General features: G+C 40.8%; 3 protein-coding genes across 6 annotated transcripts in view; all 3 read right to left on the reverse strand.

Moving 5' to 3' along the window:
* The window catches only part of raraa (retinoic acid receptor, alpha a), a 147,007-nt gene extending 143,336 nt beyond the window's left edge, over positions 1-3,671 (reverse strand). For all 3 annotated transcript variants that reach the window (XM_079333891.1, XM_079333890.1, XM_079333889.1), the window contains exon 1: positions 3,155-3,671. The gene's annotated coding sequence lies outside the window, so the exon portion shown is untranslated. The remainder of the gene's footprint in view (positions 1-3,154) is intronic.
* A 41,064-nt stretch (positions 3,672-44,735) lies between these two features.
* LOC306842233 (gap junction delta-3 protein-like) lies at positions 44,736-45,694 on the reverse strand (the record flags this gene model as incomplete). Its single annotated transcript, XM_079372359.1, has 1 exon — positions 44,736-45,694. Exon 1 carries the CDS (start codon positions 45,645-45,647, stop codon positions 44,736-44,738), a length of 912 nt encoding a protein of 303 aa, XP_079228485.1. The 5' UTR covers positions 45,648-45,694.
* Positions 45,695-46,958: 1,264 nt separating this feature from the next.
* On the reverse strand, positions 46,959-60,736 carry top2a (DNA topoisomerase II alpha). Of its 2 annotated transcripts, none has more exons than XM_079372179.1 (35): positions 60,533-60,736; positions 58,630-58,776; positions 58,290-58,383; positions 58,139-58,202; positions 57,853-57,998; positions 57,011-57,108; positions 56,705-56,917; positions 56,158-56,331; positions 55,708-55,809; positions 55,465-55,602; positions 55,234-55,372; positions 54,991-55,148; positions 54,754-54,879; positions 53,931-54,041; positions 53,547-53,652; positions 53,302-53,411; positions 53,080-53,172; positions 52,880-52,994; positions 52,669-52,790; positions 52,335-52,483; positions 52,004-52,235; positions 51,776-51,910; positions 51,466-51,666; positions 51,194-51,389; positions 50,932-51,023; positions 50,376-50,522; positions 50,180-50,263; positions 49,802-50,005; positions 49,551-49,671; positions 48,791-48,943; positions 48,315-48,498; positions 48,124-48,179; positions 47,912-48,031; positions 47,530-47,756; positions 46,959-47,437 (listed from the first exon to the last, which is right to left on the reverse strand). In XM_079372179.1, exons 1-35 carry the CDS (start codon positions 60,548-60,550, stop codon positions 47,297-47,299), a joined length of 4,716 nt encoding a protein of 1,571 aa, XP_079228305.1. In that variant the 5' UTR covers positions 60,551-60,736; the 3' UTR covers positions 46,959-47,296. The 2 variants fall into 2 exon arrangements, with proteins under 2 accessions (XP_079228305.1, XP_079228304.1); XM_079372178.1 differs by having other exon boundaries at positions 48,791-48,946.
* Positions 60,737-66,747: the final 6,011 nt, after the last annotated feature.

Raw genomic sequence — 66,747 nt, forward strand, 5'->3', positions numbered from 1 at the left:
CGTACCAACTAGCAGCTAAACCTTAACAAGAGCGTGGGTGGGACTAGGTAGAGGGGTTTACCTTTAGGCAAGTGCTGGTGGACACATCCAGGGTGTCCCGCCATTGTGTCTCATCTGTCAGCGTCTGATGAGTTTGTGCTTCACATCCTCGTGAGTCAGCGTAGCTCGTCAACAACAGGGGAGCAGGCTGCTGTGGTACACATCTGTGCAGACCACTACAGAACCAAACCAACTCAAAACACCTGACTCTCTGAGACCTTCTGCACAGCCTGTATAAGGGTAAAGTGCATTCATTCAGTATTCAACCCCTTGGACTTGTTACAACCTTGAATTCAAAAAGACCTCTAAGGGCTTTTTAATAGTTTCTTTAACATTGTTTGTATAATTTTCTATTGTATGGTACTGCAGCAGTGTTTCCCCGATATGCATCTAGAGGCGGAGGTGCTGAATTTTTATGATTTTCAAAATCAATGATTCTTTATCGTTTGGTAAAATTCCTCTCGTTTTTTGACATTACCTACAAGCCGGGTTGCGACAACAGGGTTGCTATTGCTTAATTGTTTTGTCCAATAAATGTTCATAATTATTATAATGACAAGGATTTTAAAAAATTGCACGCAACTTAAACATAGTTCCACTGCTACAATTCCAACATGGGGGAAACGCAGTACTGTATCATGCACATAAAGTAGTTATGTAGTTTTGACATTTTAAAACATGGAAAATGTCCAACTAGATTTATACAAATACATGACTTAATATTTGAATAATAATTCTCAAAGAAGTCCTAAACACGTCTGCTAAATCTATCAGCTCCTTTTTTATTTCATTTTTCAAAAGATTTATTTTGGGGCTTTTTGCTTTTATTTGATAGGACAGTGAATAGAGTAGGAGGCCAGGAAGAGAGAGCAGGGAGTGACATGCGAGAAAGGAGTATTCCTGTTTTATGTGTTACTGGTCTAGGTCCAAATCTTGTGACCATTTGCATGATTTTACACTACAGCTACCCCCCTTTTACAGCTGAACAAATGACACAGTCTATTAATGTTTGTTCTACTAACTAAAAAAGACATTCGGTAAAACAGCAGAACCATCAAGCACATTTATGCTTATTAACCTTCACAAAACCTTCCCTTATTTGAACAACGAAAGCGTCAAATCATCTTTTCCACAGGTGATAAGCAATAAAAAACTGGCAATGAGTGTGACAAACAAAACGGGCAGGAATTACTGAATCACTAAGTGTGTTTTCAAAAGAACCTAGAGAGAAAATGTCCTCTCCAGTGTCCCTCACACTTGACTTTACAATCTGCAGAGGAAGGAGAGGGACATGGTGAGGGGGTGTGAGGGGACAAAGTGAGTGTGCCACAGTTTCAGCGACGATGACAAATTTAGTACCATGTGAAACCATCGCGTGTGAGTAAGTTAACTGGCACGGCTCGCACAAGGAGAAAACCAACTTCCTGTTAAAGCTTGTAACAGAGGGTTGACAGAAGTCAAAGAAGTCTCGCTTTGTGCTACATGAAAGGACACAGTCACACAGATACTTGTTTTCTTATTCAATAAGTGCACAGCACGACGATTTAACATTTTAACAAAACTTCAGGTCTGGATTCTGTTGATGGTGTTTCAAGGCCAAATGCAAATGTTATGGCTGCATAAGAAAACGTGTAAATAGACTGTTCATTATATTTTAAATTAGTGTGAAATGTTGATAATTCTTAGATATAATATCTCAGCCTTTTAGAGCAAAACGATGAAAGACTTCAATCATTGAGTTTAACATCATCACTTGGAGTGACTTTCTCTGAGCTCCCCAACTCTGACTGACAGGCTGGGAAAACCCTCAGATATGCGCCACACCAAAATTTCCACTGAGTGACTCAGTTTCTAATGCATCTTGCTCTGAATGTCACTAGATGTCATGCTAAAGGGCATCTTCTTCTCCCAGTGCCACTCCTCAAAAAAAAAAAAAAAAAAAGCAATCTGCACTGCCATGTTTGCAGCCAATATCAAAGACGTCATAAATCTGTAATATCATAAAATATTACTCAACACATCCTGCTGTGCCAGGAGCCATATGGTGTGCATAGATTACATAAAGAAAAGGAAGCAGCTAGAAAGCACTTGTTAGTGCTTCAAATGGAGGGTAATAAGCACTTATGGCCAATCTGTGGTTTCATTTGACAACATTTTACAAGATAACACTTTGTCAAGTTTGCTGCAGGGTATGCAACTCAAAATGTAACGCGCTCCTTGAATCTAGACACCTCAAGCTGACAGGGGTTAATCAGGGCAGGGGTGTTAACAAATGAGGAGGGATATCTGTCAGTCTGCAGTGCTGCTTTAAGGCTGCAGTTTTGCGTCAGAAGAATGCATACATGTGTGTTCGGGGCAATCAAGTTTCCAGCACGGATCACAAGAATGCAGCCTGTTCATCCATTTCAAGCACACCGAGGAGAGGAAACGAGCTCCTGGCATTATCGCTATGAAAGACAAAAGGATAGGTACTCGAGCAAAGTTCACCTCAAGCCTTAAAAGTAGCCCGAAACGAAGCAATGACAACCATAGCACTCGTCTACAAATGTACACATTTCTTCGCATTCCGTTGCACAACAAACAAGCTCTTGTCAGAGAGGGTACATGCGGTCAGACACATGGCATTTTCACGTTTTGAACTCCTCGTATCGACACTTTTTCGAAGTGGTAAGCCACAAGGTCAGTAGGTTTGTTTTCGCGAATTGGCTCGAGTCAGCGTCTGCAAGCACGAGCCACATTGAAGAGCACGGGAGCGTTAGCTTTTTTTATGCTAGCAGCCCTGAAAGACGTCAAATCCTCCCCTAAATATAACCTCGCTCGGACAAACATTCTTGTTGTAAATATTCGACAATTTGATTTTGTGCTGAATGACAAACTTGATAGGAGTGTCCGCATCAAGTAACTCAGTCCAGTTATTTCTGTCAATGAACCGCAGCCGGCAGTTTAAAACCTGTCACGCTCGTGCATAATCTAACCGTTGCCACGCATGACGCATTCAAATTCCTCCAGGTGAAACCGCTTTAAACGTTAGTCGGCTAACCTGCAACAAATGCAGACACCTGAGCGCGTGCTGTCAAATGTTGACAAGCTGTCAATGACAAGTGGATGGTAGTACCTGGGACCTGTTGACTCCTCCTCCCGGTCCCCTCTGGCTGCTGCTGCTGCTTTCTGCTGCTGGCGGTGGAAGTTCAGCCTCGCAGCTGTAAATGTCTCCGATGCGGTCGTGGGTTACTCTTATGAAAGTTTTCTACCGACTCTCAAATCTGCTAACCGTGGCTCTCAAAAGTGCCGAGTGACATTAGCTCCCCTCTTCTCCTCCTCCTCCTCCCCCCTCTCCGTCCCTCCCTGGGCAAACCTGTAGGTAAAACGCGTTCAGAGAGCAGGCAAGTTTGGCACCGCTTTCACACAGCCAACCACGGCACTCACGTTCTCTGGCTGTGAAATCTAACACCAGCTTTGGCCACGCCCCTTTTTCTTTTTCTGGGGGCCAGTCCTTAAAAAGTGACTGTCCTGCTTTTTCCAGATGTGCTTAGAGCTCCGCTGAAATGATGGGAACTTACATCCAAACAGGGCCTGCAGCAATTAATGTTTTAAAGTGTGTAAACTTTGAACTTGCCTTCCTGCTAAAATGTTGTACTCCTATTTAAATAATCTTAAAATACTTTTTGAGAAGTCATGTAGTCTACTGAAATAATTTTCCCATCTGAGTGTTCCGATATTATTTATACAATGTACAATGTTTAATATATTAACTGGAGTGTTATCATACATCCAGCCATTAAAATGTAACCGTTTATGGAGATTAAACTGTTATGTATATTTTTGTATCTATAATATCCAATAATATAACATAAAGTTCAAGCTATTAAGCTTCGTCAACTCCAAAAATTCAAAACTGCGTGTATGATGTACAAAGTGTTTAACGGGCAGGCTCCACCCCCTCTAAATGACTACATCAAACAGAAAATCTCTTCCTCCAGAACCACCAGAGCAGCTGTTAGAGGGGACTGCGAGGTTCCCCTCAGATGTTCCTCATTTGGTCAAAATGTCTTGTCGTTCAAAGGAAGCACATGGAACAGCCTACCACTCTCACTCAGGGAATGTCCAAGCTTTGCCCCTTTTAAGGGTCATCTGAAGTTGTGGCTGAAAACAAACCATGTGATCATGTTTAACCATCCTCTTTTACATACATAGACACGTATATGTAATTTACCCCAGTGCAATTCTGAGTACATAAACACATTTATGTGCTAACTCTATGCATTAGTATGCACTATGCAAACTGAGTAGTAGAGCCATGTGCAATCACAACAGTATTTAAAGTTACAGGCTTGAGGGCAAATGTGCAATTTACACCAGTACCTCTTAATGATGTGCACTTTACCTCCCTCAGCAGCACTTTATGCACTTTGAACTCTGATGGTCACTTTAACCTGGTTTATTCTGTTAACTAACGTACAGTATATGTTGTTGTTTTGTCATTTGTTTTGGTGTTGCTTATCATTGGGATTTTATGTAATTTTGTTTACATGTTTACAATCAACCTGCCAAGTGACTACTGATAGAAATTAACCTATGTATGGCTATAATCTGGCATATTGACATGTTTAGGTTCACTAATATCCTGTCCGTGTTTCAATAAATAAATATGAATCTTGTTTTTTTATCTTCATTTTAAAAGTTTGAAAAGTTATTTTATACATCTAATAGAAAGTTGTATATTTTTCTCTGAAATGATAATTCAAAGAAGTAAGTGACATAAAACGAAAAAGGCTTCTTAACTTGGGTTCAAATACTCACATTTGTGTTTTAGCTTGCTTAGATGATACACGTAGTTCTTTGCTATTTCAGCAGATACTAACTTACACAAAACCTACTTTTATTTTCTGACAGCAAAGAGTCTTTTTGTTTTCAGTTGCAAAAGAACGTAACCTTTAATATGAGGTTAAAGTAAATAGTGCCTCCGGTGAATTTGCAGTTATGTAACTTTTAATATTTTAAAAGCAATGCAGCCAAATACAACATTGTTACAGAGTGTTCCAAGCCAAAAGAAAACACAATGAAGTGTATTACTAATTTCAAACAGGCCTAAAGATGTGGAAGATTTTATAAAACATTGATGAATATCTTTTTAATTTAGCATGAAAAACTATGAAAGTAATACTCTGAGTTAAAGAACACCAAACAACGACCAGCCTACATCTTGCGACTTTTGCAATGAATATTCTTCATAATGATAACAACAACTTCATCACAAAACATGCATCTTTCATTAATGATGCAAACACTTTATGAGAACATATTTTCTCCTTATTTTTGTGAAGCTTTGAAAAAAGTCTTTTTTCCACATCATGATGACGCCACACCCAAACAACTGGAGAATTCTCAGATTTTATTCAAATATGTATCATTTTTATAAAAATTTAAACAGTCTGGCCCTCCAAGCATTGCGTGACTATGCCTTCCCCCTCCTGCTGAGAACACCATTAAAGGCTCTAAAATATCTACCCCCATCGTTTGTAATGTACTCTGTTTTTGTCACACAGCATTTGGGCTGTCAGCTCCCTCTGTTACAGTCTGCCACTTAGACGATTTCTGTACCAGATCGCAGAACTGCAGCTCTTTTTATATGCAAAGCAAAATAATACATTTGTCAAAAATCAGCCCAACTGTGGACTTGCTGACACTGCTTTTTGTCTCTCTGCACACTTGAAACACAGCCGTTTAAATGTCTTAAGTTGAGAAGATTTGTTTAAATGTCTGAACAGATTCTTGATATGTATTATATTCTACTTCAATTTATGCCTTTATTTAATTCTTCTTTTTGTGATACAGGTCGATAAAGATATGCATGTTTGCAAATAAATCTCTCAAATAAGCTGCTGTCTCGGCTAACAGTGTAACAGCTGATATCCAAATTAGATCGTAGCGTACACTTAAGTTAAACAAAATAGAAAAGTAGGTCAACATTAACATGCAAGCAGCAACATAATCAGGCATTAGGATGACATTTTAATGTAAAAATCGACCTCTGTATTGAGTTGACTTTATCCTTCTTTAATTATTTTTCATTATTTTACTTTTAACATTTGTCAGCACAGACCAGAATATTTTTTTGTAGTTCATTTTTAGATATCTGCTGAATCCCGGTAACTTATTTTTCACAGGTCATTGACTGTTCAAGATATTTATAACGATACATTGATCATTAACTCTATCACTGTTATTTGCTACTCTAATGTGCACAGATGTGTGTTCATGTGTGTGTGTGTGCATGCAGGTGTGTGTACAGTAGTTGTTATAAACAAGTGTGTGTCTTGGAGCAGAGTTGCGTGCAAAGGAGCTGTGTGCACAACAAAGGCTCAGATTCGCTCCCGTTTCTCAGAAAAGACTGCAACCCTCAATATCTTTCCGCCCCAGAAAGCAAAGTTTGGTGACAGGTGTTAGATGTGAGCCATATGATTGGACAGAAGGCAACAAGACAGCTAGTGACACACTTTGCGTCCATGTTACCTTCTCAGTTGCTTTTCATCTTTTCTTTTCCCTGGGAGCATTGACACTGTTACAGAGGGGGTGCATCCGACAGTATCCTCCTTGTTTCCCCTGCTGCCTTCAAGCCTTTCTCAGACAAAAGCTGTGAGTGGCACTAAGCTGTGTGAGTTGTCACACATCCCCACATGAGTGAGGAATGCAGTGCTGGGGGCGTCTGTTGGTTGTGACATGGGACACACAGGCATGTGAGTAAGCATGGACTGAGGGAGTCATGAGAAGCATAGGACTCATGGAAGAAGCTGCTGTCATAACAGAAATGTTTAAGACATATAAGACATATAAGTGTTTACTGGCCCCTGATAGTCAGCATGTGTGTATGTAGAACTCTTTTAGATGTGACAGGGTAATGTGTTAACCCATATAAATCACTTTTTTATAATTATTTTGGGGGCTTTTGCCTTTATTTGACAGCTATAGAGACACATGTACATGGAGAGTCGGCACTACCTGAGTCGAACCATCATGATTATACTGTTATAAATACATAAATCTACCTCATCCAAACTCCAGTATTATCCAGTATACTTTTTTTCATTGCCTTGATATATGATTTGGAGGAAAATTTGGAGGAAATGCACAATACTTTTTGTGAGTAAAACTAGTGGCCGACCATTAAGAGATCCAAGAGTCTCAGCATCTTTACCCTCTAACCAACACAAGGCAGAAGTACACAACTTACATTTACTTGACTGGAAAGTGAGGACTTATACTGTGTTGCGTTGCGTTTCCTCTTCATGTCTCTCAGTTGGATAGTGAGGCCTCTGGGGTGTCCTTAGCCCAGCTGCATCCTCCTCATGTAGCCAGGTTTACACTGGGAGTTGCTGGAGTTGAATCTTAATGGCATTCCAGCTCCGTTCTCCACTTATAGGTGAATACAGAAAGATTTTCAGCTTGCACTGTACAACCATGACTACATGTCATGCATAGTGAAAAGTCATGTGATCCCTATTCAGTTTAATGGGTTACATTGTACAGTATGTCAGACTTGACACAGCTAGTGACTTGTAAGGCAGATGCGTTAGTTGGGTTTGGCTACTACAATGAGATGAAATCTGACCCAAGATTTCTGATTTCTTGCTCTTTATTTGCAAGACAGTAAAAAGACGTGGCAGGAAGTGACAGCCAAGTCTGACATTGACATAAAGGATTAAGTGCAGTATGCATACAGATTGTCTTTCAGCGCTCTTGTAACTCTCGACTTACCGCTAACTTAGATCAATACAGTGACTCTCAAGCAGTAAGGAGGAGTCCCCTGGTGCTAAGGACGATTATAAATGACACAAAATTTGAATCCTTTTTCGATTCCTTAATTTGATCTTTCTGTTGTAAAGTCAGATATTAGCTAATCGTAAATATTAGAATAAAGTGGCGCAAAAATATACTAAAGGTTGCATATGTACCAACGAGTGACAGACTTTTACAAAGAACAAACGCTGGATATTACTCAAATCTTAATCTTAATGAAGCTACCTTAGCTTCTAGTTCAAGGGAGCATCCTCTGCTGTTGTAAAATGCACATGCGTACTAAAAACAGTAGTTCTTGAAGTGTCCACTTGAGGCTGGGTCCTAAAAATGAGAAATCCACAGGAAGCCCCATGTTGAGACGCCCATTGTTGCTGCAGGAGTAAACATGTTTACGGCCTGCTACAAAAAAGCTTTTGGCTCTATAGCTTATTTCTTTTCTGGTTCTGTAAGGGGTATTTGTTTTTGATACATACATATGTTTGATACAATTGAGGTCATAACTACGCATAAATAGCGCCATGTTTGATTTGACTGACAATTGGGCGCGTTGTAGCTCTTTGCCAGTTAGGAACAGTCAGCTGCTCAAAATGGCATCGGCCATCAGAAACAAACAAGTGTCGTCACTGAGACAAAGCCCATTTTTATGTCTAGAGTACAGACATCTATGTTTTGCCTAATTAAAAAATAAAAACCAGTTGACAAAACGTTTTTGTTGTTTTAAAAGGTAACCAAAAAAAGGACTGACAAACACTGCATTTCTTAATTAAATAAACTAAACCCCAAATGTATGGTGCTTAAAGAGGCACAATGTCCAATGTTCACTGCTGCATTAATTGTATGGATCCCTTCTATGAAAACCATAAGATGATATAGTTCCTGTAGTTGTTGATTGTTTTAGGAGTGTAGTCACGTTTCATTTTACAGGGTGCCTGTGAGCCCTTTAGCAGGTGTTCAGTTTCCGCCTCTAAACGTCAGGTTTACTGTCCACTGTGTAGTCCAGCGCTATTTATAAAGCGTGGTAACATAAGCCAGTCTGATCAATGTTTTCACCCCAGCATGAGGCCGCATACCATATGTATATCCTGGCTCGCAAAGAAAAGGAGAGTGTCAGAATGGCAGGGTGTCCCTCCTTTTTAAGGTGTCACCCACACCGAGGCGAAACATTTCCAACTCCCCAAATGTCAGTGGACCATTGCAGCGGGGCGCCTAATGCACAGGGGCAACATGAGAACTGCCGGGTCCAGACATCAGAAGGCCAACAGTCTAGTGGTTTCTAGGGTTTGCATTCATGTATGAGATTTGAGCCTTGGTTTAAGAGAAACAGAACCGTGAAGGTGCCAAGGCTTGGTGGTCAATCACCATGCACATTCTCTTAACTTCAGCCTTTCTAAAACCCCATATTTTTGGAACTCCCAGCAGCTAAACCATTAATCACTCTGCATCTCCCCTTTATTAGCTTGCCATTTGTAATTGTTTGGTGAAACCATCAAGCAGCCACCATTGAGCATTTAATAGCAAGGCTCAAAGCTGGATAACTGGGCTTAATAAAATACCTCTTCTGGTTATATCATGATAAGATGAAGATGTAAAATGCTCAAAAATACTCAGCTAGTAGTGTGCCAGGCAGGTGTGCTGAGAAGCTCTCTAGCTTTACAAGTGGTCACTTCATGGTACAAGATTGTGAAGAATGAAGATGAAAAATTGAGTGAGGGGAGGAAAGAGAGAGCAGGCAGGATCTTATCAGCCGCATGGAAACAGTTAGCCGAGCCTTAAAGCCTCCTTTGAACTGCAGAAGGCTGTTAAGAAACAGCTTTCACTCGGAGCACATTCGAATAACATGCCACCAACATGCAACAGCTGCAGAAATACACTTTTCCACCGTGCACACTCACAGGGAGAACCCGCCCACCCACATCTCTACCTAATCTCACCTGCAAGAGAGAAAAGCCATTATACAGTTTAATTTTCTCTTGCTCATTTTTTCCCCTCCTGGCGAGAAAAAAAAGATGATTTTTCAAACCTCTGACAGCCGAGCCTTTCGCAGGATTTAGTCCATCTGAAAACATGTGGTAAGCCTTGTGGAATGTTTCAAATGATTCCCAGATGTGGGCCGCAGACAGGTTTAACCCATTCTTTTCCCGCTCGGCAGCATGGGATAAGGAGATGAGGCCTCGCCGGGAGACGAAAGCCTGTTCACTATCAAAAAAACTTTTATCCCTTTCTGTCGATTTTTGTTACTTTCAAAGCATTAGCGCTCACTGAACTGTGGCTTAATGTAATTTGCCGTAAAGCTAAAAATGGAAGTCCTCTTATGCTGCATTACCCAAGAATAAAGAATGCGAGAGCGCTGCTTTTTCCAGATGACTCAGCAATTGCGGGGAACTTGGCAAAGTTAAGGAAAACACCTTTATTAGAGACAATTCATCCTCTCAACTTCTCTTTGCATTGCTCTACAGACTGTTTTTTTCTGAGCTTGTATTCTCCTGCAAGGCAACCTGCAGGAAAAAAAAAAGAATTTTGTGCATCAGCTCTGCAGAAAAAACACCTCTCAGGCATTAAATATAGTCTGCTGAGTTTTGCCAATGCCTTGTGAAAGTAATGTAAGACTTGAGCTCACTTAATGCTTCAATTGAACTTCATCATCAATGTTTACATGGTATGATTAAGGCAAGACTCATAATCAGGTTGCTGGATTGTATTATGAAGGCCTCCGTTGTTGTACTTACACTCCCAAAGATGGCGGTTTTTGATGAGATAGGGAGGGAGGTAACAGGAGCCAAACTACTAAATGGGGTGGGGAGAGTGAGCCGCTCGATATCCTATGAGCAACAAACTCAAGTGACCCCATTCCTTGTTCTGCCTCTCTATCTTCAGCTCTGTCGTTCCCTCCCTCCGCCTCCTTTTCTCTCTCTCTCTCTTTCTCTCCTTCCCCCTCGCTCACAAGGCTAGCCAACTGTGAAGCAGTTGTCCAACACGCCCGTCAGCCTGCCAGCCAGCATGTTGGACTGAGTCCTATTATACACAATCATAACAGACAGAGAGGGTACATGCAGACAACTGATAGAATTGCGCTAAAAATTGAGGGCGGAGAGTGGCAGGCAGTCACTCTGGCTCCAAGTAAAGGAGAACAGAGGTGCAGCGAGAGAAAAAAAAGATGCAAGGAATAGTCTTATGCTGTGAGGCTCTTAGCAGGATACCATAGGCCATATGAGGCCAGAGCAGACTGGGAAAGATTGTTACTGCTTTAAGCTTCCACATGTGAATGCACCGCAAAACCCCCCTCCCCCCTTTTTTTTCTGTCTCTCTCCCACAAGCCTCCCTAAGGAAAGACCAGTGTTTTAAAAGAAGCAACAACAACTGCCAATTTCAAATTTTGCTTTTTATTTCTGCAGGGGGATTCAGGCAGGCTATTGCTTTTCTAGCTGTCTTGCAAGCATGCACTGTCACTTAAGTAAACCGGTAAAGAACAAGTTTTAAGGACTCAAATCCGAAGGCAACAAGGCTTTATGTGCAATCATGGTCAGGTCATATTTTTGTGTCTTTCAATCCCACCTTTTTCCAATTACATCTTTTTCTATTGCAATCATTTAAATAAGCTGTATTTAAGGATTCATCATTGAACACACACAATTCAAAGACAACAAGCACTGTGATTTATAGATACAGTTATTCTAAAAGACAGTTTAACATTTTAAAAATATGCTCAATTTGTGTCTTGCCTCATAATTCTTAGGAATCATACAGCTTTGGAGTTTATGCATCAAAAAAACCTCCGCTCAACTTAGCAAAGTGTAAGACGGTTGGCAAGAAAGATAGTCTGCCTGGCCAACGAATATTTAAAAACGTAAAAATCTCACCGATCACTAATTCATGATCTTTGTCCTGATTGGTTTAGTCTGTACACTTGACCTTAAGTGAGGTTACCAGGCAACCTGCAGAGACATCAGGAATACATTGCATCAAGCTACTGGTCACCAAGAGCGATTCAATTCCAATAGAAACACAAAATGCTGTTTTCATATGCATATGATTTAACTAAACTGATAGCAGGAGCAATTCAGGCTGCCCATTAGGAGGACTATATCCTACATACTGGCATGACCTACAGTACTAAGCCATTAACAACCCAAGACTTCTAAGGCTAGCGAGAAGCGTTTTCAATTTACTTCTCGGCTTCATGTTGAGATAAGGAGTCATAAGCAACCATGGTAATACTGCTCATTTCAATATCAATTTATTAAAATCTGGCAGAGCCTATAAATGACAACAACATGTTCAAAGTGCACAATCAGTGTTTTGAAAATGTTGTGTTACACAACATGAGTAAGATATCATTCCCAAACCAATCACCTGGCAGCCCATCTATATCCACACATATGCTACGTTACATCCACTCCCTCCTGCTATGTCTTCCATTTTGGATCATCAGGGTGCCAGTCGCCAACATGTTCCCTTTCCCAGCATCTCATCAGAGGAAACCCAGAGAGTATGTCCCTTTAATTAGACCGCCCGTGAAAATAATGGTGCATTAATGACATTTCTATGGGGGCCAATGAGCCGGAACAACAGAGGAAAGACTAAATCACAAATCAATTCCAACAAATGTAATTAAGGCTTAATTAGCCTCCAGGGTGTCACTGGAACGCCATGGAGGGGATGATGTGCAGGAAGAGAGAAAGAGAGAGGGGAAGTGAAAATTTAGAGAAAGTGAGACCATCATTGGTTGTGATGAACTACGTCCGCTATTTAACCTACCTCATGTACAACAATCATAAATGACATGCAACATTTATTGTGTATCACACTGTTATAGCATTACTTCATACTCATGATGTTTTGATTAAAGTCATAAGAAATGCAAGCTTCTGTATGCTAACTGTGGCTCTTGGCACGTGCCTGGGTGGTTTTAAAAGGCTTGGGGGGGGGGGCTGATTTAAAAGCAACACTTCCAGTGTGGAGCCACACAGCCAGCACTGGGTAGAGAAGTGCTAATTCTCTATAAAAACAGCAGCATGTACGGTTAAGCCCAGCAACATTCTGGTGTTAAAAGAAAAGAAGGGGAAAAAAAACAACAGAGATGGAGGGAGAAAAAAAAAAGAAGAAAATGCAAAACCGCAGGGAGGCTTGGAGAGGACTGGCCTGCTGCGCTGGATGCCAGATCACACAAACACAGGCTCTCGCGCCAATAAATGAGCTTCATAAACTGCAATTAAAACCCTGGGCACTAATTTAGTGGAAATGGCAGCCTGTAAAAAGCGAAAAGTGTTAGAGAAAAGAGGAGAGGAGGGAAAGAGGCAGAAAAAGGGGAGAAGTGGAATTTTTTGGACTACACACTGGAGATTTTTCTTGTCTTTCTCTTTTTTTTTATTGCCTTTTATTAATGCAAAACATACCATGCTTGTATTTTTTCCTGGCTTGTGACACACATGCAAAAAAGAGACACAGGGAGTTATTGGCTCTAACGCAGGGAGGCGTAAACTTTATACACACTAGCACACACACTGTGTATAATTAGTCTTATCAGAGGTGAGGAGTGATCAAATGCAAGTAGTTATTAACCAAAGAAGAATTTAAATTCATTTTGGGAGATTCTTAGTAGATTCATCAATTCCTTTAATGCATCACTATTTTTATTGCATCCCTGCGCTGCCTCCCCAACCTCAAGATCAAGAATGTTGGAGCAGATGTTTGAGTGGCAGAACTCTTCCCATCCAAGTGATTTGAAGTTTAAAACATCTTTACTCACACTATTTCAGCAGAGTGTTTTTAGGATCAAATGTAATGATTTAAGTTTCTGTTCTTTGCACAGAAACAGTCAGAAGAAATGACCTAGTGAGGGCTCCCCCTAACTTATTTCTTGAGCACATTTTCAGAGACAGCTCCTTTATTAAGAGTCTTTTTTACTCTGTAGTCTGCACTCCTACTTGAGCTTTACTCTCTATTAACTTGTTGCTTAGACAAAAAAAAAAAACTTTGTTGGCACATTACTAAATTTTATTTTTAAGTATTTTGGTTTGAGTTTGTAATGTCCACGAGCATTTCAGTGGGTAATGGCCAAATGAAGGAAAACACTTAGTTCAAAGAGTGAAGCAGGTGGAACACAATTAATGTAATGCGAACCAAGATACCATCAACAGTCATCTTATGTTTATTTTGCTTACTTTAATGTCTTTAAAGGTCACATACAATACACTTAACGTTGTTTGTCAAACACTAATGTGTCCCTATAGCTTGTCCACTGCCACTGAAAAAAACGTTGTCTTTGTCTTTTGCCTGCTCTACTTTTTGGAAAACTTTGGCTCAAAGTGGCTGTTTGAAGAATTTACCTTCATGACATCACAAAGGGCAGTAACCCACTTCCAGGTGAGTGACACTCGCAAAGTTAGGTGTTTGTTCTGTCCTCTGAGTGTGTCTTTCCACCACAAACAATTGGGCTTGGAGCGAGAAACTGAAGCCCTTGTAGAAAGGCATGTTCAGATACAGTTTATACAGCATGTTCTGAGGAGGGCTGAAATAGAAGGGTTTAAAGGCATGGTACAAAACAGACTTATTTGAACTTATTCTAATGAGAATAAGATGTGCCCTTTAAAAGATAACTGCATGTAAGTTCAGCTAACATTTGCTGCTACACTCAAGAGAACTTGAGCAATGATGCCAAAGGTAATATTTTTGTTATATTGCCTTATGCAAGACTTGGTTTTTACTATATATTAAAAAATGCTTTCCCCCCCCCCGTCTCTCCTTACCACACTTAAAAATACACTCTTCTCTCACACACACACACACACACACACACACACACACACACACACACACACACACACACACACACACACACACACACACACACACACACACACACACACACACACACACACACACACACACACACACACACACACACACACACACACACACACACCACCACCATCTGAGGCCATCTAGGAAAGCAGCTCTGTCAATTGAAAGGTGTTGTTTGCAGACTGGAGGTGAGACATCTGCCCCAGCTGCCTGTCAGTCAGGCCTCATGGAAGAACATAGAATGAGGTGTCAGAAACGTGTGCACATAGTTGTATAGACAAGTTACACTCAAGCCACTATGATACAAATAAAACACTCCATTAGCATATCCCACCGCCCAGCAGATAGCACTGTCTTAACTGTCGAGTCATATACTTGCTATGCTAGTCAGGTCTGTGTGTACATAACAGCGAGCGGGGCTGTAATTGGGGATGAGTGCTTGTGTCATGTAGGCCAACACAGTGTCTCTGTTAGATAATGTTGTAAAGAGTGACAGTGGAGCAAAAGAGGCTGGAAAAAGCCCTGTGACTGTGTGTGAAATTTTTTTTTAAAAAGCCGCTGCAGCTCTTCCTCCACACAGGATGGGTGGTTTCAACGTCTCTTCCTGGTTAAGATTACTGCTGGGTATCGTCTGACTTTGAACTGGCTCGTCTTCCTTCTCCTTTAAGGCCGATCGTAAGCTGGGGCTTTGAATGTTATTCATGGAACTTGCATAGTCAACTTGTTTAAATGTCAGGAAAATACCACGGCAGAGTCAATAAAAAAAGCTCCCGGAGCATACCTGTAACCGCAGATATAAAAGCTATGAGCAGATTAGTGGGCTTGTTCAAATGTCATTTAAATGTTTGCAACACATCTTTGCAAAAGCTAAACATACATGGAGCTAAAAGTATGCAACGCCTCATGCAGTTTTGCCTTTTTTAATTGCGTATTGATTACAATGTCAAGCTGTGACATAAACAGGGGAAACAATGAAGGACAACCTGGAAGTGATGAGAGCTAAGGGGTGGCTTCAGGGCTGAGTGGGAGAGTATGCAGGGGGGGCTGAGCATGAAGTAGACTCTGCAGCAGAGTACATAAAGAAGGATTTTATTTTTAACTGCATTGCCTCATGGGAAGGATTGTAGTTTTAATGAGAATAAGTGATTTTTTTTTATAAGATACTGTATGTAAAAAAATTTTAAAAAGAGGAAGAACATAGTGCTACTCATATACAGGTATGGAGGTTCATTGCTGGTTACTCATCTAGGCATTAAGTATAATTTTCTTCAGAAATACTGAAAAAAAAAACACAAGCTTGGTGACGGAAGTTTGAGGTTTGAGCTTTTGATTGCCACACAATTCCTCTGCTCTATCATTTCTCTCGGTTTCCTGTGTAAGTCACCCCTGAACTCATGTGCCCTCATTGACTCTTAGCATTCAAAGTCACATACAGTTAACCTAAAACAGAACAGTTCAGCTTCCATTAAGGCGAAATCAAAAGATTTCCCCGTGTTATTAGGTTTATTGATAATATATTAAATCAACAGCTCTCTCAGCTCTTGTGATCACGTTTCAGATTAGTGTACTTGACATCAAAGGAGTTTCAGAGCAGATCTTATCACATTACGTATTTCCAACGCCCTCTTTGAGAAACTTCTTCTGGTGAAAAACAACTCTCACTTTGAAGGTGTTAGACCACTGATCTTTGAAATAGAGATCAGATTTAGTGCCAAAGTTATGAAGTGACTTTTACATGTGTAGTTCATTATTTTAAAAGATAACTGTGCTCTTTTAAGTAGGCAGTTTTTGGTCTCTATTTTGGAACTGTGTCTCACTCTCGCTATGAGTCATCGCATGCAAGCACGCTAACAGATAATGATACCCAAATAAAATCATCAGTCGGGATCAGATGTTGCTCGTCCGTGACTCATGCTACTTTTCCCAGCGTTACAAGTGGCCGCACAGAGACTGACAGAAACAGGCAGCGACGGCTGACCATAATCTTAAATAAGTGATCCACCAGGAACCTGCTGCTGATACGCTCCAAATGAGGCGGAGAAGGAGAACCCTCTTTCTCTTGATGTTCAAGCAAGAAAAAAACAAATAGCAGATGGACAGTTAGAGAGCAGCAGTATGACGATAATCTCGAACAGTCATGGATCTGGGTTAAAGGACATGGGTTGTGACATGATGGGACGAGCAGGATTTTCTCACAGGATTCTTGAACCCCAGGCTGGATATTGATATGGTCTCTTGTTCTGTGGGTGTGCCCAAACATGAGAAACATTGATAGAAGTGACAAAAAAAAAATCCACAACATTTAAGCACATTGATATTTTTGTTCCTTAAATCAACATCATGTTTGAAAAGTATTTCATCACAAGCTAAAGTGAATGACATCAATGTACATGTGGGAAGAACTACAGCGTACTTTCCAAAGTTATTTTTGGTGTACTTTTTCAGTTACAAATGAAATTAAATGAAAACACACAGATATGCTGCATAAATATACACAAAGTATGTTCATAAAATATAAAACTAAAAGGATAATCCTGCAGCGGTTTTCACAAACAGATATCTATTTGAAATACTGAAAGCAGGCAGCCAACACTGTGTCAGTACAGAAATCTAAATGATCTTCTAAATAAAACTTAAACTCCTATGACAAGTGTTTAGCTGGTTATAAAACCAAATTAATTTAAGACTGATGTCTCTATATGACCTGAAAAAACAAACAACATCATCAGCAAGAAGACTGATTATTCCTATTACGTAAACGTTAATGTCTGGCATTGCTGCCAGAGGAAGCCATTCACATCACTCTGTCACTATAGCCTTGGTGTACATTTTTCTATTAACTAATAAACACTGAGTGGTTTGTTGGACTGTTAGAAATCTAGAAACATTTTTGGCTTCGCAAACACAACACAAAATTAAAGTTCCTTACAGTTCTACTCACAAATACATTTAAGTATGAAGAGAAAGATTTTGTTTTCTTTCTCTAGCTAATTGAAACACTCACAGTTTTTATTTTTACAGTTCATTAACATGTTGCAACAGCATATGAGCTTTTTGGTCTCTAATGGAAGAAATATAACGTTAATTACTGTTAACTGCTGTTTTCTTCTAATCCTTTAGCTAGCAGGACATCACATATTGTATCTATAGTGACAGTGTTAGTATCTTATGCAGGGGAGAAACACGCTTGATCTTCAGTGTTTTTCAAAATTATAGTTTCAAATTATAGTGAAATATGTTTTGCATTGCTCAAGCAGAAAGTTATTTAAGGCACACATAATACTAGATGTTAAATAGCCGTGATAAGACACACTAACCAAAGTACAAATTTACCCAAATGACTCGCTAAGGTCTTAAAAATCGGTGTATTTTGCTGCAAGAGAAAATGTAATAGTGCACTCTCATTACCAGGACACACCCAGTCCACAGGTCATCCTGTTTCGCAAACTGTACTAACACACACACACAGGCACACACAGACTCACACTTTAAGATTTTGCAGGGAAGCGTATCAAATATTACCAAACATCACATGCCTTGTGAAACACTCCACGCGCCGCAGCGTTCATTTTGTCGAGCGTTGACCTTGAATACTTAAGAGGCCCTCTCGGTGGAGGATTCTCCCCCAGTGCTCTTCACACATCAGTGCCATGGGAATGACTGATATGATGGCAAGAGAGGAAGAGAAGAGTGACAAAGAGAGGGAAGAGGAAGGTTAAAACAGAAAAAAAGGAGGGTTGAGAGATAGGTGGGGGTGGAGTGGTACCATCTGACTCTCTCTCTAGGGAAATCTTATCACTGGGTAGAGGGGGGAGGGGGGAGTTTTCAGTGGAGCGAGAGATTTGGATGAACATATCGAAGGTAGGTGGGGCTTTAGGGGATTAAAATATGAACAAACCTGTTGTACATTCTGTCTTTGACCTTCTCCGGATGTGCTCTATATCCAGCTCCGTCCCAACATAACCTCTATGGAGTTTTTGTGGTCAGCTTGTCTTTTCCCAAGACCTGTTATTGGATTACAGTCCACTCCACACAGACTCTTTCCTTCACTCCCGTTCTGTCTATTTTCACTTAACTTCTCTTCCACACCTCCTTTTTCTCCATAAGCGTTTCTGTCTCTGCAGGATGGGGGGGAAGAAAGCGAGCTAATGCAGTTGTCTCTTCTGTTTTGGTTGGGATTTCTTTTGCACCTTGCGACACCACACTGGTACAATGTCGGCCATAATATCAAGCGACAAGCCTGCCTTCCACTTCAACAAGCCTGTGTCCTCAGAACAGGGGATGAGAGCGGAAGCCCAACATGGAGGGAGGGATGAGAAAAGAGGGGGATAGTAAAAAAAAATAATGAGATGTGTAGTTGAAGGGATGGCAGGTCAGAAAAAAAAAAAGGTAATGACATCCAGCCTCCAAAAAGCGCCGCCTTTATCGGCTCGACTCCAGCGACAGAGAGGTCGGCTGTTCTGTGAGAGATCCGGTGACCTTTGAGAGCAAACTTTGATGTTAACTTTGCATGATTTGTTTGGCTGCTCCGCTGTGGTGGAACCGAAGAGGGACACAGAAGAGAAAGAGAGAAGGAAAGAGAGACAGAGAGAATGGACTGTTTTCCTGAAACTAGGCCACTCACTGTCTAGAAATGTGGACTCATGTTCCCGTTTCCAACCATTTCCCCCCGAGGAGCTAGTCTGCCTACTCGGCCAGTTCACTGTCCGCTGTGCTGCGTTCACTTTCCTCTGCTGTTATCGGTTTCCTGCGCTTCTGGTCATCTCATACAATGTAGAGCTGAAAGGGTTGTTTAGCAGATTATTTATCCCTTATTTATCTCTTCACACATGTATACATTTTCCGAACAGCCTGACCCTGAAATATTCCAGAATTACTCTTTGATACTTGACCCTTACAGCAAAAGATTTTCTCCAGCACTACGGTAACAGTTTTTACCTTAATGTCGGTCCTTCATGTGCTCGGACGTTTTCATAACATTAATGAAAGAATACAAAAACTAAACTGACAAGCAGAAGAGACAATGAAGCAGTTTTATCATGTGCACGAAGATCACACTGGTCATGAACTGGGTGCAAGATATAAATTTAATCACCCAAGTTGCTATGGATTTCTCTAAATATTACAGTACCTGTTGTGTTCACACATCAGCTCATAACTTTATGTGTACTACATTTTCCGAGGGTGCTGTCAAAAGAAATTCCAGATAAAGTCGGAGATGTTATGACATTTTATAAACCATTTTAAGAGTCACAGTGCAGGGGTGCTGATGGTCTAGTGCAGGGGTGTCAAACTCCAGTCCTGGAGGGCCGGCTTCCTCAGGCTGTTAGACGTCTCCCTCCTCCAACGCAGCTGAATCTGATGAGCGACTCGTTATCAGGCTTCTGTAGAGCTTGATGACAACACATTGGTTTAAAGCGTGTTTGTTGAAGCAGGGAGATGTCTAAAATGTCACAGGTATCTGGCCCTTGAACACTGGAGTTTAACACCCCTGTGTGGTTACAGCTTTTATGAAACTGACTTGATCTATTAACTTTTCTTCAAAACTTTCCACTGTTGTTGTAGAAGTTCTTTGGTGTGTCATGCTTTGGTTTTGTTCATGTTTTATTTCAGTGTTTTGAGTTCGGTTTTATTTACTCCCCAGTGTCGCCTGTTTTTGTCTAGTGTGTTTCTTAGTGTCAGTCTTTCGTGTTTTCTGTTTTAATTTGTAGTTCTGGTCCTCAGTGTTGTCTTGTTTCCTGTCCCTCTGTGTTTTCCTGTGTCTTGATTACCCTGATTGTCCTCATCTGTCTCATTAGTCTCACCTGTGTCTGAGTCCCTCACGTCTATATAGGGGTGTTTCTTACCCTCTGTGTCGGGTCATTGTCTTTTGTAGTCTGTTGGTGTAGTATGTTGTTTGTCTCCCTGCGCCTGTAGATTACCTTGTATTTTCTCCTTGTGGCTCCTTGGGTCCTCCTCCGTGTTTTTTCAACCTGTAACCTGACATGGTGCCTCCATCCATTTTCATCAGCAGACAACATTAAACCGCTCCTCGCAGTTACATCCATCTAACTGACACATAGCGTTTATTTCTGAGGATGTACACAACCGACACTACCAACACCCCAAACCACAGCAGGATAAGCAAAGCTGATGTCATGCATTTGCATAGGCATAGTTAAAAGCAAGTAGCCTTTACCCAGTGCTTTTAAATCATGCAGAGGACGCACATAATCACCTTTCAAAGCATCCAGTTGCCGTCTTTCTTGTCTTAAGATAAACCTTTTATTTTGAGTTTCAGATTGTTATGTTAGAAATAAGTGTCAGTGACCAATGGTGGAAATGTGAAATGAGACTTTTACAGAAAGTGCTAGAAGTAAATGTTCTGATCTACACAGCTCGATAAGTTGGGGCCTTTGGGTGCTTTGGCCCAGCTGCTGCCACCAAGCCTCTTACATCGTTGGTAGTCTGTTTGAGTGCAGTGAAATTTGGCCTCCAGAAGGACCGGTTACAAACCTAAAAGCCTGGTGTCGACATCTGCCAGCCCACCTTTGCCTTCACTTTGCCTGGCACTGCCAAACCATTAGCATCATGTGTTGCCCAACGCTAATCCAACCAGGACAGTGCGACCTTAATCTGCGTGCCTACCACTGAGCTCCTCATACATCTGGTCATGTCCAAAAGAATCTGTCATTGATGTCTCTGCTGCTTCCCTCTGTCCAGAGATAATCCCTGAGTGTCTTTACAGCCTCCACCTAACAATACTATAAATTAGCCTTAACAGTAAACAGCCCTTACTAATAAGATTGAGGCAGACTGAGGGACTCAGGCATGGACACAGGGCACTGTTCCAAAATGACTGTGATACTTTCACCTTTACCCCTTAAATCTTTTCTTACCGGTGAGTTCTGGTGGTAAAAAGATGAGACGATGCAGTATTAAAGATGCCACAGGCTGTTTGAGTGTTAACTGGGCCCTTCTTTACTTTCTAGCTTTGTTCCTTTTCCTGCTTTTGTAATTGTGCCTCACCTTCATTGCTATCACCTGCTCGGATTAGTCTCACCAATCCCTTATGTGCCTCACTGTAAACAGTATTTTTCCTTCCTCTTTGACTTCCAAGTTCCCCTTTGCTACCCTAGCTCCCCTGATGGTGACTTTGTTTTGTTCTTCTATTTTTATCTATTTGCCCTTTTGTCTGCATTAGTAAATATAAGAGTCTGCATATGCCTTTATTCTTTTTGGAATATCAAAACTTTTACGAGCATTGAATCAATCCTTGTCTTAAAAAAAGAAGCTAATTTCACTTTTGGAGAGCCACAGTGATGGCTGCTATCTTTCAGTACTTCACAGTGATATGTTGAACCGGTTTTGTATAGGGAAACATCATGATCTAAAGTGAATACTTTTTTAAAATTAATACAGCATAAATATACAGTATGCATTTTTTATATAAGAATCCTTCTGCATTCTTCAAATCATGTAAACCTATTGATGGTGACAGAATATGTCACATCATCCTGATAAATAAAAGCGACTGAAAAATGAACAAATATCAAAATCACACTTGCCTTAAAGACCAAACATTGTTTTTACATCTCTGGCAAATTCACCTTGAAATGTGGCCTGATTTCCACTATTCATTTCCTTTCAGTAGCTTATCATCAAAAGCAGTCAAAGAAAAACATATTGTCAGTTTCGCTATTTGCAAACCTTCAATTTAAGCCGTGTCTGAGCTTCCCACACTCGGCAAAAAGTCAGAGAAAAAACGGCAGTGGGTTGAACATTAAAAATGTGCCTGTTTGATTATATTTCATACTCGTCACTCTCTCCTCCATTCTCTCAGCCTCTATACTGTCTGCAGTCAAATAAACCGATTAATTCATCTAAAAATGGAGTTACCACATGTCAAGCTCTAGAATCACCTTACTGCAACACAGTGAATTTAATATACACTGCTTTAGGCTTAAGTTGTGTCTGGCATTTATTGAACCTAACGTAAACCACATCTAAAATGATGCAATAAAAAAACAACTGCTATCTATCAAACGTGATGGTAGTGATAGAAGAGTCACTCTGGCTTATTTTCGACACACATTGTGAATGACAGTGATGTACGGTCTGCGGCCATCAGCCAAGCTAACATTGATCAGGACCGGCTGCCAGCTCACCACCAAATCAATCATGTCTATTGATCCTACAGCAAAGCAAGAATGTGTGTGTGTATATCGGGGAATACTTGTAGTTGAAGGCTATGAAGAATAATAGAGTACTGTGTTCAAATTGGGGGGAAATAGATGCTGATTTACAAGTGCAGGGAAAGATGCTGAATTTAGTTTATAATTTTGATTATTAATAAAAACAAATACAAATATATTTAAGTCATACGTTCTACACATAAATTTACTGTACTGTAAGAAAAGCAGCTTTAACTGCAAGATAATTAATTATTTGCAAAATCAAGGTAATATACCCTCACAAAGGTTGAAAAACCAATCAAATGCAGGGGCGTTTCCAGACTCTTTTTTTTATAAGGTTGGCATAAAGTATATGTTTTCAAATAGACGTATCCAAATAACCATTTTTTCATAGTCTTGAAGCAATTGAACTACTTTCATTATGATATCTGATATCTTAATTCTTTTAGGGCTTAAAAAGATATGTTGCATCATCATCAAAAAAAGGTTCTAAAAAAATATTAGATGAGCTACATGAGATGTCCCAAAAGTTACAGGCAGAGTGTTGCAACACATAAATCCTGCCTATAAAAGGGCTGATAGCCAATCATAGTATAGGATAATGGGGTGGCACCGGGTGGCCAGTGAGTTTACAGGAGGACACATGCCTCTGGAAATATGACTCTGCATTCTTCATCACAGAGAGATTTTTCATATAGATTTCTCTGTCACTGTTACATTTATTTGGTAAAAGCTTTGTTTACTTTTTGTGGTGTCTGATGTCTATTAAGGATGTGGATTTGAAAGACCAAGTTTTTTTTCTCTCTGGAAAGAGATTTATAATAGGTTTACCCAACTACTCTAAATCAAAGGCTCCTTTAAGGACCTGTAAAAGATCCAAATAACGTCTGCTGCTTCCCAGAAGAGGCGATGGCAGAGGAGGAGTTACACATCCAAACGACAAACTCACAGCAAAGTTATGTGAAGAGTTTATAAGGGTTACTAGGGGAGGGGTTTGTGTGCCTTCGCTGATGTTGAATAATGACGATCCCGCCTGGAAAATAGATCAGAGTGGATAAAGAGAGAAAGTGGGAAAGGCATGGCCCCACTCGCTGTGTGTGTTTAGACTCTTTACCTTAATATTTCAGTCTGTTTCACCACAGCCTGCCCAAGCAGATCGAAGCTCTTTAACACAGGCATGGCGGTAACAGACAGGCGACTAAAGAGAAATACTGTAAGAGAGGGCAAAGGAAAGCTTGTGTGTAAGAAAGAGCGAAGAAAATACGAATGATGGCATGCTGTTGGAATGAAACATACCTCTGCAGCTCTTATCTATCATGAAGAGGAGAGGAGACAAAAGACGAGGGAGCATCAGAATGTGACCGAAACATAAAAATCAGATGCAGGGAAAAGGAAAAGGGGAAAGAGAAAAGGGAGGGAAGGAAGGGGGCTTTATGGTTTAAGAACAATGTCTTGCATTCTTTTCTTAACCTCAAAACTGCACAGCACTTACCCTCCTGCATTCACACACACACACACACACACACACACACACGCACACGCACAAAAAGGAATTTGCACACACCTCTTGCAATACTCATGTTCAAACACACACACACACACACACACACACACACACACACACACACACGTGCAGAGACTTTCAACCAAAAAGAAAGGGGCACATTACACATGAAAGGATGTTGAGGTGGGGGTGTGGGGTGGCTGTTCAGAGTGTGTGTCTTTTTATCAGGTGAAGGAGAGACAGGGAGTGAGGGGTTGGTGGTGTAAGATTTATCTGCTGCCGTCGGAAAACTTTGACCCCAACGTTGTAAATCTGTCAAAGCAGTCTAGCCAGCTCAACAGGAAACACCAAGGGGAGGGGGGGCTGGGTTGTGGAGGTTGGAGGGGCGAGGATGTTTGGGGAGGGGGGCATAGCCATAAGCTCAACCGTTTCAACAGAGGCACTTTTCAGAGTAGGGAGGGGGTGTCCCCAACATGTTTACAATCCAATAACTGATACCTCACAGCCGGCAAATCTCTGCTCCAGCTCTACCTCCCACCCCCATCAGCTGCCTGACATAAAGAAATAAAAATAAAAAAGCCACAGCAGGAAATGACTGTTCTGATATATGAATGTTTTAGATATCTGTTAGTGCTTGTAGCAGATGTCATTTGAGAAGCAGCCTCCAGTGATTGTCTCGAGCTTGTTCCACTTTGCAATGAAATGCTGGGAAAATACAAGTAGAGCTTCAGCAGTCCACAAATGAATGCAATACAAGAAGTAGCTTATTTCTCAGCTCGAGGCTTCTCTCCAAAAACATCACGAAAAGGAACATAGGGTTAAGGGAGCTTTTGCGACCTCTTTATGTAATCCAGTTCTCGGGTTCTTCATTGTAGGCACACAAAGTTGTACTTTGAGTTAAATGCCAACATGCTCATAGTGACAATACTACAGTAAATAGGGCTATCAAATGAAAACTACAGGAAGACGTTACGAACGCTAACCTAATGTGTGCCAAAAGAACAAAATGAAATTAAATGAAAGCATTCATTTGGGACCTTTTGGACCTCAGGTTGTCAAGCCTGTCTAAGGCTTGGCAGCCCTAATGTTAAGATGTTGATTTTACACAATATGAAAGATATATACGGAATTAAATCATAAAACAACCTTAACATCAAATCAGACATCAAGGAAACATGCTGTGATGAAGTGCATGACTTCTCTGTCTGCAACACAGCAGTCAGTATGTCCTCCTTCTTAGTTTCAATCCCGATGCGGAATCATTCGTTTTCTGTTTTGGGCGGAATCCGCACATGGTCTTCTTGCCCCTCACCCCTGGTTTGTAAGGCAAACGGCTAACCAACAGGTGTTTTGTGAACGGCTGATATAGAGTTTTAAGGGTTTTAACCTAACATGGGAGAAAAGCTAACATGTATTTATACTCCTGGGAGCCAAAGTGTTTGTACAAATGGCCAACTTTCAATTCCATTTCAGAAAGAGGAGCGACCTCTTAAAATATCTTTAACCTCTGATAATCTGAGAGTATCTCTGTTGAGCATGCATACGGCATCTTCACATTGTCAGAACATTGCAGTGATGAATCTTTGCAACTACAAGACAACCTTCTGTCCATAGAGGATTAAAGTATAACACACGAAGAATACAACCAACACAACAGCACATGCTGTTGTATGTTTATAGATGAATCATTTAAACTTGGTATAATTACAGTCAAAAGTGTTTTCTGCGTATCTATTTCAATGATGGCCAGGGGTTTGAGGCCACATCCAGCTCGCTTGACCAAACATCTCTCTGTTGTGTTTAGTGTGACCAGTCTGTTCTGTGTGTCCAATACTCTGTGCCCTCTCTTTGCCAGTGGGGCAGGCGATTGGACACACTTTACGGAGACTCAAATCATCTATTACTGAGCCCTGGGAAAGCCCGGCACCTTGGCACAGGGTGGCACGCTGTCACAGGCTGGCCTGGGAACAGCTCAATTAGCCACCTGGCCGCTACCACGCCATCACAAGACCGAGCTTTTCAGGCTGCGGGCAAGGGAGCAATGAATCAAGAGGATGGGAAGATTTTGGCAGCCAGCTGCTCACATGGGCTAGAGGCAACATCTTAGCATTTTTACTTTCGTGATTGTCCATAAACCATCTCTATGACAGGAGTGCTTGGTAAAGAATGAGATCATTCAAGGTCTGTTGTTTCCCATTAGCAGCCCACACCTTCACATTGCGTCAGTTTGACCGAAAATCCCAAGAGAAAACTATCATAGACAATTAAGACTGAGCTATTGTGTCAACGAGTTCATTCACAGATTACAAGTATAGACCTTTGAGGCTACATTGTAAATGTGTAGGATCATATCTGGAAAGTCTGATTGAAGTGATGGTGCTTGTTCTTTTTTTGCATGGGTGCATTTACAGTGAAGGAAGTGTGCAAATCACAAAGAACGAAACCAAACAAGGGCATAGTCAGTCAGTGCCCCAGACAGACACACATGCCGTCTCACTCACACACACACACACACACACACACACACACTTCTCACATTTCTGTGGGTGAGGGATTTTTTCATGCTTTCTTTGAGAGAAAGAGAGGTGAGAAGTCTCAGTCACGCAATGTCGCCTTGTTCGGCTCTGTGTGTATGTGTGCGTGTGTTTCAGGTGCTATGGCACCGAAAGTATGCCAAATAAGGTATGTATGTTGTGGTTAGTCAGTGAGTGCATCTCTCCATACAAAGGTGACGATCTGATGAACTCAGGAAGTCAATGTTTCTGACAACACCCTTAAATGCTCAACAACAAAAAAAAATCCACACCTTCAGAAATTATTCTTCATTTCCTTTTGCTGCTGCTTGTTTGCTCACAGGTTTAGAAATGTCATCCCTTTACAGCAACGGACTCAAGGGATAATCCATTAAATAACTAGCACATTGACCTGCTTTAAACTTGGTGGCAGCAGTGTCTATATATACGTGGGAGAATGCCTGCAAGCACGTGTGCATGTGCTGGCATGGGGGGAGGCATAAAGGGCATTACAGGCCACGTTTAGGGAACTTGTTGTGGTATCAGATACATGTGTGGCTTCATAGAGGGGGGAAGTGAAAGCTGAGGTTGGCAGCTGTTCATGTCTAGAAGGCCTCGTCTATGCTTACAATAAGGGAAGGAATTGAGGAGCAGAAATTGGCCGCGTGCCATGGTAATCTGAGTGTTACAACCTGCATGGGAGACGAACTGTGCGTATTATTGGCATCAGTAGCATCGAGCAACTTCCGTTTTTCAGCCCTGTCCTCTTCCTTGGTTACCGTTGTTGAGATACACAAGATACACAAGCTGAAATGTAGCAGAGCACAGAGAGACCGGATGTTCTTTATTCTACTGTAATTGACTGAATCTGATTTTGTAACGTGACTGTTTGATCCACACAAACAAGAAAAGGTCAAGGTGACACCGTACAGAAACTGGCCCTGAAACCTCATAGACTGTTTCCTCAATCAGGCCATGCATCATCTGTGCCCACAAAGGTCTTGGTTACATAAGGTCAAGCTGACTGGCAAAGTTTTCGAGGCCTTTACTTTTCAAAAAGGTTGAATAAATGCATTGTATTCTTTTGGTTGCTCTTCCATTTGAACTGAAACCAAACAGTGTTTGATAAAAGAGCCACTCACAATTTATCCTTTACAACATTTAATATCTAAAAGAACCTAGCATGTAAGCAAGTGTGTGTTTAACTTCAAACATTGAGCTAGCAAGCTAAATTACCTAGTCTGGTTTAAAGTCATAAAGTTGAACCCACTGGTTACTTTTCAATATTACTTACTGTTTACAATCATAAGATTTTTATTCAAAATCATGCAGCTCTTGAATCCTGCTTTCAGTAAAAGAGCATTTATAGATTAATATATGCTCTTTAGCTAGTTTTGTATACTCAACTGGTGACAGATGACTTCCAACCTTGAGGAAAAATCTTCAGGGCGGGACTGAGCTGCACTCTGCTCTCCGTAAAAAAAAAAGCTGTTTAGGTGGTCGTGAGGAAGGTGGTTCAAAGTGTCCCAAAGGAGAATGTTCTTGACTGATATAGGGCTGTTGTTGCACTCTGCTCTCTCCTAGGTGTTAAGGTGTAAGCATGCTCACATTTTTTAAATAGCACACAGCACAGAGTGGTAGAGAGAAGTGGAGGTGAAGGTTGTTTTTGGCCTGAATTCAAATACCCCAGCACCTCACCTTCCCCATGTTCTCCCCCCTCACCCATCTTACAGACTCCCATCCTAAGCCCTGAGCTCCAGTATGAAATCAACATTGGGCCTGCAGGAAATGAGAGATCTCCACAGGAGATAGAGGAGGTAGGGAGGGTGGAGGAGGAGACAAAAAAATAACAGTAGATGGAACCATAGATCTGACTTTTGGCATACAAATGTCCACCCTCCATGTCATGGTCCCGTTCCCCTCTTCCTATATCTCCTCTTTACTTGTCTGTGTCTCTGTGAACATCTGCTTGCTGTGTGTGTTCGTGCGTGCAGCTGTGCCTGCGTCTCTACAGCCAGCTTGAAGGGCTCGCCTTATGAAAGGCTTCGGGCTTGTTGTTTTTTCCTGGCACAGTAATTCGCTGGCTAAGCCAAGAAAGTGGACAAGCAGCGAGCTATTTCAGCAGGCCTTGTTTTTGTTGTTCCACGCTCAAAGACAACATGACCTCATGTGACCCCCCCCCTCGGTTACTCACAGCTGGAATAAAGCAGCGTGTTCAAGGTGCGGGGAGACAGATCACAGGAAAACCATGCACTGCCACCAAGCAGTGATGAGTCAAAATGTTTTACAAAAAAGGGGAGATTTGACGAGAGAGGTTGCTTCAAGAGTCGCTGACTTGAAGGAGGTATTTTTTCCTCTGTGCTTGTGTACAAATGTGTATAATTCTCTGTGTGCAGATGCAGATAAGCGAGACATACACACTCTCATGCACCAAAAGGGGTGGGGTAGCAATGAGGGGCTCGGTTAATGGCTTTTAAATTTCCACTGAGTGAGTGACTTACAACTGTGGAGGAGCACAGCTGTTCCTGATTTGGGGAACAAAGAGGGGGGAACGGCAGCGATCTAAGAGACTGGACTGGGCTGCTCGCATTTAATGGGCTCAAATCTCCCAGGAATGACACAGATGTGTGCATGTATGTTTGTGTGTGTGTGTGTGTGTGTGTAGACATATACTTTGGTCATCCTTCATGTACTTACCTGCATCATGAAGTCTCTTTTTGCGTACATGTTAGTGCACGTGTGCGTGGGAGAGTGGGAGGGCAACAGGATATGTCTGCATCTCCAGCCATAGATTATGGCTGCAGAGCTGTGTGATAGTGGACGTCAAGTCTTCTGGGAATAAACTACAGTGGGAGCGAGGGAGCGAGGGATCTCAGATCTGTGAGATTTAATGCGGAGAGAGAGGAAGAGAGAGAATGAATGAGAGCAGAGATTAAGGCCAGAGCTCATCTAAGCATGTCAATAAGAAAAAATCCAACATCAGCCAGGTGGAAAAAAGCCAACATGCTTTGATCAAAGACCTTCAGACAACGACACAGCACGTTTGAACACAGCCTCGCTTGAAAACCCCATGCTTCTTTATGTCAAACTTTTTATATGTGGGGTTCCATCGGTTGAAATACTGCTTCCTGGCCCCCCTCTACACAATACACACACACTCTAAAACTTCTCCCCTCCAAGCTGTGCTTCGTTTCCTGCCTCTGAACGCAGCCCTTTTCCTCAGAGACCCCCTCTCTGCTCTGCAGCCTTGTAAAACATAGCAGGTCAGCGTCACATGACTGGGGTCTAGGACACTGAAGGCTGGGGCTGGCCCTTTGCCGCGGCAAGCAAGGGTTGGGTGTCAAAGTACACATGGGTGGGGCAGTGGAGAGAGAGACTGACAGCAGATTGAAAAAAGTGAAATATGGAGAGGAAGAAAAGAAAAAATAAATAAAGTAAGGTTGGGAGGAATTACTTTTAGCTTTACCAATAATTCTCTTGAGAAGCTGAAAATATAAAAGAATATTTTTTCCATCCATCCCTCCCTCCCTCCCTAAAGAACACCTCTCTTCACTCTCATCTATCACCTCCTCCCTAAAAACAGTGTAACTCTTTTTTTTCCTCACCTCAGGTCTAAGATGCTCAGTCATCCATAGACTGAAGCAGACGTGAATGGGAGTCTCGGCCGCCCTCCCCTTCCTCTTCCTCTACCCTCAATGTTTCACTGAGTGATCGGAGCTGACATACATATGGAGCACACTCGTCCTGGTAGCACTAAAAAGAGAGGGGGAGGGGGAGTACATGCACATACAAATCCATGGTTGCACATGTTCATGCAGGGATATCAATATCCACTCACAGAGATTCATACTGTATCTGCACAGATACTCTCTAATTTTTTTTCTTCTTCTACTCTCTTAAATTTCACTCTCTTGTCCCCTCTCTTAAACCTCTTCCTCTACGTCCATCCTCCTTTTTTTGCATTGAGCACTTGGAGTGTTTCCTTCATGGGAGGCCTGTCACATTAATAGATTTCCCCTTCTCTCGTTTTCTCTGCTGTCATTCCTCCTCACACCCTCTCTTTCTCATCTGCTGCCCATTACGGGCACAAGTGCCTGCTAACCACAGGCTACAGTAGCTGAACATTCTGCTGGAATTATATTTCTGTCGCTTTTTTATTTGTTTATTCCCGATATAAACATGTCTGTTTAGCTTTTTTCATTTTTCTAAAACTGCTTCAGGCATTAGCTCAAAAAATGCCACAAATATGTTACTGTGCTAGCAAAGATTGTAAAAAGCTAAAATAAATTGTCTCTTTTGGTGAGTTAGTCTGGCATCAAAACAAGACAGGAAACTAAGAGCTCTATCTCACACAGAAGTAGCGACCCATAGACAGACGTAAGCTAGCTAACATTATCACTGCCGACAAGCTAACACACTGTTTAGTATGTAAGGTAGCAGGTAAAATGTTACCACTTGGCTTAATATCATGCTAACATTTGCTATATAGCACTAAATAATAGTACATGAATGCTCAAAATTAATGCTGACAAGCAAATGTGTTAATATGTGGGCTAACTATCCCTAAATCCTAAAACCAAAGCACAGAAGGATAATGTATGGATGAGATTTTTTTTTTAGGTTATATGCATATTTTTAGACCTCAAGAACCCCTTTTGAAGTAAAATTGAGCAAGTATTAAAGTTTTCACACGTCAACTCCCAATTTAGTTTCAGTTTATCTGAAAGTGTCACATTTTAGCTTTAAATTGTGAGGTATGGTCTGACTGAAAGACATTGTGTTTCAAAATGCATTTACAATTGTGGAATTGAGTAGTTCTTGAAATGGGCTCACTTCCTTTTTTGTGCTTAATGGCAACTAAGCACATTTCGGTTCCATCTATGATCCCCTGCAATAAATCAAGATTGTTAAATCAAGTTAATAGCCAACCAGTCTTCAATGGAGTTATCTTGTGAAAAATATGCTTTTGTAACAGAACTGTTGTATAATTAATTATTTTGTTGCAACATTGAATGTATATTTTATTGCAGAATTGATGCTGTGTTGTATTGGTGCTTTCGCCCTATTGTGTAAAATGGGTTAAAAATATGCTTATGGCTAAACAATTAAGTGTTTCTGTATGTGATAATTATAACACAATTTAGACTTGTTCTATGAAATAAGTTTTGGTCATCATTTGGATTAAATTACTGAAGTGCTGTGATGTCCTTGCTTTTATCTATGTTTACTTACTTTTACTTAAAACCTATGCAGTTAAAAAAGCAGCAGGAGTTTGACAGCATGCAACCTCTGTCTTTATTTTTCAATCTGACATTGTGTACTATCCCATACTTGTGTATCAAAGTGTCCTCTAGAATCCACCTACAACAACCTCACTTATCCCTCTCCTAACCCATCCCCCTGTCCTCCTCCTTCGCTCCGTCTTGCTCATCCCACATGTCACATCACATTTCCCAGGCAGCCCCAGGAAAAGGGCAGAGGCCTTATGAATTGATGTGGGTCACTTACAGGAGGAGCATGGCCAGGACAAGGACGCATGGACACACACGCACACGCACGCACACACACACAGGCCCTTTACACAAGGGTGAAGCATTAGGTTGAGGGGACAGTGTACACACAGCGACCTTCATACGGTATGTCACCCTTCTTTCATCTGCTGTATGCTAGTGCTCGCTTTGAACCAAATGTGGCTTTATTCATAAATCTATGCACATAAAACACACACACACACACACACACACACACAAACACACACACACACACACACACACACACACACACACACAAAGACCTCCTTTGATTTGGCAACAATTTTTTTGACACAGCTACAATATGGTAACAACACAATGTTACACCACATAGTGCCCCTGTAGTTGTGAAAGGTAATCTCCTCCTGCATGCCTTAACTCCTTCAGGACTATCTGTGCAATGACGACACCTATTGGTTGAAATGTGAAATGTTCCAGCTGCGGGAGCTGTTGAGGAGAATATATGAGATGAATAACCAGCGATATTGAGTGCATTTATCATCCACTGACAGTAAATTCACAGGAGAAAATTGACATTAGCTCATAAACATCTATCACAGACGTGTATTCTGCAGTACACATTTGAGTGTGGTATGCATGGTGGACGATTCAGACGCAATGGAGCAGAAACAACAGTTACATTTTGATATTTTTTGTTTTATATTAGCCTGCACAGTTTTTACACACACACACACACACACACACACACACACACACACATATATAAATGTGTGATTTATTCTTGTTCCTCTCAACCTGCATTCACTCTTTTATATGTCCAGTTAAGCAATGCTCTTCTCCAATTGGTAAATGGAGGGCAAGGGAGGTTTGGCGTATAAAGGGGAATCCCATGAGCCTTTGGGGCCTGCTTCATGCCCATTGGACTGGAAGGAAGCCAAAAATGTATCTCCTCCATCAGGCTCTCCTGCCTATGCTGCAACTGGAATGGAGATGATCCAAGACAGATGCCTGCAGGGGATTAAGTGCTGAGATACTTTTGGAGATAGATGAAGAGGAGCTCTGCATCCATTCCAATTGAGATTTTTTTTAATTAAAATATGATTTATGATAAGAGGAATTCACATCATATGATTGAAAGAGCTTAACTTTAAAAGTATTAAACCTAAAATCAAATAATAATCTGCAAGAAAAATCATATTACATCAATAATGAATCAAAATCTGATCCATCAGCTCACAGAACAGATTCCAAGACGTGAAATTGCAGCATCATATCGAGCAGCCCGTCCCTCTCAGCGCTTCAGAAAAACGCTGGGTGGGAAAAATGGAGCAATTTTTAGAGCTGGTGTCTTGAAGCTCAGTGATCCACGATGCTTCTGCATGCAGACGTCTCCCAGAGGAGACAGAAAAACACAGGATGGAGAGCAGGGAGGAGAGAAGGCGGAGGAGGGGGGGAGTGCAAACAGAAAGCAGGCGAGGTGAGAGAGGGAGAGTGATGCAGAAAGAAAATATAGACAGGGTGTTCAGTCTTAATATAGATTGTTCTGTATAAAAGGTCAAAGAGATGAAGGGAGGGGGGTAATGCTGTCCCTTCTCTGGCCTTCATCTCCTTGTATCTCATCCTAAGCATCACTAGCAGAGATAAAAGTTTACTAATGTTCTACTTAAATTACATGTGGCAGAGCAGCCACAAGTGAGATGTGAACCAGGGCTGTCTGCTCTGATGCTCCAGCCTCTTTTGGAAGCGCAGACTAACTACTCTCCAAAAGAGTGAAAGTTTGATTTTAAATGCCTTTCAGGGTATGTGGTGTAAAAACAAAATAGGTTAAACATTAGACGTGTGTGTATTGTCCAGAGTAGAGTGCATGAATAGACAGAGACATGACATCCAAAAAGCCAAAAGTGAAGATAAACATTTTAGACCTCCCCGTATTGACATGCAACAGTATATCATAAGTCATAAGCTGTGCCTTCTCCGTGTTGACAGAAGGGACAAGGGTCTGTCTGAAATGTTTTTTTAATTAGTTATTTTATGCTATACAAAAGGGGTTTAACTCCATGATTGACAGCTCTGTTGAAAATGTGACCCCTGTTGTGCTACGTGCAGCAGATTAGCAGAGGTGAGTGGGAGTATTTAGGATTCCATCTTTATGTACAGTCTATGTTTTGGGGTCTACATTTGGTTAACAGGATAAGCAATAATGTCTTTGAGCGAGGCAATGAAACCTCGAATGCTTGAGCGGAGCTGCCTGCTGGCAAAAATCTAACTTCATATCCAGTAGCATTCGAACCTGGAGAAACGTTAATGATTTGAATATGGAACAAAAAATGTTTACCCCAGATATGCTTGAATTTCCCTCGGGATCAATAAAGTATCTATCTATCTATCTGTTAGCTGAAGGTAAAAGAAAGGTGCTCTCTGTTTTTTTTTTTGGAGGAGGGGGGATATCAGGCTGTTAAGATAGGAAGATGATGTGGTATTTTGTTTCCTCCTCGTCCTATCAGAAGGATCCTGCCAGCTGCGAAAGAAACAGGGGTCAGGGTTCAAACTGTGTCAGCGGCAAATGTCAAATGATTTGTCCCCGACTGTGAATGTCACCTTTGCTCATCATTTAACAAGCCAACCAAGCAGCAGGAAGGTATCGAAAGAACAGAAAAGAAGAAGTAGAGGGGAAGAACATGTCTCGAGAGGTTGGGTGTATGCACAGATGAAAATGTAATGTTGCGTAATGGGATATTGCATAATATGTCCCCTTTATCAACATGTCCCTCACTGGTCCATAATAGCACCTCAACTTTGCTGGTTTACTAAAAAAAAAAAAAAAAAAAAAGAGGGTGGGAGGACTTTTTTAGGGCTGACAGGAGTAGGGGGAGGATCAAGAAGGGCTTCTGGTTCTGTCTCTGAGCAGAAGACATGGAGTGACGGAGCTAGACAGCCAATGGGATGTGGGCGCGGTGGAGTGGGAAGGGGGGGGAAGGGGGGTGGCTGCGGCGGGTGGATTTGGTGCACGTCTGTGTGTCTGTGTGTGTGACAGTGGGTGGGCGAGAGAGCATGGTCGGTACTGGTATTTCAACCCTGTCACATCGCGTTAGTGTGCAGCCGAGCACGACTGCTGAGCACACCACTCTGGACAGTTTGCTCTCTCTCTCTCTCTCTCTCTCTCTCTCTACACACACACACACACACACACACTGGTTTAAATTCACAAGGACACACAGAGCCTACACTTGAGTGCACACACACACACGCTGTAATGTCCCATGAGGACCACAAGGACATCCAAAACAAGTGAGCGCTGATGGAGGTTTGACAGAAACCAAGGAAAAGTGCCCAACCTCCCAACTTCACCTTCATTCGTCTATTAATCTATCCATCCATGATACAGCTCTATTCATCCATCCCTTCATAAGTGGGTACAGTCATTACTAATAATATTAGATTCCCACAAAAATAGGCACAGTAAATGGAAAAAATATTGAAGAGGACAAATAAAAACTGAATAAGGTCCCCCAAAACTGTGTGCATTGGGGAAATAATGCAACCTGATTTTCATTGCTTCAGCAATTTCTCATTTTGATAAGGAGCTCTTTAAACACAGATGTGCAGACTGCAAAAGTCTACAAATGAACCATAACAATTTACTTTCCGCTGTTAAGCACATTGCAGCAACAGGCTAAAAGAGCAGCCAATGAACTATCCTGTTGTGTAAGATTTTGTGTGTCAGCGAGAGGCAGATCAGTCAGTGTCTGGTCATTAAACGCAACACGACTTCTCTCCCCTGGCCCAGAGGATTATGAACAAAATGTTTATGGTGATAGCAGGAACAGGGAGGGGGGTTAAAAGGCAAGAGAAAGAGCTAGGACGGCGGTTCACCATTCACATCAGAAACCTCTCGAAATCAAGTAGAAAAAAAGATGTGTGCGTGTGTGGGGGGGGGGGGGGGGGGGGTAATACAGGGGGGGTAATACAGGAGAAATGCTTTTCGTAAATGCTGCGTTCACACTCAGCACCCAAGGGAGAAAGAGAAAGGAGGAGGGCTACAGATGGATGAGAAGGTGGAAGAGATGGAGTGGTGAGGTGTGATGTTCGATGACCCGAGCTCTTTAGTGATGTCATAAAGTTGGAGGCACGCTCCAGTGGCTTTGGTGGAGAAGAGAGATATAAGCTGTCCTTGGTCACCAGCTCTGTGTGTCAGGCTACAGGGCGGCATCTGCGCACAGAGAGGCCGAGGGCACCGTCAGCAATACACGGGGTCATAAGGTCACTGTTACATAACTGAGACTATCTAGAGACACACGTCTATTTACATACAAAACATTCACGCTGTTTGCATTCTAGTGAAGTGTAACTAGTCTTTTATAGTGCGTGGACTTCACATATGAAAAATGCTTTTATTCTTACATGAGGATTTATCCCTCTTGTATGTTAGTACAGTAAATATAAGGCCAGCAGCCAGTTAGCATATGGGCGCGATAACCAAAACCTTTTGCTATAAAAACCAACACAAACATCTGCACACACAGGGTTCTTCATTTAGCTACACTTTTTTCCTCAACAAAATGTTCTTTTCACCTTCTGAGAGCTTGATTAACAATAATGAACTGTCAATGAAACATAGAATGTTTGGTATCCTGGAGTCACCCTCAGTGTAGCCACTTGTGGTTTTAACTGATTCATTCAGTGCTGCAATGTCTGATTTTCTTTGGCCACTCTGGGTCAGTATAAAAAAAGTTGTGAACAAGACATCAGAGTATTATCAACTTTGAATTTAATTTGACATAGTTTTCCTTCAGTTCTGTATGGACACAACCAGGAGAAACACAACATAAGCATTTTTTTTTAAGTTTTGTAAAATAGTTACTCTTATCTAGCTACATTATGTCTCTACCAGCTCCTGAATAATAATAATAATAATATTTATAATATTAGATTTATATTGCGTTTATAGCGCGACAGAGAAGTAATGTAAAGTAATGTAAAGGTTGTAAAGGAGGAGGATGAGGCGGACTTGAGTGTGCGGGTGGAGGAGCTCAGACAGGAAGGGGGGGAGCCAGGTTATGTCGGGCTTTGGAGGTGAGGATGAGGAGTTTGAACTGGATACACTGGGGGATAGAGAGCCAGTAGAGGTTATGAAGGAAAAAAAGGCAGGATTTGGATGATGACAGCTGATAGCCAGCAGGTACTCATGCTTTGTAAGAAAATGCATAATGCTAAGCACAGAACAATACAAATATTTGTCTTTATTGGGGGGAGGGGGTTAAGCTATTGTTTAAATGCCCTCATATATGTTTTGTGTACTCTACTTTATTTGTATAGCACTTTTCATACAAGGTTGCATCAAAGTGCTTCACATCATAGTAAATTACACAGATGCAACACAACTCCCTCCCCCATCCCATCCCCACAATTCAAAAACGAGGTAAAATATATAATGAGGAAACACTGGAGGTTAAAAATGTATTAAAACTGAAAGTAAAAATATTTAAGGTAAAAAGAGATTCAGTTACAAGTTTGACTAAAAGGTAGGTATTGCGTTTGCTTTCATAATGTCAATACAGTGATTTATAGAGACAGTTAAAAGATTTGGACTCAACATTATTCGGTCACAAGTTCTCCAAACTCTCAGCAAACAAGCAGCTTGATTTGTTTAGAGCCGGGCACTGAGCCGTAAATAAACCAAATCAACGACAGAGTGAGCTGTTACAACTGTGTGGAGCAAAGAAAGAACACTGACGGAAAGATGTCAACTGTGTATTCCTGTTGAAAAGGAAAAGCATCTTATCGAGTGACGTCCCTGCATGACTTGGCAGAAAGTGAGAGAAGCTGTCAGTCAGCCAGGTGTGTACCGAGAGAGCCTCCATGGGGGGGCCGCAGTGAGGACACAGGTAGAGCACAGGGAGCCCCTTAAGTGTCTCATTCAAGGTGGAGGGAGAGTGGAAGAAGAGGAGGAGGAGGAGGAGGAGGAGGAGGGGGATGTTATCACTTCCATCTTCTCCTGCGTGTTAGTGTGAAGGGAGTCGCTGAAAACAGATGACCTACATTTTCTTTGTGACAGACTCCTGCAGCGAGGCCTCCCTAGATTCAAAAAAAGACACAGTGAAGTATGGAAAGGCACAGAAAAAACAGAGTCTGAAGACGAGGACGTATAGATAGACAGAAACAGGCACTCTTCCAGTTTGACAAGGCAGACTTGAAAAGGTAAGAGACGCAGGCAGACAAAAGGGAAAGTGGGAAAGTTTTGACAGTAATCCTCTTCGACTCTGCCTTCCTTCCCTCTCGAGTGGTTATATAAAACACATCTAGAATTCTGTTCTGTGCACATCAAAGAGCCGGCACCGCTTTGCAATCTGCATATATGATGCGTCCAGGGAACAGCAGCAGGGGAGTGTGTGTATGGATGTGTGTATGTGTGTGTGTGTGTGTGTGTGTGTGTGCAGGAGGGATGTTTGAGTCAAAATTAAGCTTCTTTAGAGAGTCTTTAGATTACTTTGTGTTAAGAAGAGCCACATAGATCAATGACTAAAACTTCAAACAACATTTTGCTCGTGTAGATGTGAAAGTAGAGCGGTAGTCATTAAACAAACAAAGTGCTATTTAGTTCAATTGACATCGAGCCGAACGCCTTTTAAGGAAGAATAGCTGAAAAATGATTTGTAATGTGTCAGTCTGACCTCAGGTTACCGTAAATTCCGGACTATAAGCCGCTACTTTTTTCTCACACTTCGAGCACTTCTACTCCGGTGCGGCTAATGCATGGATTTTTTATGGGGGACAATGAGCTTCTGCCGCAAAAACATTTGACTTCGTCACGTCGGATCTTAATATCAGTCATTTTGCGCTTCATGCACGCACCCTCATCATGGCAAACACACAGAGAAATGCATATGATGCAGCTTTCAAGTTAAAGGCGATCGACCTGGCTGTCAAATAAGCTAACAGAGCTGCTGCACGTTAAGATGACACTGACAGCGACAACAGAGACTGAGGAAGTGAGTAATGAAGTCATTCTGAGGCAGTGAATGGATGGACTTTTTCTTGTGAAATATATTACGGTCATCTTTTTCATCAGCCGTGTTACAGACACCGTCGGCTAGGCTTCGTATTGTAACGGTTCATGTTGTAAAGTCAGTAGTTGATAATGTGTTCATAATTCCGATTATGTGGAGAGTCAGTGAATGCACCAGTGAGAACGTGTTGAGTGGCTGTATGAGAGAACGCTGGGGGAGAGAGTTGGATTGTTACGGCAAGTTATGTGTTGCTCTCTGCTGTAAACGGCGTGGTCACGGCCGACAGTGATCGGGTTATTAAAAGTTATTATTTGAACGCTCTCGCCGTCCTTTAACGTCCGTACGGACGCTACAGTATGTGCGGATGTTACCGGTAGCCTAGGTCTGTGTAAATAGCTCTTGTTATAGCGTGGACACCTGCGGCTTATAATCAAGTGCGGCTTATATATGTACAAATACATTTATTTACTTATTTTTAGCCGGTGCGGCTTATATCCAGGTGCGCTCAATAGTACGGAATTTACGGTAAATAGAAGTTAGAGAAATCTCCTCCTGACTCACAAGTGTTGCTGCTGTCATTGAAATAATGTGGCCTCAAATTGAGTCATCTTACTGAAGATGAAGGCTTCATGAGACAAGCTGGCTGACCACTGCCGCCCCCTGGTGGTGGCTCAGTGCACAAAAGAGGCTGTTTTTTAGGACAATGATAATGTTAAAATCAAAGCAATATTTCTCTCTCTCTCTCTCTCTCTCTCTCTCTCTCTCTCTCTCTCTCTCTCTCTCTATATATATATATATATATATATATAGAGAGAGAGAGAGAGAGAGAGAGAGAGAGAGAGAGAGAGAGAGAGAGAGAGAGAGATAGATAGATAGATAGATAGATAGATAGATAGATAGATAGATAGATAGATAGATAGCACATATATATATATAGTATATTCTGTACAGTAATTTAAATAGATGTATTTTATGTGTATGTTCATATCTTTAGCAGGTCTTAAATGGGGGCTTCATTGACAGCTGTCTAAGTTGTTATAAAGTATTAAAGTTGTATTTAGATCAAAGATCACATTTGGTTGTAATCTATTAAACTAATAGTCATCACCTAAATGTTAGATGTTCTACTTAGAAGAACGTTTGATAGAACATTTGATAATAGGCTCTGATTTGTTTCAGACACATATAACCAGTGGCGTTTCTGTGTGTGAAAACATGGTGGGGAACAACCCCTTTATGATAAGATAAACAAGGAAATTGACATTACTCTCTGGACTAATGCCCTTTTTTAATTGTACACATGTCAAGGGGTCATTTATGGTTTAAAAAAAATACTATGCAGAATGCCTTGTCTAATCTACATACATACATACATACATACATACACACACGTACACATACATACATACACAACACACTCACACAAACCCTCATGTACACACTCTTTCTCTGACACACACTCATCAGTTGTCTCGACAGTCTGTACAGCGACAAAGGATGTCTCTCCCATTTGTTTGACTGTCTCTTCCCTGTACACTTAATACATGCAGTGTAACAGTTTGCTGGATGTCCCTTTGAACATGAGCGTCATTCTGCCTCTGAAGCTTCCAATCGCCCTCACTCATGGTCTCAAAAAAACAAAGGAAGATGCATGTCCGCCAACTCGTCATGGCCCCGCAATGCAGTTTTGCATTTTCCACAAAGTTGAATACATGTAAGTATCCGAATGAGCACATACCTGTTCTCCTCCACCTGTTGTTATGCTGCTCAATGGATCACCTGTAACGCCTGTCAACGCTGTCAATTTGAGCTGCCACATTTACTGTTCCAAGTAATCCCACTTTCACCACACAGTCAGCTGCTCTCATGTTTTGAGATCCTTTCAGAAAGATGTTTCAAATCTTTGAACTCCATCCTCGCCGAATAGCAAATACGGAAAACAGAAGAGCGCCTTCTTCTCGGTGCAAACTGTAAGCCACTTTTTCTTTGAGAATCAATCCACATTAAATCCGCAATTTGTTTTACCGGCAGTTTGGAGATGACAACATCCATCGGTTGGTAAGCTCCATTGCACTTTACCTCCAACTTCTCCTGATAATTCAGGGTTTCAAAACTCTGCTCCATTAAGAAATCCACTTTATTTATCTTCACAAATTCGCTGGCTTTCAAATCCTCCCGCTTGTGGACTAATTCATCGATGCAGTCACAGACAGACAGTCAATCACCTGGTCCTTTCTGAATAATCAGCCAATCAAATCTAAAAGAACGCATGACGTTTCAGTGGGGCTGTGAGCCCCACTAGTCAGGTTCACTATATCATTTTGTGGGATTTTTTGGGGGATTTGTTAAACTATACATTTTTGGAAAGGTTTTGGTATAAGGAGTCAGAAAATCAATGTTTGCATTTGCCTAGATGTCTATCTATGGCGGCCATCTGGGATTTTTACAAAAATGGCCGCCGTGAAACTTTAATTTGTAATATCTCAGTTTCTGAATAAGCTAAAACCACATTTTCAGGGTCAGAGAATCCAATGGTGCTAGTTAGAAAGCTACACAACTTTACCAAGTTAACCCATAGATGCACTAGTGGGTCAAAAATGACCCGGTGTGGTTGTTTTCTTGCAATGTGATTAGAATGAAAAGTTGTTCACATTTAATATTCCATGTTCCTCAAAAAACATGTCTTCTTTCATCATCCCATAGAAATACATGAGTTTTTTCTTTTAGTTTAAAATTAGCTAATGTAAAACTTGCATGTTTTGGATCTATCAACATGCACATTTAGACCACATTACACTTGTCATATTTTTAATCAGATTTACATTACACAGACAAACACTCATGCGTGCGTATTAGCACTTTCCCCACAAACCGGAGTATTTAAACTTTATTTTTAGTGAAAAATGAAATAAAACAGAAATAATCCGATGCAAATTACGAACATGCTTATCATAGCTAATACCTTATGACATAATATGCAACAAATAATGATAACTTCATTTGTTTGCACAGTTCTTTCTGATGCTAGGTGGGGCTGTGCCCCACCTGCCCCTAATGACCAGTCTCCACTGTATATAACATAGGTCGATATAAAAAAATAAAACCTTGCTTCATTAAAAAAGTGGAAAACAACCCTGACCCCTCGCCCCCCCCCCCCCCCCCCAAAGAAAACATTATCTGTTTAAAAATCATTCAATAGTTTAACTATCACTTTTTATTTCATTTTTAATTACTCCTGAACATGAAGATTTGTTAGACTAAGAAGTTGTGTACGGAAAAGTTGTAATGTCAGAAATCCTGCTCTTATATAAATGTCTTAAACTCCCTTTAAACCACTGATTTGGTGGTTTAAAAGCATTAACATGTATGTTCTGCAGGTCAATTAGGATAAACGAGGCAGGTCCCCTGCACCAACCACGAACAATTCAACAAGTCATGTGATTTCTTGTAAGCAGTTGGTAAAGTAAACCTGCGAGATGAATAAAACAAAAAAACAATGTTCATGTGGGAATGTGATGTCCCATGTTTTAGTGTAAGTGGTTTGGGAACTTCAGAAGGCTGGGCCAGTGTTTAGCAGTGTTCCAAGACACTGGCTGTGTTCAGTCAGTGTTAAGACAAATCATGTCCCTTGTAGTAGTTTAAATGCAAAAAATAAGGAGGAAAAAATATCTGTTACATGAAGGAATAACAAACCATCAAGTAGTTTCATGTTCAGCTCTACACAACCACAAATGTAAAAAATGCCACTCAGCTTGTTTGAAATGCTGTTTGACAGATTGCAATGTGTGGCCAACAAAAGTTGACCTCAAACAAACATTGGGAAATTACGCTGATCACATGCTTTGTGACGTTAAACGTATTCAGTGCATGAAACTGAGGCAGAAATAACTATCACGGATGACATTAAGAAAAAAAGAAAAAAAGAATAACAGCACAAAGAGAAATGTGTGAATAAATTAAGACTAAAGTATACATTTAATATCTGACTAAAATAATGGTCTATTTCACAAAATATCCACATGTTCACATCATTTTCATTCATTCAAGATCATGTGAGAGATAACAAACCAGAGCAGCCAGTCCAGCTGCCACTTATTCTTAGTGCATAGATGTGAGAAACAGATTAAGTCACACGTTCTCATTTTTACAAAAATAAACTTTATGCACTACCTGCCGATGGTCACAAAGTAATAAATGTTTTTTTTTTAATGAACTCTTACTATATAATGTAGATTTTAATAAGATGCATCTCATTAAAGACTGTCATTTTTGTCATAAAGCATATTATACCATTTCTTTACCAGACATCCTTTAAAATGGGTTTATCCCTGGGGCAATTCAAACTTTTAACTAATAACTTTAACAAGGATAAGTAATTATTTTCAAAGTTATTATTTCAAAAATTATTTTCACTTAGATCAAATCTAAGCTTCTTCCCCTTCAATATACCTGTCAATCCAGCTGACTTAAAATAAAACACATTTAATGTAGAGGGAAGTTTTCCTATTTTCTTAAAGTCAGTTCAAGATTTCCATCAATGTAAAATTGTTGACTAAATTTAAAGCTACAATCTGCAGCAGATTAGATCAATTTAGCTAAAAAAAAAAAAAAAGCTAGCTAGCCTAGCTATGTCAACAAAGTCTAATTTCTCGACCAAAAAACAGAGTTTTAGTAATCACATATTTAACCTAATCTTTGTGCGAAATAACTTCAACGTCTCCATGTGCTTATAAGACAACTGATTTACTTTTGACAACTGGTTCAAATTAACCGTACAAACCTGAGAGAAGTCAAGAGCTCCACTCCTTTTTGAGTAAAAAAAGCAAAAAATCAATAAACAGTTTCCAGAAGAACAGTGGGTTAATACCATGTTCGTTTTTTGTTTTTTTTCTTGCTTTTTTTAAATCTTCTCGAGGGTGTGGAACAGTTAAAGAGGCAATTAGCATATCAAGTGCAATCTAAAGTCTTTTTCCCTCCTGAACTGATTGTGGACTGTTATGATGTAATAGACCAAACATGTCACTATATCTGCAGTATCAGATGTAGTGATGACTGTCTTTAATCTTGTCATGTCTTTGCTGATTTTTTGATCCCGCTATCCCTTCAAATATCTTTAATTTACAAAAAGTCTCAGTCACAATTGAAGAAACAGGAGTTTAGAAGTGATTAATTAGGTACAAAGGTCCAGGTCCTTCAGTGCCTTCCCCGCAGGATAAGGCCATTACTATTGTCTTTACATTTTTGTTCATGTTTTGTCTTGTTGCAAATGGCTGTCTTCGTATTTTATCATGCACAGTTAGGATTTCTCTGTTTTATAATTCTGAAAAACTAAATACAATATGTTTTTAAAAAAAAAAAAAAAAAAGAGAAGTGATTACATTAATCTCTTAGTCTGAATCGAGACTCATTCACACCATGAGGGTCTTGGTGTTCACATATTTGCATCTTGGTTTGTGTCTGATGCTGGAGACCTTCCTGCTCGCACTCCTCAGCGACCCCCCCTTCAGTGACCCCCCCCTCAGTGACCCCCCCCTCAGTGACCCCCCCTTCAGTGAGCCCCCCTTCAGCTTCACACTGCTGGGCAAACTCCCGGACAGTGCCTTCCCTTCATCTGGCTCTTCATGATAATGGTTCAAATTTTGTAGATTCTCACAGACACAGTCGCAATCTTGGTCATGGGCTGAATGTTTTGAGCAGAACGACTTTATGGAGCCATAGATGAGTTCTGCACAGCTGGAAATTGCTGCTATCACCCCTACAACGAAGTAGAAGCAGAGGAATACGGTTTTCTCTGCAGGGCGGGAGGTGAAGCAGTCCACTGTGTAAGGGCAGGGGAAGCGGTTGCAGGGGAACTGGGCCTCCACCTTGAAGCCGTACAGATACCACTGCCCCACTAGAAACCCAACTTCAGCCAGTATTCTGAAGGCCACATTGACAAAGTAAAACCTCTTGAAATGACGGTCTTCTCTGGAGTCTTTGATGTCCTTCAGGTTGACTTTACAACTGTTTTCCCTCTTGTTGTTGTGATGCATGGCGTACATGAGAAACACTAGAGATGGTGTGGCAATGAGGACGATGTGAAACACCCAAAACCTATACTGGGAGATGGGGAAAGCCATGTCATAGCACACCTGTTTGCAGCCCGGCTGGAGGGTGTTACAGGCAAACTCTTCTTGCTCATCCTCAAACAGGTCACTGGCTACAGTTCCCAGGATTAAAATCCGAAAGACAAGCATGATTAAGAGCCAGAAACGTCCAAGCATGGGGGAGTGGACCTGCAGGCTATCAAAGAGCCCCCCAAGGAAGCCCCATTCACCCATGATTGCAGAGGTATAGCCTCCTCAAAAGTCTGGAGATATATCCACCTGTCTGTCTCCGAGTCTTGTCTGTACTTTGAGATGTGTTTTATGATCTCCTACAGATCAGTCAGCATGTCACAGGCTGATCCAATGTCCAATGACCTGAAATCAAACAATAAAAACTGAAATATAAAAACTGAAATTGGATCATTTCACTCAAGGAACTAAACAATACCAGCTTCAAGTGTTGTCTCGAGACCATCATTTTAATTATAAATCCTTGTCAACCAAGTCAAATTCCCACAAATTGCAAGCAAACTCATCTAACCCGCCTGTTTGTAAGAGACAAAAGGAAATTCCAACCTGTACATTTGAACGGTTTACCATCGCTGTCTCTCACTTTCCTCAGCACTAAGTTAAAATCTGAATAATGTTCAGTAGTTTTTTAAAGTTTCTATACTTTTACAAACAAAAAATAACCACAAAGAATGGCCTATATATATCAATTTAATTGATTATACAAAAGAAATTGTAAGAAAAGAAACAATTAAATTCCACATTGGAAAAAAACGCACTCCCCAGCCAAGTCCTTTCTAGATTGTTTTTGTAAATGTTAGACAAATAAATCCAGGCATGTATATTAGTGCCACTGCTTTTAAGGCACGACTTTGTGAACTGGTTGGAGGTTCACTGACAGGCTAGCTAGTTGCAACAGAACAGGTTGAGCATAAGAGATTTCATCTACCTGATGCAGACGTGCACTGCTGAAACTTCTCTAAGCCTTAAACAAAACAAAAAAAGCTGTATCCCCACTCAGGTACTTCCAAACCAAAGAAAATGAGTGTCCTCACCAGTTGATTATCCTCTCACTCTCAGTCTGAGTGATTTGAGATTGAGGTTTGCTGTTTTTTTTATAATTGAAAGGGCGGCACCAGTTTCAGGAAGTTCCTGTTACGTCCTAATCTGCAGCCATCAAGAGTCCCAGACACGACTGATGTTTACCCGAGAGAGGCGAAGTCTTGATGAGCCTCTCAAGGAGCTTCCTGTACCACCAGTTTACAGCACAAAAGTGCCAATGAGAGCATGCAACATGTAGAGGGTAAGCTCTGTTCTTGTGACTGATCCAGTTAAACATTACACACGTTTTTATTGAGCTTTAAATTACTGATTGGTTTTTGCAGGCAGTTAAATCCTGACTACCCCACCATAACATTCTGAAAAATAAGTTTCACCTACCCTCCAAACATGTTCCCTATTACACCTTAGTCTTTCTTCCACGTGCTACTGATGCCCAGCCCACTCATCACGTTATTTGAATACTCAAAACACATGTTACAACGAATGCAAACAAGTTTATTTTCAAAAATACAAAATGAACAGCCATTGAAATATTTACAGGACAAGACAAAGCACGGACAGGAAATGGATTAGAAAAGGTGATAAAACTAGATATCCAGATAGCACGATCTGTCGGGACTTGTTTTTTTTTTTGAACAATGAATCACAAAGACAGATCTGAGGTCTATGTAAGCCGCAACTTCTTCTGGAGATGAAAGCAAAGCTAATGTTAATAATCTGCACAAACTATGTATAACTTATTTAAGAATTGTCTGTAATACAAAACCTAAAAGACAGGTAGAAAACTATCAAATGATGGTAGTTATTCAAATTTAAAAGTCTGAATCTGAATCCATGTTGTAGGTTACAGGTTTGCGGGCACGTGCAGGATTATCACGCCGTGCCACGGCTACAGGAGCTGCTGCTTCCTGGTCGGAAATCTGGAAGCTGTCATCGTCCCACTTCTTAGTTTTCTACAAGAACAGAGTATAGATAAGTTGAAAAAAACCTTCATAGTGATTCATGATTAATTAGAGACATGTCTGAAATCAGTGTGAAAACCCACCTTGCTAGCTGCCGTTTTTTTGGCCTTGAGGCGAGACATGAGGTCGCCGGAGCTGCTGTCGGAGTCGTCGCTGATGTTCTGTTTGCGTTTGAGGATGGGCTTCGACTTTGTGACTTTGACTTCGGCCTCCGAGTCGCTGGAGTCAAATGAAGGTACGTTCTTGGTGGATGTTTTGGAAGAGAGTTTGGGCTTTGACAGAGCATCCAGGATGGATGGCTGCTTCACATCTATGAGGAAAGATCAGGATAGAATAGTAGCTGTGCAGAGTATGGGCCAGATTGCTGTCATTTGTCAGATCTACACGCCATCGCAAGTAATAGATTTAAAAAAATAATACAATTAGTCTGTGCAGCACAACTCTCACTGGCCCCTGAGTCATTACCTGCAGCCTTCTTCTTGGATGCAGCTGGTTTCTTGGCAGCAGGAGCTTTCTTGGGTGCAGTCTCTTTGGTTTTACGTTGAACTGGAGCCTTGGGTGCTGGCACCGGCTCATCTGACTGAGCTATAGTGAAAGAAACAGAAAATAATTAAAGACCAACTTTTTTTTTTCTTCAAAGGCCATATAGGGAAAGCACAAAGAAAAAAAATACTTACAGCTTGACTTGGTTTCTGATTTTTTTACTGTCGATTTGCTTTTCAGAACTGTTTTCCTGCATAGAAGAGACAATGAGTTTAGAGGTACCGGTATATATGAAGCTGACTGAATTAAAAAAAAAAAAAAAAAAAAAAAAAAAGGAATAAAGCTTGATGTAAAAGCAGCCTTTTACACTAAATGTTATACTTACACGGGCACCAGTTTTTTTGGAGATGGGGAAAGAGAGTCCACGTCGCTGTCTGCAATGGTGGCGGGATCTGGAGCGAAGCTGCTATCGTCATCATCAATAATCCCAGCTTTCCGTTTCGGAGCTTCTTTCTTCCCCAAGTCATCAAATTCATCCTCACTGTCGGACAGGCTGTACTTCACCGCAGCTTAACAAAACAAGAAAGTTTAACTGGAGATCTCCTCAAATAGATAAGTAATCAAACTGCTCTCATTAGAGGTTCATTAACATAATGGAGCATCGGGAAATTAACTGTACGAAGTCCGTTGTTACATAATCACAAACTTTTCTGATTAGATAACATCCTGTTTAGCAGTTTAAATAAGAAAACAGCCTGGACTAGTCTCTCTTAGTGTAAGCAAACAAATCAGAGGATCAAATCAGATAGCACACAAACAATATGGATATACTGAGTTGTCACAGAGACTCTTCGGGTGTACCTTTAGATTTGCGTTCGACCCGCGGTCTGGGGGCAACCACTATCTCCGTCTCCATTTCACCGTCTGATTTAACGTCCGAATCGTCATCAGACCACGGATTCTTCTTGGAAACGGGCTTGAACTGAAGAGTGCTCTGCCTGCCCGTCCGTGAAGCTGCTGCAGGGAAGCAAGTTAAAAACAATAATCAAACTGAAGCACTCTTAAAGTAGGTACAGACTAGAGGTAATATATGAAATGCTTAGAAATCTGTAATAATCATTTTACATGATTTATGGCCGTGTTTGTTGGAAATGTTATGTGCTTAAAGGTTATTCTAAAACCTTTACAGCGAGCTAAAATGGACAAACAGCCTTGTTCCCTTCCTTGGTGATTGCAGTCTGTTTATTATCTAAACATCAAGCAGTAAGGTGGAATTACCCCCCTCTTAAAACAAACAAATTCTATCCCCAAGCAGTTTCACAAGTCAAAGGAACAGACTCTTATCTTATATCTCCATATATGATGATGAGGATGATCTGATTCCTGAGAATAAGATATTGTAGCTCGATATAATTAACAGTCTTATCTAATCTCTGAATTACGATGTCCTTATGTAACGGGCAGTTAGCTGATTATTTTTTACTTTTGCTTTCGAAATGCACTGAGGGCTATGCAAGGTGAATCTGCCCATTTTTATTCTCAGGTCATTTCTAGATATAACTACATAATCATTTTTTGTCTTCAAAGGAGTTCCACTTGTTGGTACAGCAGCCCGTCTCACCTTTTCCCTTTGCCTGAGTTTTGGTCTTCTTGCTGAGTCGTGCAGCCAAACCAGTCTCCTCACTCGGCTCTGCATTCTCGGCATCTTCTCCAAACTCCATCTTTACCACCACGTCTTCGCTCTGTGATTATAGTAAGAGGTGAGGCGTACTGTAATGTTATCGCCCGGACTGTGCAGACTGAGCACATATACGAACTTCAACGAACAGAACAATCATCGAGTGTGATCGATGCTCATTTCAAAGAACACACCTTGACTCTCCTGCCTCTCTTGCCTTCTCCTTTCTTCAGATCAGCCTTCTTGTTCGCTTCAGCTTTCATGGTGCTGGTGATGCGTGGGACGACACGCCGTCCCTCCGGCGTTGGCATTGTCTCCTGCTTCACCTTCACTGCTTTCCCCCTTCCAGTCTTTTTAACAGGCATGCTCTCAGTGTCTTTTTCTTTTTGCTCAAACCTCTGAACATAGGAAGGAAACGTTTCACAAGAACGTTCAAGAGGGACAAAGACTAGAGACAACTAACTGATGCAAACAGAGGGTTGGATTGTATGCAGACAGGTTACTTTATATATTCCTCATTTTATAATGGAGCATATGATAATAAGAGAATAATAGGCAGATAGAGGCAGTACCTCAAGTTCCTCAGAGAAAACAGCAAGGTCCTCCTTCCACAGGTCTTCTGGGGTCTTCTTCTTCAGGGTGTTCAGCTCCGTCATCTACAGATCAGGCGTCATTTAAAAGAGAAATAGATAGTCTATTTAAACTGTTGCTATCTAAGATGGAACCAAACTTAAGAATACATATAATAATAATGGTAGAATATCACACCTTAGCATCCCTCTGTTTGCAAAGCTCCTCCTTCTTCTCTTTGGTCAGGAACCACATGGGCATGCTCAGCAGGTAGTTGTAGTCTGGCCCGCTGGTGTCCTCCTGCTCTGCTGCTTCCTCTTCTTCAGTCTCCATCACATCATTGTTCTAAGAACACGAACAGAGTACGGCTCCTCTTAATGGAGTTATAGGAACTCAAACTGTTCATAGTTGGTAAACAGGAGGAGGGTTCCAACAGTTCCTCGAAGTATAAAGAAGTTCCTGTCGTCTGAAAGCGCTCACTTTCACACTGAACTCAGGGGTCCGCCATCGTTGATGCAGTCCACCCATTCTTGCATAGCTATTGGCTGGAACCCGAATGCGCACGTACAAAGAGTCAACTGTAATGTTCATGGTGTAAGGTCTGCTCAGTGGGCTTCAGAGAAACGGCGTATTGCCAGTTTACATTGTCAGGATAAATGACCATTTCTTAAAGTTTGTAATCTGAAACCTGTTCAAAACGTTCTTCCAACTTAAAGTTAAATCATTTTCATGGTCTTAGTTTGAAGTGATTTACCTTCTCTTGAGCTTCTTTCCAAACTTTGACTGGATCAGAGTCGTAGCCCATCTCCTGCAGCATGCGGATCAGTTCCTTCTTCGGCTTGTTCTCTACAAGTTGATAGAAAATATTAGACCTTACGGTGAAGGAAACTCAAGACTCTTTCTAGGTTTACTTAGATATGAATATTCTCATTATCCACATTTGGGAGAATAATCAGTCATAAAATAAAGCCTTGATTAGTTGTGATGTAGTAAAAGCATGTTAAAAAGCTACGAACCGATAACCAAGGTGCCCTCGATTTTCTCCAGGATGAAACGGGCCTGGTTGCTGAGTTTTGCATTCTCGGCTCCCAGCATGCCTGCCAGCCAGTCCTTCCTCAGCACATAGTACTTCATCCTCAACTCAAAGAAGTCCTTGAGGATTTCCTGCACAGACTCGTATTTCTTCAGGCTGCCCACATGGTCGAACAGAACCTACGAAAGAAAAGAAAAAAACATTCAAAGTACTGGACGGTTGTGAAAAGCTGTGTTTTGGTGTTGCAGTATTTACCATTGAGTTACAGGTGAGCGTGTTCTGAAGTTTGAACACTTTATGGAGACCGGCAGCCTCGGCCTCCATCAGCTTCTCTTCGGTCATCTTGACGATAAAGCGAACGGTGGTGTCGGTGTGGTACTCCTTGTAGTCTGTGATCAGAGCAGGGACTTTCTCTGTGCCGTTCAACATCGGCTCCAGCACATTCTCCTTGTAGGTCTACCAAAAAATAAATAAATAAAATTAAAAGAATTAATTTGAGTCTATAATACAATCACATGTGGAGAAGGGAGCAGTGAAGAGGATGGACAGAGCTTTAGTTTCTGACCTGTGTCCAGGATTTGACAGGCAACTCAGAGATCTCGATTGTGGTGGAATCGATTATAGCCACCTCTCCGCTGATCAATTGCTGGTTTTCCGTCAACGGATCAATCGTTCCTTTGAAACCCTTGTAGCTTGGAAGCTGTGATAGAAAAAAAGACCCTTGCATAAATACTAGAAGGTAAAAAAAAAAAAAAAAAGGCTAAGAGAGCTAAAGAGATGTTTCCCTCCTCACCATGGGCAGAGGCTCTTCTCCGTTGAGCATGCGGTGAATGTTGTTGACGATCTCCCGGATGTTAAAGTTGGGGATCTTGCTGGCCCAGCCTGTGCCGATTCCTTCGGTGCCGTTCACCAGCACGGTGGGGATGATGGGAATGTACCACTCAGGCTCTACACGCTGGTTGTCGTCATAGTTGTACTTGAGCAGGTTGTCGTCAATAGCTGGGAAAATAAGGCGAGCAAGGGGGCTGCAAGAACCAGACATTGAGATTGTTTTTTTTTTTAGTTTAATGGCAGCAAAAAAAAAAGAGAAAAAAAGTTTTTGAGTCAGTGATCAGGCTGCTGACCTGAGCATGGTGAAGATGTATCGAGGGCTGGCTGAGTCCTTGCCGCCGTGCAGCCTGGTTCCAAACTGACCCAGAGGCTGCAGCAGATTCAAGTTGTTGCTCCCCACAAAGTTCTGGGCCAAACCGACAATGGTCATCATCAGAGACATCTGAGGAAGGAATGGAGATGGAGGGATTAAATTAACTGTATTAAAATGAGTAAATGTTATGTATTAGAGCTGCTAAATAAAGCTAAAACTTCTGACGTGTTTTGTTACCAGAAATATTAAAAAAAGGGATCAGATGTGGCATCAAACATTGTAAACATATTTGAGTATGTCTATCATCATCTCACCTCTCCATGGTGGTAGGCGGACATCTCAGCCACAGAGCCGGCCAGCTGGGCCACCTTCACCTCCCGCTTGTCGTTCCTCTTGAAGCAACAGAACATAACCTTCCTCTGGCCTGGTTTCAGACCTGACACAAACAAACACAACATCAGACCACTTTCACACCCCACAGGGTTGCTCCGGCGTTAGAGATGTTTCTTTGATTAAATCACACACCGTCCACCAGGCAGGGGATTGACCTCTCATTGTCAGAGTTGGAGAAAAGGACCAGCTCTTTGTTGACAAAGTCGTTGTAGGAGAGAGAGCTGGTGTCCTGGCCGTACAGGTAGTCCTGTGAAGAGGGCCAAAACAAAGTGTTGAACAGAGAGCAGCAGTGAGACGTTGACACAAAGTTAACGAATTGTTGGGAACGTCACCTCAGGCAGGTTGTGCTCCCTGCGCTGGCGCCTGTTTGTCATGAATCTCGTCAACCACTCCTTCCTCTCGTCAACTTTCTTCTTGCTAAAGGCCTGGACACACACATGAGTGAGATGATGAGTTTACATGACTGCACAATATCTGACACATCTCATTTGAAGTTGACATGCTAGCATCCCTGCTGGGTGAGGATGGAGTCAAACAGAGGGGTCAAATCTTACAAGGGTGATAGCCTCATCGTCTTCAGGTCCACTGTACTTGAATGGGATTCGGTGTTTCTTCATATCAGAGAAGTACTCCTTGGCTTCCTGCGATGTGCTGGTTCCCAAACCTGAACGGGGCGAAGGAGACGAGGGAGATCGATAAAGCACCAAAATAAACCTCAACACTGTAAGCGTGACATTAACCACGTATGAAGGGCTGCTTACTTGTCACTCTTACTACCACACAGGGGTTTAAAACAAACCTTTGTAGTATTTGATTTTCCAAGATTTGATGTTGGACTGGCTGTCCTTCCATTCATTGAACTCAGGGATACTGTAGAAGGACAAATTACTTTTCTTGTTCGACGCCTAAAGAGAGTAAAATAAGAAAAGCTTGAATCAGCATGAACATATGTGACAGAATAAACAACCATCCAACTGGGATCATAAAAAGAACAAAAAACACGCCAGCGTTAAGGACCCGCATTACTTGGGTTTTGACAGCAGATGGCAGTGTTGTTGCACATTACCCATCAGATTTAAACATTTATTCCTCTTCTCCCAAATCATTTCACCACTTTCCGTAGTTTTCCAACCAATCACGTGCCAGCCATGGCTTAACTACCTACAAAGTCATTAAGTCATACCTTGATGATGGGAGTGATGAACTCTTCCAGGAAGTTGTGGCGCAGCAAAGACGGCCAGTTATGGTGGATGAAGTTGATCAGCAGGCCTTTAATGTGGGAGCCATCTTGATCCTGCGGTAATCAGAAAGAAATGAAAGAAAGAAAAGTGAAATTGATTCAAAGTCATCCGATCATGATTGATATCCCTTCAACTGCACGAAGAGTGGAATACAAAATGACTTGAAAATGTTGTAGACAAGCGTGAAGTAAATGAATGCAACATTTTTTTTAAACTTTCCAAGAGAATTTATGGGAATAAACCAGGAATTTATAAAATTGTGGGTTGGCCCTTTACAGTTAACTTTAATATAATGGGGAAAATGTATTTTAGCATAATCTTGATAAAATCAACCAGATTTCAAGCATTATATGAATATCTATGCTATTCCTCCATCACATGCACAGAGCACACGGCGGACTGCAGGGCTGTTGAGGCCACGCCCCCTACATGCACTGTGCACTTCTCCATCACATGCAAAGATGGTTTCTCGAACCCTGGACCACACTTTGAGCCCAGAGCACAAGACTAATGCAGCCACATATTTTAGCCTTTGGACTACATAAAGGGTTAAGTTAATTTGGATGATATTATGGGGTAACATACCGGTATTTAAAAATGATGCCAGCTTAGGACAAAAAAAGTTTATATTTAAGCTTGGATATGATACAGTTAAATTAAAATGTAAAGCATCCGATTTGGAGTATTTCCAAAAATCTATCAAAAACACTCCTTTGCAACCCGATCTAAGATGAAATAAAAGATCAGCTGGAGGTGCTGGCACACCTGATCTGTCATGATCATGATCTTGCCATAACGCAGAGTCTTAAGGGATTCGGGGTCGCTGTAGTTCTTCTTGTATTGAAGGCCGAGGATTTTGATGACGTTGTTGATTTCAGCATTCTCCATGATCTAAAGAGGAAGAATACATTTTAGCCTCATGATGCTTCGCAGCTCCCAAAATACAAATTTATCGATGAAATGTCTACAGATCTAATGCTTGTAGACACAGCGGGGCCTTACCTGCTTGAGTGAGGCCTCCCTCACATTCAGCATTTTTCCCCTGAGAGGGAAGACACCGTAGCGGTCCCTTCCCACCACTCCCAAGCCAGACACAGCGAGTGTCTTGGCTGAGTCTCCCTCAGTGAGGATCAGTGTGCAGCCGATGGAGTTCCTCCCACCTGTCAGAAGACATTTTTACTTCAGGATTAGGCCAACTAATTTGCATTCTTATGAGGCTTACAAAAAGAGGTTTGTGCACAGTACCTGCATCGTTTGCATCATCCAATTTAGGCACCCCTTTGATTTTATTGTGTTTAACAGCTGAGCATTTCTTGTTGAGCTGGGTCTGAGCCTTGAACTTCACCCAGTTCATGATGCTTTCCACAATCCCACAGGAAGTAGCCTTTAAGGAGGATGAAAATGCAGCATTATAAGCACAATCCGAGAGATGAAAAGAAAAAAAAGAAGCAATGCCAGTGTCATTTGGATTAGCACCTGTTTGATGAACTTGTCACCGAGGGGACAGCTGGAGCCAAAGCTCTTGTGCTGCAGAGTCATGTTCTCTTTGGTCTGAGAGTCAAAGGTCGGGTTCTCAATCAAGCAGTTGACAAACATCCACATGTGGTTCTTCACCTGGATGCAGAGAAGTGGAGCGTACTCAGACGTGCGAAAACAACGACAACGTTACCACGCGCGTTTCACACACTCGAGTCCGAGCTCATGATAGGATGACTGTACCTGGAAAGGCTTGACGGCCACTCCCGCTTTGTTCTTCCTCTTCACTACATCGATGATCTTGCTGACCACCTGGTCAGCCACATAGTCAACGTGCCTCCCTCCCTGAGGACAAACGCAAGATCCCATTTACAGAATAACTGTCATAAGTCTTAATCACAGTGACACAAAGTGGCCGGGAGAGCAGCCAAACTTGTACTTAGCTGACAAAGGACCCTGGAGTACACTTCATCCACTCTTAAAAAAAAAATTAAAAAAAATAAGAAGACGTAGCTACTCCAAAATTTAATTTTAAACATGGCCGACAGCACAAGATAAATGTAAATTGGCGCTCAGTATTCCAGCACTTTTACAATTAAATAATAGGTTAAGCAGAACATTCAAAATCCAAGCTTGATCGATCACTCTCTTACACTCTATCAATGTATTATTAAAGATGTAATACACTTTTACCTTGGTCGTGGCAATACTGTTGACAAAGCTGACTTGTTGGAAACCTTTCTCACTCATGGTGAGGCAGACCTCCCAGCGATCGTTGACAACCTCATGGACCACAGTGAGGGGATTGCCAACCTCATCCACCTTGTCCTTCAAATACATGTCCACGTAGTTACGGAAGCCTGTGATCTAGAATACAAGACCAGCGGTGTTAATGACTGCATGATTGAACCCCTGCAGACTAAGAGTCCAAGCGGTAACTGTTAACAAGTTGGCAAATAAAAGAATGAAGAAAATCAAATGATGCAGTTCTGCCATTCTGTATGTAACATTTACATCCTCAACTACTAAATCTGAACTTTGTAAAAGTTAAAGATGTCTAATCTAAACTCTGAGAATTAAGATGCAGTTGCTCAAATGCTCCAAAATATATTTTTTAGAAAAGAGAACATCTCATTTTAAAACTGACTTGATGTTTGAAAGAATAATTCAACATGTTCTTATTTGGCAAGGGAGAGCTGATGGAAAGATGGTTGAACGACAGAAACAGACAGCAACTTACTGGCAGCTTCTTTCCATTGAAGAACACACGGACACCCTTCGAGGCTCCGGCAATGTCGTAAGCTCGCCTGGTCATCAGAGCCACCGTGTCTCTGTCCAGGATGCTCATTTTAAATTTGGGCAGGTCAGGCCTGAAGGTGATGCAAGTAAATTCCTCTCCGTCAAAGGAGGTGATTTTAGGATCCTCCGTCCTGCCCATGTTGTCGAACCAGGTCTAAGAAAAACAACAATGTGCTTTCAGTGACATTTTCCCCCAAAACAAATGACCAGTTAAACAAGAACAAACGGGATTTAACATCCTTCATACCTGCTTGAATTTTTTCTTCGATTCTTTACAGGCCGTCTCTACGGTGAACTTTGTGCTGAAGATGTTGCACAGCTTAGCACCGTATCCGTTGCGACCACCTGAAAAACAAGATTTTGAGTTAAAAATGCTACTTCTTCATACACACCACTAAATGTTCATAGTTTGCAAAACTTGCATCATGCTGTTGTGTGTTGTGCGTGTTTTTATCAAATATGTAATTATTACTCCTTACTGTAATTTTAATAGTTTAACTGCCAATTTCACTCCCACTGTTGGGACTCTTTAGATTTATTTTAGGCATTTCATTGATGAGATACTGAAATTTACCAAAACTAGAAACATTATTTGTAAAAAAAATATTTTCATTGAAAGGCATTTGTAGTGACTCCAAGCCCTATTGTCGCTGGAGAGGAAAGCCCTGGGTTCGGTTTATTTGTATGACGCGCTGCTCGGCTATCACAGAAGCACAGACTTCAACCAAATGCGTTTTTGTGGCATTTAATTAAAAGAGTGTCGTTAGTTTTACATACACTGCAGATCAGTGAACACGTATATGGCTGTATTCCGGTGCTGAATGAATCAAGCGAACGGTCAACAAAAACTACGGCAACCCCCGGCCCCCTCTCTCTACTACAACTTTTCCAATTCACAAAAAAAGGAGGTGAGCCTTATAGAAACTCCACACGTGAACACGTGACCTCGAACCCTGCACGTCACCACCCAGTCGTGAGTGACAGGCCCCATTACCTCATTTATGGCTCCTACAGCATTAATTGATATATTTGTATATATAAAAAAAAGGTATAAAACATAATAAGTTGTCAGAGTCATTCCAGCCTCACCGGTGACTTTCTTCTGGTCATCGTCGTAGTTACTGGAGGTGAGCAGCTGTCCAAAGATGAGCGCAGGCACAAAGACCTTCTCCACCTTGTGCTCTACCACAGGAATACCCTTCCCGTTATTCCACACACTGATGGTGTTGTTTTCACTGAGAGGAAAAGCACACACACATTTAGTGGAGTGCCACTAAGATATAAAGAGAGCTGTTCACCTTGAAAATGAGTCGAAGCTATGAGTTGAGACCTTTTTAAGAATGGGGATGTTTTATTAGTTTACATCATTACTCACACATCAATGTTGACCTTAATGCAGGACATGCTCTTATCCCTCTGCTTGTTGTCGGCTGCATTTACTACAAGAAAAATATAAACATTTGAAATGAGTTGATTTCAATAGCAGGGATGAGGAAAAATCTGTCAAATCACATTCACACACTCACCAAGGATCTCATCAAAAATCTTGTAAAGACCAGGAACAAATGTCACATCACGGCAGTTCAGTTCAGCATCCTTGGCATCATACACCCACATTTGCTGAGAATAGAGAACCAGTTACCTCAGAGCTTAAATGTGTTCAGTTCATTAACCATTGATGCGTTGATTATTAACTTAACATCTTGCACCTGTGCAGTAGGGTCAATATGCTTTTCAAAATACCTCAAATGGTCCACTCCACCCACATGAAACTCTTTGTGACGAATCCAAGGACGTAAATCAATCAAGGTTCATGACAGAGACCGTCAGTTTCAAAGGATCAGATATGGCTGAGTGATTTCCTACCTGGGTGACGGGCTCTACAGAGCCGATGTAGGAGTCTGGACGGAGCAGAATGTGCTCCAGCTGCGACTTCTTTTGATAGATCCTTTCCACTGAAAGCCGCTTCGGATCTTTCTTGGTCTTCTCCACAGGCTTGTTTTCAAAGAAGGACTGTTGATAGTGATAGGAGTTTCTTAAAATAAGGTTTCCCTTTTGTGTTTGATTGATCTTATTGAGACTGACCAAAAAACCCTGCAATAGCCCCTCCTGTATAAATGTACAGTATGCGCTTTGTCCAAAAGTGGTTAAGAACATATTTTATTGTTTCGCTATGGGATTTAAAACACTGGCAAAACACTCTCCAAATGTTTGTGCCCAGAGATAAATAAATATCTAAACAGATTTGAAAAACATTTGTCACCAAAAGTTAAATGAAGTTTATTCTAAATCCATGGAACGTGTTTTGTTATAGGAAGAGATTTGACAAACTGTTGAGGGATTGATGATTATGGATCCTATCATAATCCTTTATTCATCTCACAGACTGAGACATTTACAGTGTTACAGCAGGAAATCAGAAGAAAATTAAAACCGCAAGCGGTGATGAAGGGACCGAAGCACCCCGCGCATGACGGCGTGCATCGCGACCGTGAGAGTGCTACCGCGGGCGTGAAGCCGCGACACGTGGCCAAGCAAAAGGCCATACAGTCATCAAGCGTTAAGAAAATGGAGTGCGGCGAGACATCAAAGTGTGATGGTACGCCATGGCCACGCCCTTTGACGAAATAACGTGCGGAGCACAAAGAGAGATCTTCAACATGTCTAGAACAGACTGACATTGAGTTTACGATGATCGGATAAACGCTTTTGGAGGAGTTCGTTCAAATAGCTAACCTGTGAAAATGTGAATTTCGGCCATTTTTGTTGCATTCAAAAAAATATAGCAGACTTCCTGTTTGGTTATGACTATAGGTGTAAGAGGATTTTATGTAGCTCCTGACATGCCCAATGAGCATAAATTTTTTTTGTGTATGTAGGACAAAAAAACCTTTTTGAAAATTTCAAGGGGGCGCCACTGAGTCATTTAGCCACGCCCACTTATTATAACAACATGACAAGTTTTATTTTTCCACTGGGATCATGTGTTTGATGTTTGATGAATGTATGACTATATTAAGGCCCATAACAAACTACTTCCTGTTTGTGACGAACAACGCGTCCGTATGACCACGCCCTTTGACGAAATAACGTGCAGAGCAAAACGAGAGATCTTCAACATGTCAAGAACACACTGACATTCTCATTGTGTCAATCGGATAATTGCTTTTGTAGGAGTTCGTTCAAATAGCTAACCTGTGAAACGCGAGTTTTCGCCATTGAAAAAAAATATGGCGGACTTCCTGTTTGGTTTTGACTATGGGTGTAAGAGGATTTTATGTGAGATCTCGCATGCTGAATGTGCCTAAACATTTTCGTGCACGTACGATGAAAAAACCTCAATGCGGAGGCCCTTTTGAAAATTTGAAGGGGGCGCCAATGAGTCATTTTGCCAATTTTTTTTACGAAATGACAAAAATATCAATTTTTTCGCCAGACCCGATGACGTTGGAGATTTTGATGAGTTTTCATTCACGTTCAAGCCGTCAAAAATGGCTCCAAAGAGGCGGAACAAAAAAATAAATAAAAATAATCATTTGGGTTTCAATAGGGTCCTTCGCACTGGTCAGTGCTTCGGTCCCTAATCAAAACATCGCCGTAGTTTCTAAAGACAGATGATATGCCGTTATAGTAGATTTAGGTGATTAGAATCAGCTTATTGTTGTACTTACCTTTGTAAGCTAGTTAATGTTAGCATTTGCTCAGTCTCAAGTATGGTTGGTAACAAACACGGAGAAACTTTGTGAAGATATCGGAGGAAGAAAGTTACCTTCAGTGGTTCCGCCATTTTTCTTCTATTTCCTGAAAACAAACCGGGTACTCGCCGTGACTTATTACAAATTTATTCCTAACGCTAGCTAAACAACTCGCTCCTGCTTTTAATAATAAACGCTGCCTGGCTGCACTGAAACGTTTCGTGGTCAACAATTCAAAACTTTGAAGAAACCGCTCCCGCCAGATACACTGACCAATCAAGGGGCGAGGTTTTCTTCTTCGCTCGGTTGGCCGGATGTGTGTCATTCAGGGAATTGACAGGGTTTACCGTCACCTACTGTGCCGGGGTCTTTTTCCGCAGACTGTTAAACGTTCAACATTTTAAAAACAAAGCATCACAAATATACCTGTTAAAATGAAATAGACACCTAAACACGTATTAGAACATTGTTACGAAGTATCCTCTAAAAAGACTGTTCCTCTAATTGATTATTGATTCATTTTGAAATATATTTTGATTGACTGAGATCTTGATTGCATATTCTCATAGGGCTGATCACACAATGCTGTGGCACTGATACAGACCATATATACACCATGCACACCATACATGATCAAAGTATAATACAAAGGTCAAGACTGACCACAGTGAGCTGAGCAAATACTGTCTACAGATAAAAAAAATTCTTGAAAAAATCTAAACTACACTAAACTTTCTCATAACAGCTGCTGTTAATTACTCACATGCACAGCTAAATAATGCTTGTTTAATATATGGTGTTGTCAGAGAGTAAACGTGTATTTTTTTTTTATTGTTTTGCCATACTGCAGCACACAGACAACAAAGAGTGTTAGATAAATGTGCTGACTTTGAGCTTTGAGAGGATTATTGGGTGAGAAATGTTGGAATCTTAAAAGCCATGTATCCCTGGAGGCCATGCATAAAAAGGAATTCACTGTCCTCACAGTTCAGTTGATATTGATGTTAACACCATTTAGCCTGAGAGTCAGCACAATAACCTTAGAGCCATTGTTTCATTAACTACACTGTACACACTGTACATATAGGCTACACTTTTACAAACAGTAGGTTGAAAATATGCACACACTTTAGAAATGTTTAAGCTTTTATACGCTTTCCTTAAAGAGCATCTTGAGCTCAAAGCCATTTTTGAAAAGGCCTTATCACATTGATGATGAGATTGTGTCTCACATAATGATACAAAAATAAGCCAAACCAAATTATTTTTGAATATTTCAAATATCTCCATGAAAGTTTTGAATATACAGATTACAAAAGTGCTCAAAAATATCTTTGACTTTTTTTGACTAAGACTATAAATCAGGAAGAAAAATAATGTCTTATACATGCGTATTAGTTTGGAATTGAAACAATGGCGTACTCAACAAAACAAGCATTCAAAACATGAAGCCAACAACTAATGAGATCTGTTCAGTCAGCCCCGCCCCTTAATAAAAGGATAGGAGATTGGGTCCAAGAGAAGCTTGGTAATGGGGGGCAGTCATTCTGAACTAGAAGCAGTGTTTGAATCCAAAAACACATACAAAAGATGACTTTTAGAAAATGGTCTCTGTAATGTGTTTATTTTGGATTCCCTAAAGTCTTCATTCCAATTATCCCTCATTCATCAACATTCTCTCTCCTGCTCTCTCAGTCACACATGCACACTCTCTGTACTGTAGCCTGAAAACATTTTAGTGGTTAATGGGCTTATCTCCCCAGAAGTGTGCTGTTTTAATTTCATGATAGCCCTCATCCGATGTGTATACAGAGCTTTGTATCATTATGCAGAGCTTTGCTTCGTTTCATAGAATACCCAGAAGAACAGGATTGATCAAAGAGCTGCAGAGAATAAGAAATTTGATTCAATACTGAACAAGCACAAGCCCTAACATTTCCAGTGAGGTAGTTATCAGTCAATGAAAATGCAGTAACCTGATTTGTCCAGTCGCTTCAGCATTTCTTATCTGTCTTCCGATGCTATGCTGCCCACTCTCCTGACCTTGGCATGATAATAATAGGGCTGAGAAGCTTGAGCTGCACCAGCAAATGTAGTGGAATGAATGCACACAAATACACCCACAGCTGCACACGTGAATGAAGGTGAAACAGTTTATTATGGCACTTGGCATCTCCAGCAGGAAAGAATGATTGATCTCTTTTTAGAAAATATATACAGTATATTTTTCACAAATACAGTAAAAGAATTGGCCTGGCTAGCTTGGAACATTTTTTAATCCTCTGTAGCTGACAAAGAAAATCTTTTAAGCTCAAATTGTACTTTGAGTCATGAGTGTTGAGCATTATAGGATCTACACATTTTTTTCTGAAAACCCCCAAAACAAAACAAAAAACTTGTTGTTATCATATTACATTAAATTAGATTTTGCACTACACACCACTGCACTATTATGTTATTTAGTCTTGTAAATATTAGTCTCCAATTACTCATTTATATTTTTTAGTTACTGGTTAATATCTAATGTCTACATTTGTTTTAAATATACCTGCCCAAAAAAACTGATTCTGATAAGATCTAATATATAATTGAATATACAAAGCAACAAGGCTATGATTTAAAAGAATTAGCAAAGTCATATGTAAAACTATCACTTAGCCTCAGCAAGGAGGTCAATGGGCCTATTAACTATTAAGTGAATTTGAAGAACAAGCTAACTTTCAGTTAAGCTAAACAGAAGAGACTAAGCAAGCTTCATTTTTAAAATTGAGTCCTGTAATATTAAAATGGTGAACAAAAAAAATTAATTCTGATGTTAGTTTGGTGTAGCCCAGGGTTTCCCAAACTATGCAATGCCAAGGACCCCCATACTGTAGCTTTAGCCTCTAGCAGGACCCCCCTCTTGCAAAAAATTCTTCAATTCCTTGTGCAAAATTATGGTAAATAACAAATAAAACATACAATTTCTTAATATATTGATCTGTTTTTATGACCAATTAGAAAAAAAATGTATTAATTAGTTTCATTCAATGGCAAAATTGTAAACAGTCTTCTATGATTTCTGTTTTAACAGCCAACAGTCGCCAAACATTAAACACACACACACACACACACACACATATATATATATATATTTTTTACCATAATTATATATATATATATATATATATATATATATATTTTTTTTTTACCATAATTATATATATATAATCTTTTTATTCACTCATTCAATATGACTTTCTTCTGTTAACAGTCTTTGTGATTCCTTTTTAACATTGCTATTTAACTTTCCAGTTTAGGAGGATGTACTAGTTCGTTTTCAATACAGCAACTTTCTGATATACGAGAGTAAATGATAGTGGCTAACGTTCTCTGATTGGCTACAGTGGTTTGTAATCTATTTTTAAAGTAAAAGACTGGCATAGAAAAAACACATAGATGTCTACACACAATGATTAATTACATCTAAAAACATATTTATAAAAATATATTGTTAGCTTTTTTATACTTGTTCTAATCTATTCCCCTCTTCCCTCCAAGTATCTGTAGACCACCTAGTGCCCCCTGTCGATACCCCCACTTTTAAAATACTGGTTTAGCTAGTATAATGTGATTGTGGAGGAATTAATGTGTTTTTTTCTAATATATTTACTTAGTACATAGTTGACATTTTTGGTTGTATGCCATTTCCATTGGATTGACTTTTTTTTAACCCTATGACGCAAACACACACAGACATCCTCTTATAGAAGGCAATTTAAAATAGAGAATATAAAGTACTTAGCATCCAAAAATAGCAACCCATCTAAAACTATTGAGAGATGTTTGCAAAGTAGATGGATACCCTCACTCTGACTACCACCTGCCTTCCTGTTTATTTATTGATGGGCCAGTGTTTTCTGTCTGTTAGGGAAGTGGGGGGGAAAGAGACTCGATGTGTTATATTTCTGTCAAAAGATGCAAAAGGGGGCTGTTTGGTGTAGCTTTATGGTCTGTGGCACACAAGGACACAAACTGCACATTTGACGTTTTATATCAGAAATATTATTTTACACACTACATAAATAAGAAATGTTGTAACTTTCATTTTTCTTTACAACAAATAGTCCCAAACATAAGCTAAAAGTAGGACTATATGGGTTGATTATCAAAGCTCTTAACAGCAACTGGGGAAGCATTAATTTTAGGAAACATGTGAGAACATGACCAAAGCCACATGCATGGGACAGTTAGATTAATGTGAAGACTTAAACCTTTATATTTTTCCTGAGCTGTGTCATAATTAAAGCAAGGTTTTAACAATGCAAAACATAATATATATGAAGCTTTTTCTTCAGAAAATTCACAAGTTTATTCTCCATAGTGTGTTCGCTTACAGTAAGTAACTTCCCTTAAGTTCAACTCAGGGTTTCTGAGTAATTAATGCAGAGAAACAACCTGCCACATGTCTCTCTGTGGGTGTTAGCTGATTGACAGAAAGAGGATAAAGAGTGTAATGTTGTTACTGATTATAAGACACTGAACTATTGAACAAAAAAAAAAAAAAAAGAGAAACCTTTAAAGGCTGGAATTACAACATTGTGTTCATTGTCGGTATTTAGCTCGGACTGTTTCCTGTGGTGTGATGGATGAAATAACTGTTAAAAAATAAAACATATCTCAGATGCTTAAACAGTAAAGCAAGGTAGTACAAAACTTGTACAGTTGATCTCTAACATTTAAAGGACTGAAATAAGTTTTTATTCACTAAGTCTCAGGGTCTTGTTTAGAGCATCACATTTCAAGTAGTGTCCTTGGGGTTTCATAACATGACCTTTAAGGTAAACACCCCTCCCTGGCTGTCATTGTTCATGTGTCTTAGAAACACAATGAAGAACTAAGAATTATTAATTACTTTTAAAGGTTAGTGGAAAGCTGCTTCTACAACCTTTGTCCTTTGTTGGCAGGCAACTATAACAACTTAACATTTAAAATGACTTACATCATAGACAGTGGTGACACTAAATTGGTTGAATGTTCCACATCTTTGAGGGAACGTTTAAATTAGATGATTCCCACTCAAGCAGCTTTCAATTTGTAGACAGTATTTTATTCAGAGCACATTCTGTATATTAACTTAAAAAGACTTTTCTTAAGAAGGGATCAGATCTAAGATGGATTCAACAAGGGAAGCAGATTGGATTAACAGCTTCATCATCTGGCAGAGTGAAATACAGTATAGAGTACCATGACCTCATCAGTATTGACTCAGTAAGGACTTGATGCACACATAAATCGTTGTTCTGTGCATGTACAAGTCAGCTTCAGACACCATTAGCTTCCCTTTAGTCCAGTCAGCTCTGAACAAATGAATACAGAACCAAGTTGTGAACTGTTCAGTCTTGTATTGTTTTCATCTTATGTTGTGGATCTCGGTGTCCCCTTTTGGTTAATTCTTCAAATATCTCAATATTTGTTGGCAGATATAACATTTTGAATACACATTCATTGTCTCTATAGGAATACAAACTACCTAATGTGGTGGATCTTTAATCTTTTACGACTCTTAAGTTTGAATGAAATATCTCCAGATCTGCTTGATTGTCGTCCAACTGCAAAGGAAACGTTATGGCCAAAGACACACAGACCTAGAACATAATATATAATATATCATTTGGGAAATCAGGTAGCCTAGCAGTCAGATCCTGCATCCAATGCACAGAGGCAACAGTCCTCAGGTGACTCAGGTTTGACTCTATCCCTCAGCGCTCTGCTACATGTCATTTACTACTCTCTAATCCTTGTTTTAGACTATATTCACTGTCCTTCTGCACTGTCCCCCCCCCCCCCCAAAAAAGCCCCTTTTTTACTGTTTGTGTTAATACCCAAAAACTGTTGTAAGGTAAAAGCCACTTCAACTACTTTGAACAGTAGACAGTTTGGCATATCCATTTTTCTGCTTTTTTTATTAAAGACTATGGGCTATAGCCGTCTCACTGCCAAAAGGGATTTCAACAAGGATCAATGAATATCAACAACTTTTTCACGTTGCCACTGTTTTTTTCCTTAATGTCACAGATGCCAGACTTCAAAGAGAAGGCTCTTCACAGGGAAGATGAGTTGCTGTGACCCCTCTGTGCCAAGAAGCAGGGAGAATCCTTTTTTACGCCTTTCTCACAGTTTCTGATTAAAAGCTTCATGCAGTTAGGAGAAAAAAATAAAGCCAGGTCATTTTGTACGAGACAAGACAAGGCAGCACTTTGATCTTACTCAGGAGAAAGTAGTTGTCTGGGAGCTAGAGGAAGGAGAT

The sequence above is a fragment of the Symphodus melops genome (genome assembly GCF_947650265.1).
Source record: "Symphodus melops genome assembly, chromosome: 21".
Classification (NCBI taxonomy): Eukaryota; Metazoa; Chordata; class Actinopteri; order Labriformes; family Labridae; genus Symphodus; species Symphodus melops.

What these genes read in the sequence shown, in the direction of transcription:
- top2a (XM_079372178.1), bottom strand. An exon ending in GCAAACAGAGGGATGCTAAG is followed by an intron (nt 50,264 to 50,375) that starts GTGTGATATTCT and finishes CCTGATCTGTAG; the next exon opens with ATGACGGAGCTGAACACCCT. An exon ending in ATCCAAGAAGAAGGCTGCAG is followed by an intron (nt 47,757 to 47,911) that starts GTAATGACTCAG and finishes CTTTCCTCATAG; the next exon opens with ATGTGAAGCAGCCATCCATC.